Below are 72,089 nucleotides of genomic sequence, written 5' to 3' on the forward strand. Positions count from 1 at the left end.
TGAAAGCAAAATGTAAAACAAAAAGGACACAGATTTGGCATGGAAAATCAAAATTCTTTTAAAAAATGGTCACATTTGAAAAACTTTTAGGTCCTCTGAACAGAAAGATGAGGGAAGGAAATAAAATTGATAGAATAAAAAATCACAACAGAATAGAAATAAAGACTGGTGGGCATACAATTATTTGCCAGCACAATTGGAGATTCAAAAGAAATGGAAGCTTATCTGCGAAAATATAAAATCGCAAAATGAGTAGGTTATCAAATCAAGACCTTATACAATCTAATGTTAGAAAATGAAATTGAATGAGTATTAAAGAACTACAAAAGAAAGAAATCTCTCGTCCAAATGGATTTGTAGGTGACAAGTATAAAACTCTAAGAAAAAATTTACCACATTATGGAAATTATTTTTAAATGTGAGGTAGAAGAGAGTCTACCAGAATCCTTTTATGTGATAAAGTTTACTGATGAAAAACCAATGAAAAATAAGACAAAGAACAACTATAGACTATATGACTCATGAATATTAAGTAAAAAATTTAAAGAGCCTCCTTCCCTCATAACATGTCAGTGGTGTCAAACAGGGCCACTCATCTGCATGTAAGTATTCCCGAAAATTACTTGTTGATGTGGAAATATTCACATTATCTATATTCTATTGTATTTTTAAAAAATTTGTCAAATATTTCCCAATTACATTTTAATTTGGTCAAGACTACAGAGTTACAGACCACAGCCATGTTTTTGATACTTTGATCCAAAAAAATATATTCTAGTATTTTTATTTATTTTGTTAAATATCACATTAAAATGTTTAACATTCATTTTTGAAAATTTAGAGTTCCAAATTCTCTCTCTCCCTCCCTTGCTTCCCCCACCCATTGAGAAGGCAAGCAATATGATATTGATTATACATGTGAAATTATGCAAAATATTGTGGCAATATATTCAAGAAATTATTCACTATGACAAAGTTGGATTACTGAGTGTACAAAGATGATTTAACAGAAAAAAACCATTTAGCATAATTCATCTTATTAAAAAACTCACATCTAAAGCACATGATTATATTTGACAAGCTACATAAAAAAGATACAGGCCTAAATGATGAATTATTAATATGATTCTGAATTACAAGTGGGCTGAAGAACAATCACAGAAAATAATTATATGAAAGAGGATAATAATGAGAAAATAACTTAAAATTTCAGGATACACCTAAAAGTCCCCAGAAAGAGAAAAAAGTCATATTATAAAATAAAAAAACAGTAATACTGACCCGAATAAGCCATTGATAACAAGAAAATTAACAAAACTAAAATAACGACAAAAAAGAATCTTAAATATCAAGGAGAAATAGATTTTTTAAAATGAAGCAAAATGATAGAATTCCCAAACAAAGCTAAAGTTTCTTTGGAAAGATGTAAAGATGTGGATCATTGACATTTTTCTAATTAATCTAATTTTAAAGAACAAAGAAGGGAAATCAGATGGTCAAAACAAAACATGAACAATGCAAGATCATAAGAGCATGTTGTTATAATCGAGTATTCACAATTACATGCCAACACAACTGTAAACTAAAAAAAATTGGACTTAGCTACAAAAAATATAAATAAACAGCATTCATAGAACATGAAAAGAAAATCTTAGACCATCTACTGCCAGAAAATGAAACTGAACAGGCTTTGAAAATAATTTTTAAGATACTATCCCCCTAAAAAATTAGAGAAGGAAAGCTGGGAGCATTGGTACAAAAGGTGAGGAACTGAGATAAGGGGTGAGAAATGCATATCTGTGTTTGGGGGTACTTCTGGTGGAAGGCATTCAACAGCTTTTTATTTTCATCCAGTTTTTATTGTGTTTTTTTTTCCTTACCTGCTTTTAGTAGAGAGGTCCATGAAAGGACTTGACTTCAATGCCATTCTTATTTTCTAGAACCCATAGAAAGTTTCTTCTGGTTTTTTTTGGGGGGGGGGAGTTGGGGAGGAGGTTAAGAATTTATTATCATCCATTCCCAGTATGAAAGCATAAAAAAGGAGGGGAGAAAGAGTAGAGGCAGCATTGGGAAAAGGATATATTTTCTCCTCTGATTCATAGCAGAAATGGTTGGGAAGAGATGTGTTCTACTGGATGTGCAGGATGGAGACTCTGAAAAGACTGATTTGTTGGGTTTGACTCTACTTGTTAGTGACATCATATTTAGTGACAGAGATGTTAAAAAAGATGAGAGCATCAATATAAAAAATATATAATGTAAATATATTGATATAATATAATTTTAAAATGCACACAAGAAAACAAGCCCAGAAGGAGACAGAGTAATCATATCCTTATGTTATCAGACAATATATTATAATAGACTACATAATTTCTGTTCATCCTTTGTTTTTGAAGACCATGTCCTAACTGGCCCACAAATGTTATTTAAGTAAGACAGTGATGTTCAAAGTCATTAGCTTCATTCTCTTTTCCAGCATCATCAAAATCCAGTGGCAAGACAAAAGCCAAGGCAACTGATGGATGATATGGAATGCAGGGGATTACTTTAGCATCTTTGATGTTTGACCAGCCTCTAAGAAGTGTTCCACAGCGCTTGCTTCAGCCACTTTTGTGTTTGTTAGAGGAAATTGCTCCCTTCTAGCCATTCTGCCAGGGAAATCTCTACATATGTGGAGTAAATTCTCTCCTAATTCACCAAGGAGTTTGAGACCTGTCATTTACCCTCTGCCAAGACAATTTTACCAGAGTATGGCCACTGTGTATGGTATAGCTTCTTGCAGCCACAGATGAGAGCTGGTTAATAGGTAGACACCAAAGGTAGATGGAAAGACTGGATAGATAAATAGAGTGGTAAGGGCTAGGCAATAGGAGTTAAGTGACTTGCCCCCACACAGCTAGGAAGTGTCTGAGGCCAGTTTTGAACTTGGGGCCTCCCATCTCTAGGCTTGGCTCTCAATACAATGGGCCACTCAGCTGCCCCCCTAATAGACTATATTGCTAAAGGATGTTGATATAAAATTTTAATATCATAGTAAAAAGGGTAGAGTAGTCTATCCAACAAGTTATTTGCTATAATAATTTGGATATATATATGAAGTTATATAAAGTATGATTGTGCCTGAGGAAGAACATTTAACATAATTAATTTTATTAAAAAACAAAAACAGTCCAGAGAGGCTTCTGGGAAGATGGCGGTGTAGACGGAGTGAACCTTAAAACCTCCGCACCCTTACACACCACGATAGAAAACAATGTGCTTTGAGAAGAAAGAGGACCAAATCTAATAATGGGACAGAGCAGGGGGAACCCTACTGCAGCATAACTAAAGAGGTATGCCAAGAAAAAGGCTTCAATTCTTGAACTGTTGGGTCTGAGGGTGTAGAAGGGGAATCCCAGGATCCCAGGACGCCTCCCCCACGTGCTGTGCAGATTCTCCAGTGACCAGGGAAATCTCAGGGCCAGTGGGTGCACCAGACGGGAGAGAGGGCCTTGTTGGCATCAGACTCAGGGAGTCAAACACAGGCACTGGAGAGGTGACTGAAGGAGAAAACCAGAGAAACACAGCAAAAAAAACACCCAGAAGATGGTGGCTTAGAGAGAGCCAAACCCCAGACCACAGACAGCTTGGCTTCCTCATACCGAGACAGAAAACGCAGGGCTTCAAGAGGAAAGAAAACCAGATCAAACACAGTAGACAGCGCAGGGGGACCCCACTGCTGGAGAGCTCAGTTCAGCTAAAACACTCCTTCTTGTCCCCCCCCATGTTTTGTTTTTTTGTTTTTTTTCTGTTTGTTTGTTTTCCCCTCCCCTTGAGGTTTTATCCTCAGGACAGATAAAGCAGTAAGATTAATCCAATCAATAGAGGATTAATCCAAATGATTGAACAGATAAGAAGTCTTCAGAGGGCAGAGAAAGTAACTACAAACCTCCATTACCAGCTGGATCTTTCATTAAAGATCATTAAATACATCTGCTCAAACTAGCAGAACAAGGAAGGGAAAAAACATGAGTAAGCAACAGAAAAAGAGAAAAGAAATGACAATTGACAGCTTCTTTCAAGGAAGTGAAAAGAGAGCAAATGAAACAGAAATAGAAGAAGAGGAAGTAGTTCCAGCAAACTGGACACAGGCTTCGGAAGATCTCAAAATTCAATTAACTCAAGAATTTAAAACTCAATTAACTCAAGAACTTCAGGAACTCAAAAAGCAATCAAGAGAGGCTGAAGACAATTTGAAAAAAGGAAATACATGAACTAAAACAAGAAAATAAAGTCTTAAAAGCCAGAATTGGCCAGCTTGAAAATGAAGCAAAGAAGGCAAAAGATGATCTACAAAGAAAATCAGACCAGAAAGAGAAGGATGACCAAAAAGCCAGGGATGAAATTCAGTCTTTAAAAAACAGAACTCAACAACTAGAAGCAAATGACTTCACAAGGCAGCAAGAATATATTAAATAAAATTTTAAAAAATGAAAAATTTGAGGAGAATATGAAACACCTCATTGATTCAACCAAAGATCTGGAGAACAGAGCTAGAAGAGACAACTTAAGAATTATTGGTTTACCAGAACATCATGATAAAAGAAAAAGTTTAGATAGCATTTTACAAGAAATTATCAGAGAAAATTGCCCAGAAATTCTTGAACAAGAAGGAAAAGTGGAAATTGACAGAATCCACAGATCACCTCCTACATTTAATCCACAAATGACAACTTCCAGGAATATTATAGCCAAATTCAAAAACTACCAGACCAAGGAAAAAATATTGCAAGCTGCTAAAAAGAGGTCATTCAGATATCAGGGAACCACAGTTAGGATAACACAGGATCTGGCTGCATCTACAGTGAAGGACCAAAAGGCATGGAACACAATATTCCGGAAAGCAAGAGAACTGGGTCTACAACCAAGAGTCAACTATCTAGCAAGACTAACTATATTATTGCAGGGGAAAGTATGGTGATTCAATAAAATTGAGGACTTCCAAATATTCATCAAGAAAAAATCGGACTTAAACAGAGAGTTTGCTGCCCAAACCCAGAACTCAAGAGAATCAACATGAGGTAATTAAGAGAATGGGGAGAGGAGAAAAAATTCTTTTCTTTAAGGGACACAACAAGTTCAATCAATTTAAATCCCAAGAAGAAAAGAAAGTATTGGCAAATATTAAAAATTATTATTACCAACAGGGTAACTAGAAGAAGTTTACATAGAGGGAACAGGGACAAACTGTATAGGATGAAATGTCAAGAGATATATAAATATAAATTTGTATTCCATAAAGAAGCACATGGGATCAACAGGGGAAAATAATACACTGTAAGGGTAAAGAGGTTAGAGAGAGGAAATATTCAATACTTAAGTGCATTGAAATCACCTTAGAGAAGAACAATCAGATCCATAGGGGCAGAAAATTGATTCACACCCTATAGAGAAGTAAAAGGGTAACAAATGGACTGGTGGGGAAGGAAGCAATACTCCGGAGGGAGAGGGCTTGGTGGGGAGCGCTGAGGGGCTTTAAAGAACAATAAGAGGGTGTGTTATTTAAAATCACTTGGGATACTTGGAACTACATTTCCCGTGATCCCCAATGGGTTTCCTGTTTTGGATTACGTATTCAAGGTGAGGGACGGCTTTAAATAGGGGAGAAGCGACTTTGAACTTTCTCTTTAGCTACCAGGTGCGCAAAGGTACGAAAGGTAAAAATGGCTGAGGCAGCAGTTTGAATACTTATAGGCGCGTGGTCTAATGATTTTATCTCTATCAGCATGGCTTTTATTAAAATAATATTCTCCTTTCTAATCTCGGCCTTCATCATTTTTAATAACAACAAAGGGGATTAAGAAGGGAGGGGGGAGAAAGGGAAGTACAACAAGGGAGGAACTGATTAAAAACAAAACACTGGTATAGGAGGAAACTGATTAAAAACAAAACACTGGTATAGAAGGAAACAGTGAAAGAAGAAAGGACAGGACTAGGAGAGAGAATCAAAATGTCTGGGAATGCACAGTTGATAATTATAACTCTGAATGTGAATGGGATGAACTCTCCCATAAAATGCAAGCAAATAGCAGAGTGGATTAGAAACCAAAACCCAACTGTATGTTGTCTACAAGAAACACATATGAGACAGACAGACATACATAGAGTGAAAATGAAAGGATGGAACAAAATCTTTTGGGCTTCAAATGAGAAAAAGAAGGCAGGGGTGGCTATAATGATCTCTATAAAAGAGATAGGGAAGGTAACTACATCCTAATAAAAGGCACTATAAACAATGAAGAAATATCAGTACTCAATATGTATGCACCAAATGGTATAGCTTCCAATTTTCTAAAGGAGAAGCTAGTGGAGCTCAAGGAGGAAATAGATAGCAAAACCATACTAGTGGGGGACCCCAACCTTCCCTTATCAGATCTAGATAAGAGAGGTGAATGAAACCCTAGAAAAATTAGAGTTAATAGTTATACGGAGAAAAATAAATAGAGACAAAAAGGAATACACCTTCTTTTCAGTAGCACATGGAATATTCACAAAGATAGACCATGTAATAGAGCACAGAAACATGGCAAACAAATGCAAAAAAGCAGAAATAATAAATGTAACCTTCTCAGATCATAATGCAATAAAAATAGTTATTAGTAAGAATACATGGAGAGGCAAACCAAAAACTAATTGGAAATTAAATAATATGATTCTCCAAAATAATTTAGTGAAAGAACAAATCACAGAAACAATAATTTCATAGAAGACAATGACAATGATGAGACATCTTACCCAAACCTATGGGATGCAGCCAAAGCAGTTCTAAGGGGAAATTTTATATTACTGAGTGCATATATTAACAAATTAGGGAGGGCAGAGGTTAATGAATTGGGCATGCAACTTAAAAAGCTAAAAAATGAACAAATTAAATATCCTCCAATGAAAAAGAAATTAGAAATACTAAAAATCAAAGGAGAAATTAATAAAATTGAAAGTAAAAGAACTATTGAATTAATAAATAAGACTAGAAGCTGGTATTTAAAAAACAATAAAATAGACAAAGTATTGGTTAATCTAATTTAAAAAAGGAAAGAAGAAAACCAAATTAATAGTATCAAAAATGAAAAGGGAGACCTCACCTCTAATGAAGAGGAAATTAAGGCAATCATTAAAAACTATTTTGCCCAATTATATGGCAATAAATTTAGCAATATAGGTGATATGGAAGAATATTTGCAAAAATATAAATTGCCTAGATTAACAGCAGAAGAAATAGAATACTTAAATAATCCAATATTAGAAAAAGAAATTGAACAGGCCATTAAAGAACTCCCTAAGAAAAAATCGCCAGGACCTGATGGATTCACAAGTGAATTCTATCAGACATTGAAAGAATAATTAAGCCCAATACTATACAAATTATTTGATATAATAAGCAAAGAAGGAGTCTTACCAAATTCCTTTTATGACACAAATATGATACTGATTCCAAAGCCAGGTGGATCAAAAACAGAGAAAGAAAATTACAGACCAATCTCCTTAATGAACATAGATGCAAAAATTTTAAATAGAATACTAGCAAAAAGACTCCAGCAAGTCATCGACAGGGTTATCCATCATGATCAGGTGGGATTTATACCAGGAAAGCAAGGATGGTTCAACATTAGGAAAACCATCCACATGATTGACCATATCAACAAGCAAACCAACAAAAACCACATGATTATCTCAATAGATACTGAAAAAGCCTTTGAAAAAATATAGCACCCATTCCTACTGAAAACACTAGAAAGTATAGGAATAGAAGGACCTTTCCTAAAAATAATAAACAGTATATATCTTAAACCATCAACAAGCGTAATATGCAATGGGGATAAATGAGAAGCCTTTCCAATAAGATCAGGTGTGAAACAAGGATGTCCATTATCACCTCTATTATTTAACATTGTACTAGAAACACTAGCAGTAGCAATAAGAGAAGAAAAAGAAATTGAAGGTATTAAAATAGGCAATGAGGAGACTAAGCTATCACTCTTTGCAGATGATTCTATTATATCTGTGTTGACAAAATGGGACAGCTAGGTGGCGCAATAGACAGAGTAAGGACCTGGAGTTAGGGACACTCGTCTTCTTGAGTTCATCTTGCCTACAACACCAGTTTTGTTATCCTGCACCAGTCAATTTGAGTTGTTTTCTTCATCTATAAAATAAAATGGAGAGGGAAATGGCCAACCACTCCTAGCAGCCCTTAGAAAGATAATGCAAATTTAAAAAATTTGGGATAGGGAAAAACAGATCAAAGCAAGTGAGCAGGAGAGAGCCCATGGAGTTAGGGTGTTATTAACAACACTATTTACAGATATAAAATACTGACTTAATAGAGGAAGCGGAAGGTCCAAAAATAAATGGAGGAAAACACAAATGTGATGAGAATTTCAAGCATAAGTGGATTATAAGTAATACAATAAAATAAGAATAAATGACTAAGAAACCCAAACCTGACAATTTCCTGTGTATAAAAAAACCCATCTGAAATACTTATTCAGAATGAAAATGATAGGCTGGATCAAAACTGTCTAAACAACATGTGATTAAAAAAAGGGAATATAGCCATGGTTATCAGAAAAGGCAAAAATTGAGACTAAAATATTGAGACAGAAACACAGACATGACTTTATGTTTAAAGGAAAGATAGTCAATAAAACAGTATCAATACTGTTGTTCCATCATTTCAGTCATACTTGACTCTTTGTCATTCTGAGACTTTTCTTACCAAAAATACTGGATTGGTTTGCTATTTCCTTCTCTATCTTATTTTACAGATGAGGAAACTGAGACAAATAGGCTTAAGCATCTGAAGCTTTGTTTGAATGTCAACTAGATGGATCAATGGATAGAACTCTGGGCTTATTTAAGAAGCCCCAAGTTCTAATCCTACTTCAGACATTTACTACATTTGTGACTCTGAGCAAGTCACTTAATTTCTGTTTGCCTCAATCCATTGGATTAGAAAATGGCAAACCACTCCACTATCTTTGCCAAAAAATACCCGCTGAAAACCTCTGTGGACAATATGGCCCATGGGATCACAAAGAATTGGACAAAATGAAACAAGAGCATCTTCTGGACTCCAGGCTTGGTGGTCTAACCACTGTGCTGCCAATATCAATGCTTGCATCTAAATTCAAAATGGAAATGTTACCAGGATTAGAAAAATATAGACAGCAATATGAGAGGTTTAGGATGTTTTTTGTCCATCTCTCAAAGATGGACAAATGTAAAAGAAAGATAAAAGAAAATATAGAATATAACAAAACATTGATATTGCATCTGAAAGCCTTCTGGAATCTTCTGAATGGAAATATTAAAAATTATATTTGCTTCCCATACTAGGTGATATGTTTATAAAAGCAAAAAACATGCCAGGCCACAGAGAAGTTATTAGAAAATGTTATAAAGCAGAAATTTTAAACACATCCATTGCAGTTGAAAATACAACAAAAATTAACATTAAAGAGGGAAGCAAAAAGATCTGGGCTTAATGGAGAATTAATAATGACATCCTGCATAGAGTGAATTAAAAAACTTATGAAAAAGAAAACATTGATGTGAAAGAGAATGAAATCAACCCTCAATTTTGGGATTCTATTAAAAAAGTCCTTAAGAGGAAAAATATCTCTGAAAATTACATTAATAAAATTAAAAAGGATTTATGATATGAAAAGGCAGTTGAAGAAAAGGAAAATCAACAAATAAACCCAAAATAAGCATGAGAAGAAACCTTGAAAAATAAAAGAGAAATAAAATAAGAAAAAAGGTGATAGCATTCTCAAACACAGCTAAAAGTTCCTTGAAAAAATGGACATAATTAAAAAATAATTTTAATTGGATAAAAAAAAATACACTTTTGGGGCAGCTGGGTAGCTCAGTGGAGTGAGAGTCAGGCCTAGAGACTGGAGGTCCTAGGTTCAAACCCAGCCTCAGCCACTTCCCAGCTGTGTGACCCTGGGCAAGTCACTTGACCCCCATTGCCCACCCTTACCAATCTTCCACCTATGAGACAATACAACGAAGTAAAAGGGTTTAAAAAAAATATACACTTTTACATGCTAGCACAACAGAGAATTTAAAATACATGGAAGCTTATCTACCAAAATGTAAAATAGCCAAAGTAATAGTACGGAAAATAAGAAAACAATCAAGTATCAGAAAATGAAAGTGAATGAAGTTCGAAGTTACTACAAAAGCAAGAAAACCATACTTCTGATAAATTTATAGGTGAATACCATGAAAACTTTAATAATATACTGCACTAGGGAAAGTATTTTCAAAATGAGTTAGAAGGCAGTCTGGTAAAATCCTTTTACAAGATAATAATCACTGATTTAAAAAGGGAGAATAAGGCAAAGAAGAACTATAGACTAAATGACTAATGAATATTAATTAAAAATCTTAAGAGCCTAGAAGAAAAATTACAGCAGTGGTTTCATAGAAACACAGAGACTAAACAATTGTGTACATATATGTACTAAACATACATATTTGGACATGTATATATGTATTTGCTTTTATGTGTACATTTATGTAGTAGACAACCAATCAATATATGTATGTATTTGTTTAGTCGCCCTGTTTTTATACACAGGCACCCAAGTACTCCCCAACCTTCAGTTTCTTAGATAAAAAAAATGGCCCTTGTTTCCTGTGTTTTTTAGGATTTTCAGTACTACTGGGTGTTGTATATTTTCTGTCTTTTTCAGTATCTCATCAAATAATCATGTAATTTGGAACTGGTATTTTTATTTTTTAATATAGGTTAAATGTTTTCCTAATGTTCAGTCATCCTTGTGTCCCTTGAATTAATCCAATTTGGTCATAGTGAATAATTTATTAGATATACTTCTGCAGCCATTTTACTATGATATTTAAATTTTTGTATCAACATTCTTTAATGATAGTCTATCATTGTTTTTCTTTGATTTATTCTTCCATAGTTTTTTGGATAGGAGGAGACTCTATCTTATAACAGCATTTCGTCAACTGTTTCCTTTCTCATCTTTTTAAAACAGAATAAGTTTTGCAATATGACTATGTGTTCTTTAAATGTTTGATGCTATTTATCCATAAATCTATTAGATAATCTAATCCCAAAGACAAAGAAGGGACATAATATGGCTAAAATGAAAGATGAACAGGACAAAATCACAATAGAGAAACATAGCATTGTTATAACTAAGAATACATAATTTCTTGGCAACACAACTGAGAATTCAAAAGAAACAGAAGCTTAGCAATAAAAAAAATAAAACAGTATAAGTAATGGAACATGAAAATGAGATCTTGGGCCATGTAATGTCAAAAAATTAAACTGAACTAAACCTAAAGGAAATATGAAAACAAATTTGATAACAATAGATTTATATGAAAATACCACCCGATTTTGAAAGGAAAAGTAATCCTATTACCAAAAAATTATTCTAAAAAGGTGAGAAAGAAAAAGTCTATGAAATCCATTTGTAAAAGTCACCAGAAAACTAGGGAAGAATTCAGAGTGGTAGGATTGGGGCAAAGGATGATAAAGGAAAATTAGGAGCTGAGAAATGCACTCCTGAGTTGGGAGCATTTTGAGTAGAAAGCATTCAGTAGCTCTTTGTTTACTTCTAGTTTTCGTCGTTGCATTTTTTTCACCCAAATCCCTTCGAGTAGAAGCAATCTTATTTCAGTGGGAAGAGAACATATTTCCTCTTCAGGGTATATCAGAGCTCATGGGTAAAAATTATGTTGGACTAAGATGAAGAATGAGCCTTATGCTGTTGAGCCTCTGAGAAGGTGTTGATTGGGTTGCTTTGGGTCTCCTCTTAAAAGGAAGGACTTCTCTTTAGGGAATGTAGAGAAGGAAGACTAGTGAAAAGAGATGTTTATGAAGAAGAGAGCATCAACATGCTCTAAAAAAACACAGAAGAAAAGTTCAAGAGGCAGCAGAAACAAAGAGAGTGATCATATTACTAGGTTGTTAGAAAATATATTAGATTACAATACACTATATGTACGAGATAGATTATGTTACTAAGGAATGTTGATATAATTATTGATATAATGATTAAATTATGTCATAGTAAAAAGGCTACAGCATCATATCCAAGAAACTATTCATCATGACTCAACTGAACTTATAAGAAGGAAGACTGAACATTAGGAAAATTATTTAACATATTTAATATAGTGATTTAACATGTATTTTAAATAATATTTAACATACAGATAAAATTTAATTATCTGTTTCAATAATTTTATGCTATATTTAATATAATGTATTCTAGCTTCTATTTATATAAATTTAGCAATTCACTTTAATAATAATGAAACATATTAACAACAAAAACACCAGCTCCAAATCACAAGATTATTTGATGAGGCACAGAGAAAGCCTTTGAAAAAAATACAATGCTTATCTGTTTTGAAAACTTTAAAAACCTAGGGAAATGACCCTTTATATATCTCAAAACAAAAAGTAGTATTATTTTAAATGGTAAAGTACTAGAAGTATATTCCTGTTACAACAAGGAATAAAGCAAGGATGGATTCTTCCCCTCCCTGTCCCATATTTCCTTTAACAGTTCTGAGAATGCTCATGCTAGCAATAATACAAAAGAAAGGAATTAAGGACCCAAATACACATAAGGAGGAGACACAATTATATCTATTAGGGAGAATATGGACTTTTACTTAGAATGTAAAATTTAAAATGGAATGGAAAAAATGATGAAGGGGAAAGCAAAATGAAAACTTCATGAAAAGGAGAACAGTGAAAGAAAATAAAAATTGGAGATTGTTGGGAAAAGGAGAGAAAGGACGCTGAACTGTTTACTTTATGGACAGGGAAAGAGAATGGACAAAATGAGAGAGAAAGAGAGATAGATGGTCAGAGAAATAGAATAGAAATAAAAGTCAATTCAGAGAACTTGGTATAGGGCAGACAAAGCAGAGCAAGCAATCATGATAGAGTCACAGGGTAGACCAGCATCAATATATTAGGAACAAAACTATTTGCAAGTACAAAGTGTTGACTTAATAGAGGAAGCAGATAAAACTTAAAACTCAAAATCTAAATGCCAAGACAACACAAGTCTAATAATGAATTTAAATATGACTGGATCAAATAATGCAGTGGAAGAAAGAATAAATGAACAAGGGCCAAAACTTAATAAAATTCTGTATGTTTTTTTAAAAAGAACATAAATTAATCATGCAGATTGAAAATGAAGGGGTGAATCAAAGTTTGGTACCAGATAGGTGATGCAAGAAAAAATTAAAAAAGAGAAAAAAGCAGGTGTTGCAATCATGTTATTAAACAAAAATAAAAACACCCAATATTGAGAGAAACACTCAGAAATTACTTCCCATTTAAAGGATCCAAAGTCAGTGAATGAATATCAGTATGAATAATATATGCAGGGAGCAGCCAGATAGCACAGTTGAGAAAGTGCCAAGTGTGGGGTCAGGAGGACCTGGATTCAAATATAGCCTCAGACAGCTCCTAGCTGTGTGACCCTGGGCAAGTCACTTAACCCTGGTGGCCTAGCCCTTGCCACTCTTCTATTTTAGAATTGATACTAAATTTAAAAATTAAGGGTTTAAAAAACATGCAGAAAATCACATAAATTCTAAATTCAAAAGGGCAAGACGTAATTGCAGGACACTTTAATGTTCATCTCTGAAAGATGGACTAATCTAAAAGAAAGATAAACAGGAAAGAAAAATATGGAACTGCAAAAACCATTTATATGAGAGCCGAAAGGTTTCTGTCATCTCACAAATGAGAATGTAAAAGATTTTATATGGTTTTTAATACCAGATGATAGGCATACAAAAATAGATGTGCTAAGGCAAAGAAAAGTTATAAGGGAATGCTACAAAGTAGAAAGAGGAAATACATATATTGTATTTGATAGCATGTTTAAAATGGTTATTAGTATAAGAGATGCAAATAAAAGATAGCAGCCCAAATAGAAGATTTATTATAATGCCCTAAAAAGTGAGGTAGTCAAATAACAAATCATAGAAATGAATTGACCATTATATGAAAAAGCACTTTAAAAATCTCCAAATTTCTGGATTGCGTCTAAAGCATTTCTCAGGCCAATAAAGATCTTATTTCTGAAAAAAAAATACATTAATAAACTAGAGAAGCGGTGAACTGAACTGACATTAAATAGCAAAAATATCAACAAAGAAACAAATCCAAAACAACAGAAGAGGAAATTGTGAAAATCAGAGGGATGGGAAATAAAATTTAAAAAAGACTATATAACTGACATGCAAAATTAAAAGTTCTTTGAAAAGATGGTTAAATTTGAAAAACTTTTAGCTCATCTGATCAGAAAGAGGAGGGAAAGAAATCACATTGTCAGAATAAAAAAAAAGTCCAAAGCAAAATCACGAGAAAGGAGAAATAAGATTTTTCATAACTTTGTTTACATATAAGTACATACTAACACAACTGAGAATTTAAAAGAAATGGAGCCTTATCTCCCAAAGTATAAAACAGTAAAAAGAGTAGGACACGAAATCAAGATCTTATACAATCTATTGTCAGATAATGAAATCGAAGGGGCTTTAGAGAGTAATGAAAGAAAGAGACCTCTGGTACAAATGGATTTTTTTTTCATTTACAATTTTTATTTTATCTTTTATAAAATATTTTTCCATGTTTCCGTGATTCATTTTCTTTCCCTTCCCTCTTCTCTCCCCACTCCATGAGCTGACATGCAATTACACTGCCTTGTACAAATGTTATCATTTGATACCTATTTCTACATTATTCATTTCTACCATAGGGCAATCTTTTAAAGCCAAAACCCCAAATCATATACCCATATAAACAAGTGACATGATGCAAATGAATTTAGGGGTGAATTCTGTCACACTTTTACAGAATAATTAATCATAATATATAAAATATTCTAAAAAGATGAGAAGACAGATACCAAGTTACCAAAATCCTTTTTATCAGAGTTCCAATAAAAATCAGGAAAGCATAAAAGAAAGAAAGAGAAACACCAACTGTATGAGTATTGGATATTAATCCTAAATAATAAAAATCCTAGTAAAATGACTACAACATGTATAATAAATTGTTCATTATGGTCATGTCATACTTTTCCCAAGGGATATAAATATAATTTAACATAAGGGGAAAAAATTTGGCATAATTCATCCTATTTTTAAAAAAATTCGTTAAGCCTCATGATTGTATGGAAAATATACAGAAAAAGTCTTTGAAAAAGTATGACCTTCATGTCGAAACCTCTAAAAAGGAAGAGAAAGCCTGTTTTCAATGTGATAAAGCTTATATATTTCCAGTTAAAAGGTAGCACTGTTACCAATGGCAAAAATTAGGAGGAATAAAGCAAGGACATTAATCCCATCCACTCTGTTTTCCACTGTTATTTGACACAAGAAATGCTTGTGCTAGCAGTAAGAAAATAACAATGTAAATACTGGCAAAGAGGAGATCAAATTAAATCTACTTAGTGACAATATAACAGTTTACTTAGATTTCAAAATTAGTCAAATTGAAGGAAAGCAAAATAACAAAGAAGACAAAACAAAAGAAAACTTGGAACAGAGAGCAGTGAAAGAAAGTGAGAAAAAATTATAAGTGGAGGAGATGAGGGCAAGAGGACAGGAAAGATTCTGAACTCACTTTTGTGAACAAGGAATGTGAACAGAGAAAAATGGGTGAGAAATGGATGAAAAGACACCAAATAGAATAGAAAGAGAAATAAATTTACAGAACTTGGAATAGGGTGGATAAATCAAAAAAGGTAATCTGAAATTAAACATGGTAGTAATTCAACCAAACTCCTCTTGTTGTGTTCCTGGGATGGTCTGGAAATGGGATACAGGTGATTTGGGGGATTAGGAAGAGAAAAATTGGTTTAATGCATTTATTTCAGTTAGACCTTGGGTTGGTTCAGAATGGGGGTGACAGCATCCCAGGGATGGGATAGAGATCAGGCAATAGATAAAATCTCCACAGGTTAAGGACATGATGAGGCAAGGGAAGGGTGGCCTGTGAATTAGAATCTGGTGTAAGGCCAAAGGCAAAGTCTAAAGAAAATGGGTTTGTCCCCAGGGAGGAATGAGGGTAACAAGCACAGAGAAGGCTAAGAACAGGAAAGTAGACAAGATAGGGATCTGGGTACAAGACAAGGTAGCAGATCAGAGAAGTGAGGGACTTTGCTTGGCCAGAACCTGGTTATGAAGTCATTGCGGGCCTCGCTGACATGATGCCAAGCTGCTTTTCAGTGGACACAGCAGTTTCCTGATCTTCCTCCAAGTCTCAGGCCTATAGTACAGTAGCAGGGACAGACCTCTTAGGAGGAATAGTAATTATTACTATAAGCAGGGGTCGGCAACCTTTTTGGCAGTGAGAGCCATAAACGCCACATTTTTTAAACTGTAATTTCGTGAGAGCCGAACAGTGCTCACAGTGCAGCTCCTGTAACAGGGCCTGAAAAAAAAAAAGGACTTTATGGCTCCTGCAGAAAGAGCCATACGTTGCTGACCCCTGCTATGAGCATCAACAGTAAATCATATGTATTTTAGAATTCTAAAAGTGCTTTCAAATAGGAACCCTGTTTATAGCAGCTTTGTCCTACAACTGCCATTTCTTTCAGCCTTCCAAATGCACATTTGTACTTCAAGTCTCTAATCATAACCAAATAAACATCTATCCTACATGTCTGTTGGAGGTAGACCACCCCCATCATATCACCCCCACCATACATCTTGAAAAGATCCTTGTACTTAACCTTAGATGCCAGAGGCCCAACACATGTAGACAGATCTTTCCTGCAGTTCTCTAGGAACTGGAGGCTCTAGAATCCCAAGGTTGGGAGAGGATGACCTAGGACATGTAATCCAGCAAGTCACTGAACAGAAAGTCCCCTCTTCAGTAGCCAGCGAAAGTGCCCTTCTTGCTTTGCCATGAAACCCTGTATAAATGGAGATTTTGAACCTTGGACTGCATCCTCCATAAGTCCCTTAGTATTTCCCAAAATTCCCTTGAATCTCTCCTATGCCTCTACATTTGCATGGTCACGTTTTGTATAAGTTCTGAGGCTCTGCCTCATTCTTTCCTTTTTTGCTCTTGAGAGCGAGCTGGGTGAGTTCAGCACCTTTTCCCTCTAGTTTTTTTTTAGTTTGTTATTAATAAAACTTTATTAAATATCATATTTAGTTATTGATTATTAATTTTAATCTCCACAGACCTCTGCTGGGAGGGAACAGCACACTCAATCTCATGAAGCAGCCTATTCCACTTTTGGATAGTCCTAATAACTCTTTGGTTTCTTCTTTACAGGGAGTTGAAGTCTGTCCATTTGTAACTTCCCCTCATTGTTCCTAGTTCTGCCTTGGAGTGAGAAAGGGGCCAAGGAGGACATGTCTAATGTCTTAGCCCCAGTCTAAGCCTTCTTTTTTCTAGTCTGAGCACCCTGAATTCCCATGGATGATCCTTTTAATGGCATAAACTAGAGTTCCTTCCCCATCCTGGTTGCCCTCCTCTGGCCTTTCCAGAATGTGGTGCCTGGAATGGACCACAGCAATGCAGAAGTTGTCTGAGCCAGGGAGAGCTCTGCAGAAATCTCCCCTCCCTCCCCACTCTTCCATCTTTTAATTTTACTGAAGTTCCCATAAATTGTTTTGTTTGCTTTATTAACAGACTTGCCATCTGTTGAAATGCTCAGGCTTTCTAGAGGTGAACCACTTATTGTTAGCCACATCTTCTTCATCCTTTTCAAGAAGGAGGTTCAGAGGCCAATTTCAAACCCAATTATTCTGATTCAAGTGAATTTTGTTCTGGCAAGTTCCATTCAATGTATTTTTGCATCACGAGTGCCATTCATTGTGCCAACTCTCCTCTCTAGCTTTGAAGCCCCATTCACATGAACCTTTGTGTTTACTGCTCACTCTAATACCTTTGAGCCTTTGCTATTATCTTTTCCCCTCAAATACCTCTGCTCTCTAACCTGTGTTTACTTGCTAGCACCCTTCTAATTAACCATAGAGCCATTTATGCAACAGTTCTACCCCTCAGGCCTGCTATTTTCACTTACGACCCTTCTACACTGCTCTCAGCCTCCATACACAGGTGATCTGCATCACCTTGGTTCTCTGTTACTCTGTTTTTGTCCCATTCCCACATTTCTGTCTCCTCTAGGTATCCATGCTGAACTGCTATGCCCCAAGTACACAAAGCCCCTTTTCAGCCTCGAGACTCACCTGTGGTCCTTGGAAGTTATGGCAGGTCCAGAATTAAGCTGATGTCCACCATACCCATCCACAGACTAATCCCTTATCTTTTTAAGCCGTTTGTACATCCTGGAAAGGTGTCATAGCAGAAGTAAGGCCAGAGGAGGGAGAAGGTAATGCAGTAGATTCAATATTTTCAGGACTCAGGCCATGGCCAGTATAGAGTGCTAAGGGACATGAGGCTTGGGTGTTAGGATTGCTCAGAAAATCCATCAGGACAGTGTCAGGAACTAGAGAGAGGTGAGCCAGCAGGGCCTTAACCTCAAGGAGTTATGAGGTTGTACCACACAAGGGAGCTTGAGCTTGAGACTGGGCAGAGGGAGAGGAGAGATAAGACAGGGCTCCAGCAACTCCAACTCAGACATAAGGTGAGAGTGTAAGGACTAAAGGCAGAGGGCTGGGGCCATTTATGTACACTAACAGCAAGGTCAGGGATTCACTGTTCTAGGGGCCCAGATACGAGCTGATAGTTGGACCCACCTTCCCAAAAAAGTAGTTCTGCCTTGGACATACTGTCCTTGCTCTTGCCCAACCTGCAAACCAGAACTGGTTCCCAGGACAGTGGTGGGGTTTACACTCGAGGTAGTGGCTGTGATTAATAGTAACAGTAACAAAAACTCATATTTTTATATTTTAAGGAATCTGTATTGTGAGCCACATCTGTCCTGCATCTCTATACTTGCCCTTAGTACCTGCCCCCACCAAGGACACACCTACACTTCAATTCTCCCCCTTATATGAACCTGTTCCACATGTCTGTTATTTCTATAATCACACACGATTTTGCTAGACCTGCTGGAAGCCATTGAGGCTGTGAGGTTTAGCACGGCTACTCACAAGCTCTGACAATCCAGCACGGCAGGTTGTCAGGAGGATGGAAATTCCACACTCAGTTTACCCCATGTGATTCTTTTTACAGTGACATTCACTTGCATTGAAATTATTGCAATCAATATCTTTATCTGGCTCAAAGGAGACACAGAAAAACAATACAGGTTCATGGCAAGAACAATCACAGGCATAGACTACCCACTATCCCAAAATAAACCCCTGTACAACCCCCTAGAGTATAGAAATTTCCCCTAGAATCAGACCAGCAAAAAACCAGCAGTTAGTGAGTTAATGCAAGTTTCTAAAGTTCCCAGCAAGAAAATACCTGGCCTGAGTTTGTTCCCAAACTCCTACAGACCAAAGAAACAGTGAAACACAAGGAAATTAAGGCAATGACAAATTAGCACAGAATCATCCTACCAGAACTGCATTCTTATTAACCCCTTAGCAGAAAGAACAGCATGGGAACAAAATTTGGACCAGATTGATATTATTGTATCTTATTGGATGTAATCAACTACCATAAATATCTCCTTGTTTATGATGGGAATGAATAGTATAACATAATTATATACATGATATAATTAGTTAAAATATAATTAACTATTATGCTTAGCTATAAACTGATGTTCTAGTACCTTACGGATGGCTGAAAAGAATAAGTTCCAACTAATTAGTAAATGCCGATCTTGTGATGTTTCAAAAGTTAATATGTGATTTTGAAAGTATGGGAAAATCAAAACCTATATGAGATCATAAAGAAAAAAGGGTATAAAAATGAAAAATCAGCAGATGGCACTAGAAGGAACAGCCTCTGCAATTTGACTTGCACTCTGGCTCGTTTTCACTCCATTCTTCACCACGCCATCTCACCTCCGAGACCCAACCAAGCAAAGAGTGGGCTCTTTGCAAAGACCTACATATTTAGTGTCATCTACCTACCACAGTCACCCTAGACATCTTCCCTGCCGTGTCTCAGAATCTCCAACTTCCAGAATCCTAATGGTCATTGGACATTAGTCTAAGAAGTTGCTGAAAAGAGTTCTCTCTTAAGTAGCCAGGAAAAATGGCCTTCTATCCTTTCCTTGAAGGCCCCTCTATTGCAAGAGCATCTCTTATTTTCCAAGACAGCCTATTCCACATTTGGACAGCCCTTATGGGCACATGGTTTCTTCCTTAGATGAGAACAAAATCCATTCCATTGCAACTCCTCATTATTCCCATTTCTACCCTTGGGACAAAAGAGAACCAGTTTAACCCTGCTTCTATATGGCAAGCCTTCAGATTCTCAAAATCAGCTGTTTCTTTTCCAACCTAATCACTCCCTATTCTCATAGATAATCTTCATATTGAATCCCTTCTCCATTGTGGTTGGCCATCTCTGGCCTCTCTTTTTAAAAAATCCTTAATTTCTGTCTCAAGGCAGAAGAACAATAAGGGCTAGGGATTGGAGGTTAAGTGACTTGCCCAGGATCATCCATCTAGAAAGTGTCTGAGACCAAATTTGAACCCAGGACCTTCCATCTCTAGGCTTGGCCTTCTATATACTGAGACACCCAACTACCCCATCTCTAACTCCTCATTGTCCTTCCCAGAATGCAATGTCCACAATGGACCACAATACTCTGAATGTTGTCAGGTATAGCACAGTAGGACTCTTGCCCCTAGTCTTGGCCACTCTTCACTCTTCATTACACTGAAGACTCCAGTAGTTGTTTTGGTTGTCAACCACTGAAGCAATTATACTTTCTGGAGATGGACCCCTGGTAGCCACAGATTACTGATCTTCTAATCCTGAGTATGAAGTTCAGAGATCAGTTTAAAACCTGACCGTTCTCCTGGTTCATCTTGCTTTCATCCGTGGGAGCCCTGTTATCTCTGCATTGTAACTTTGTTATCAAATGCATTAGCTCTCCCTCCTGACTTTGAGCCCTTAGTCAGACCAGCTCTGAAAAGCAGTGTTTATTGCCCATCCTAATAGTAATTAAAGGGGAACCTGCAATGTTACCCTTTCCCCTCAAACACACCTACCCTACAACCTGTGCTTAACTGCTGCTGCTCTTAAAACACCTGCTACCATCTCTCTAACTAACCCTCTATTCTCCTATATGTGAATTCTGCCCCTCAGTCCTTATATTTCCACTTACAAGCACTTATATATTGACCTCAGCCTCAAGACATAGCTAATCTATATCTCTGGCTTTGCCCATGTGGTCCCCAAAGGCATATCCTTGATAACAGTTCTTTGTCTCTCATCCCCATCTGCCTTGGATATTCATGTCTATCTGCAGTCCCTCAATTATACCAGGTCTCTCCTAAGCTTTTGCTCTCTCCTGAGGACTCTGGAAGCTTTGTCAAGGCCAGAATAAGTCTGGTGTCCACCATGTTCATTCAGGAACTGATATCTTGTCTTCATCATCTAGAAAGGTGATGCAAGAGAGAAGAAGCTAATAGTTGGCAGGCCGGAGGAGGGAGAAGTTAGTACAGTGGCCCTACCTTTGGTGAGGTCTGAGTTCGTACCAGGCAAGGAATTTTGGGAACGGGGCTGGCCAGAGAAAAAGAGAAAAGATGGGGCTCCAGCAACTTGAATTCAGGGACAAGGCCAGGATTTGTTGGGCAGGGAATACAAACAGAATGCAGAGGGGTGGCATCACCTAGGTGGTGACCAGGACTCAGGCCAGGAACTCATTCTTCCATGTACCCACAAACTGATAGTGGGACCCATTGCCCTGATCTACAGTTTTTCTGTCTTGGATACACTGTCCTTTCTTTTTTTTTAAACCCTTGTACTTTTCGGTGTATTGTCTCATAGGTGGAAGAGTGGTAAGGGTGGGCAATGGGGGTCAAGTGACTTGCCCAGGGTCACATAGCTGGGAAGTGGCTGAGGCCGGGTTTGAACCTAGGACCTCCTGTCTCTAGGACTGACTCTCACTCCACTGAGCTACCCAGCTGCCCCCATACTGTCCTTTCTTTTTTAAAAAAAAACCCTCACCTTTCATCTTGGAGTCAATACTGTGTATTGGTTCCAAGGCAGAAAAGTGGTAAGGGCTAGGCAGTTAAATGCTAGAAGTGTCTGAGGCCAGATTTGAACCTAGGACCTCCCATCTCTAGACCTGGCTCTCAATCCACTGAGCCACCCAGCTGCTCTCAACTGTCCTTACTGTCCTTTCTTTTTGCCCAGTCCTCAAGCCACAACTAGTTCCCATGACAATGGCAGGATCTAAACTAGAGGTAGTGGCTGTGATTACTTTTAGCAGGTACAAAAATTCATATTTTTATATGTTAAGATTCACTGACTGCTGTCTTTTAAGGAATCTGTTGTGAGCCCCATCTGCCCTGCATCTCTGTATTTACTCTCAGTTCCCCCAACCATACCTGCACTTCAATTCTCTCTTCACTATATAGTCCCACATACACAATTGTCCACATCTCTGTAATTTCACACACACACACACACACACACACACACACACACACACACACCACCTATGTGCTTAGTTTCAGAGACATTGCTGCCCTGGCTCTCTCTTCTCTCTAGCATCACCTGCCAGCACATCTCCCCTGCTGCTGGGGAACCCTAGGTTCTCAGAATCTCTTAAGTTCCAGAGTTCCATGACTGGTAGGGACAACAACAGATAAGTTGTCTATCAAGTAACTCAAAAAGAATCCCTTCTTCAGTGACCAAGGAAAATGGCCTCATGGCTTTGCTTTGAAATCCCCCAGTGAAGGAGGACCTGCTTTCTCTAGAAGGCAAGTGTTTCTGCTTTTGGTAGCCCCAATGGCGGTAAGATTTCTTTCATACATGGAACCCCCACCCCATTATTATTCCTAGTTATGCTTTTTTGGGTCAAGGCCAACCGATTTTAATCCTGCTTCTCAGATTCCCCAAGGCAGCACCTCTCTTTTCTCCTTACTGTCTATTCTTCTCCAGCTATCACCCTCAGCTTTCATAACTCATCATCATATAGTATAGTCTCAAGGTCCTTCTATTCTGGCTTCTCTCCTCTGGCCTCCTTCAAGCTTTTACTGGCCTTCCTAGAATTCATGGCCTAGAATAGAATTCAGGGCACCAGATATGGCTAAGCCAGGCTGAGCCTCCATAAGTGTCAACACTATCTTTTTCTTTTGCCCTCAACTCCAGCATACATTAGCCCTCCCTGTCCTCAGTAGTGAACTAGAAAACTTTGAACATACATGAAGAATAAGTGAAGACAATGCCATCTGTGCTTAGTCTCTTCTGGATGTTCAGCAAATGTGCCACATCCTGAGTGAGGGCTACTGGAACGAAGAGGCAGATACAGGCTGGCAGGCTAAAGCTTGGCACATAGTAGGCTTATAGGCATGCTTTTTTCCTTCCTTTCCCCACCTTTAACATTGACCTTCATCACCATTCATACGGGAGATGGACTGTCTCTCACCCAACTTGTTTCTCTGAGGCTCCTGAAATATTCATTAATCCTCTCTACTCTAAGGATTCCCTTAGGGAACCCTGAGTAGATCAAGCCTAGAACTGGATGCTCTGTTAATTCTGTCTAGTCAGAACCAAGACTCTTTGTTTTTCTAGGTTCTCTGGGTGCTCAGTAAATGTGTCAAGACAGAGGTGAGGGTGACGGTTGCTCATAAGGAGAAAATGGACCCATTACCAGAACTTAGGATGATTCACAAAGTGGGTTTGTCTATGACACAGAGACTAAAATACCCCACCTTTCCACCTAAAATTGGGACAAACCAGAGACAAAAGATGAATGTCTGGGCAGTCTAAGCCCAACATGGAGTTGGATGGCACAGAAGGGGCAATAGGTATAAGCTGTAGGATCAGAGATTCTAGATCTAGAGCTAGTAGCCTCATGTTGCCTCTGGATCCAATTTCTTTCATTTTACAAAAGGAAACTGAAGCCATGGGAAATGAAGTTAACTCATTCAAATTTGAATCCTATCTTAAACAATAGAGCCATACTTTTCCCATCATACCACCCTGAACAAGTTCATTCTCAGGAAGAAACCAGGAGACACAAGCTCCCAGGAATGCCTTTGGGGCTGGAAAGGGCAGGTAAGATAGCTATCGAGCAACCAGAGCTGGGGTACAAGGGTAGAAAAGTGGCTACTTTGGCATTAACCACAAGGCAGGGAAATGGTTAGTTGGAAACTAGACATAAGGCCAGAGCCTTATTTATTATTCCTGCAACCAGGATAGGAGGTCATAGTGGGCCCATATAACCTGATGGGGAGTTGCCATAGTGTTCTGGATAATCCCCTAAGCCTCAGACCAGGAGATCTGCCATGGTCATCATCACCATAATTAATAATAACTCATATTTTTATATCGTTTTAAAGTTTACAAAGCTCTTTCCCCATGAGAAACCTACTTTATGACTCACATCTGGACTTCCTACACTCGGGCTACTACACATCTGTACTTTAAGACTTGATTCAATTTCATTTCATTTACATCAGATTAATCCTACAGAGATCTTTTGATCTTTTGCTTCCTGATTCTGTCATCCTTTGTGTTAGCTGTCCCCTCTGGCTATGGATCCTCCTTCACATCAGCCCTGAGATTCTGTACTGGATTCTTGCTGCTTTGGCCAGCTTCTCCTCCCACTACCTTCATCGCCATATATCATCCTGTACCTTGGCTGTTATCCTTCCCTCCTTGTACACGCTTTCTGCATATTTGTACTGTTGAAAGTTAGACAGACTTAGTGACCCATAGTTCCTACATCTGCTTGTCAATCAGTGTTGGGAGATGCTCTGTTGGGGAAAATAACACCAGATCTACAGATTTTTGCTTTATCTGCTCTGTCATAGACCTCAACCTGTGATGTTTGTGCCCCCACTTGCAAATTGTCATGTTCTCCCACCTTGGGGAGGAACTGAGTTAAAAGGACCCAGCATCCTCTGCTGCCACGAACCTATCTGAATTATCTTTATCTCACTACAAAAGTTTGAAGTAGACGAAAGCCCGTATTAGCAGGCAGCACCTGTAAGTCTCTTCCCTCAGGGAACTGTAAAGGTTCAGACCCATTGCAGCCAGGGGTAAATTTATGGCAGGATGAAATGCCTCCACTGATAAACACTGGAATGTATTAAAAGTCACTTCTGTTTCTGTAATTTAACGTCTGCTTCTGCCACTCTTATAAGGAATATACATGTATGCTTTTATTTAAATGTACCAATCCACTCCTTTGGCACACGCAGCAAAGGAAAGTTTCTTGCCTGTACCTCTATAAAAACCACTTCAGCCCCTTTGTTGGGGGTGACTCCCCTCTGGGGCCGCCCCACTGGTCAGTAATAAAAGTAATAGTTCCTATAATTTGGACTTCTGGATGTCTGTTGGTGCTGCATCCGTTTGCTCCAAAACAAGTTACCAATAAAAGATGCCCCCATCTAGAAGCTCTTTGCTGATCTCCAGTGATCAGACTTACACGAAATTCCTTTTAATTGCCTTTGTCCTGAGTTTTGCCTGGTGAAGTCAGCCTGCAGTTTTTTGGTTTTGCTATGGGCTTTTCACACCTGTCTATCACTACGGGAAGACCTCTCCCAAAGTCAGCAATTCAGGCCTCGCCTGAAAGTGGGCTAGAGTGTAACCCGCTTACCAATGATTAGTGAAGCAATGAAGTGGTGGAGAATTTTGTTTCCCAACACTGTATTTGGGTAAAGGAGAAATAGGTCCCCCAAACCCAATTTTGACTTTTTTCCCACTTGTGCTGGAAGAAGGCTCAAGCAGTAGGGTAAGATGAGTAAAGATCTTTCGTGGGCTTCGCAGGGGGGAATACTTGGGAAAATCCTACCAGGTAAGTCCACGAGTGAGATATGAGGCTGTGTAGAGATGGGAAAATTTATGGACAAAAAGAAAAGAAATATTCTGGCCAGATAAGAGATGGGTCTGGTTATGTATGGTGATACTCAACCAGAGGTATAGTCTTTTTTTTCAAATATTTTATTTTTCAATTACATATAAAAAGTTTTTAACATTCATTTTTAAAATTTTGAGTTCCAAATTCTCTACTTTCCTTCCTCCCCTCCTTCCTCATTGAGAAGACAAGCAATTTGATATAGATTATGCAAGTGCAGTCTTGCAAAACATAGAGGTATATTCTTTAAATATCTATAGCCTATATGGGATTCTCAGCACTTTAGAGAGAGACTATGGAATAGCACTTGCCCCTCAGTATCTTATGGAAAAGTGATTAGGAAAAAGAAAGGGAGATTTAGAAAAACCTACAGAGTAGCTGAGAGGAAGGACCAACTAACCTCATATCCTACCCAAATTATGACCTGAGCCCAGACCTTTTGGGGATATTGGGGATAGATATTAACAATGAGTAAATATTTGAAAACTCATTGGATCAGCCCTGTGGACCATGTGTAGTAATATTCTGAGGTACTGAAATTTTAGAAGCTGAAAACTTTTATATTTATCTAAAGTACAGAAGAAGTTTTGGCTAAAACAATTTGGCTTTCACTTATGAAAATGATGAAATGGTTAATTATGTTGGTAGGTGTTATTATCATAATATCAAAACCTATCAAGCATTTACATGGGCTTATCTAAAAGGGAAACATGATAATTGATTACTGTCTCGGAAAGGTGCAAAGAAAAGATCTCAGAAAAATTTCTTTCTTTGTAAACTTACAAGGTTTCTTGGAATCATCTGGTCACAAATTCTCATTAATTCCGGAGTAAAGCTTACTGTGTTGTGAAATTCCTGCTGATTAAATGGGATACACATTTATCCTATATCCTTTTCTTCTTCTTCTCCTAGAGTCTAAACTCATCCTGGTCTAAAATCCATCTCTAGAAAATAATTCTATTTGCTGTAATATGTATAGGATTAAATTTCTGCTGTTTCAGAACAATGTGGGAATAATTAAACAAAGATGAGAGAGTCTATGAAATAAATCTCTTAATTGGTAAGGTTAAAAGTCAGGTACCTTGGCTTTTTGCCTTTTTGATTTAAGGAATAGAATTTCAGTGCAATCAGTTATCTTAGTAGAGCATAACTTAGAAGTTATCTTGTGTTACTTTAATGGGCAATCTCATTTTCCTTACAGTTGTTATTTTATCTGGTTAAAACTTGTGTGTCCAGCATGTCCTGAAATGCAGGCAAACTATTCAAGAGTTACCTTAAAGAGCATCCCTTTGTCTAAAGCAGTGGTTTTGGTTTGTGTCTATTTGAACACAGTTAATGACATCATGTTTTACTATAGACAACTCATTTCCTATAAACCATTCTCTGGTTATAATTTGGGATTGTTATATTTACACTCTAATTGAAAGCCTGTTGTTTGTCATTAAACATCTTAAAGCAAATCCACTTGTGCAATGTTGAACCTAGGGATGAAAAGCTTTTACTTACCATGAGTACGTGTGAGCAGATCCTTAAAGTATCTCCTCCTCCTAAGGAGAAATGAACAGGAATGAAAACAAATTTTTTTCAAGAAAGCAACAAATGAGATAATTTTAAATGTCAAACAAATTCTTCTAATGGAATCAATAGGCCTTGAGCTTTTTCTAATAACAGATTCTGAAAAAGCCTTGAATGTGTTCTAATAGTAAGTTCTAGATGCTGGGTTCAGAATTTTACATATAAAATTACATTGTATAAATGGAGATTTTGAACCTTGGACTGTATCCCCCATAAGTCCCTTAGTATTTCCCCAAATTCCCTTTAATATCTCCTGTGCCTCCACGTTTGTGTGGTCACATTATTGTTTTATAAATTCTGTAGCTCCTCCCACTTCCTCTTTTTGCTCTTGGGAGCGGGCTGGTTAGTACCTTTTTAGTTAGCTTTTTATGTTAATTTATTATTAATAAAACTTTATAAAAATATAATATGTAGTTATTGCATATTAATTTTAATCTCTACATCATCGACACTTTGAAAGAGAGTTAAAAATAGTAAGTGATATCAATATACGCATGTGTGTATGTGTGTATATACACACACGCACACAGATATATACACATTATCTATGTATCTGAAATTCTCCGAAGTTTCAAATGAACTATGGCTTGCTAAATTGATGTTCTTCTTATAGCTCGATTGTCAATAGGATCAGAACCACAAGCTCCAAGCTAGTTTTCACTGTATGAATAAGTTATTGGAAAAGTAGAATCAAGGAGAATGTATTAGGTTTCCAAAGGATTTTAGAATTGCCTGGATTCTCTGCAAGTTATTGTTCAAAGAAAAGTCTTTGGGCTTTTACCCTGATTAACCAGGCAACACTCAGGCCAAAGATGGATCAAACGGAATTTATTATAAGTACATCAATGTAGCAACACATTGATGGGCTGATCACTGGAGATCAACAAATGGCTTACAGGTGGGCCTGCTTTTATGCGTAACTTTCATATTGTAATAAAGACAATTTGTCAGCAAAAGATGCTGGGGCCTTACATCTCAGCTCCTCCCCAAGGTAGCAAGTGCATGACAATTCGCAGATAGGATTACAAACATCATATGTGGTGGTGGTGGTGGGGAGGGAATGTGACAAAGAGCAGGTAATATAAAAAGCTGCAGACTTTTGCTGTCACCTTCCCCAAGAGAGCCTCCCCAACAGTGACTGACAAGCAGGTCTGGGATCTATGAGTCACTGAGTTAACATAACTTTCAGTGTCTGCCTTGTGACTCACCTCTCCCCAGCATCTGGGTACCTACCCCCAGGCCCCAAAACACAAGCGCACCTCAGTTCTCTCCACACTATGGTCTTGAATACACACACAGACACAGACATACTCAGACAGACAGACAGACACACACACATACGCACACACACACATGCTCCAAGGTCTGGAATCCCATGGCTGGTAGGGACAGCAAAGAACGCCTAGTCCACAAAGTCACCGACCCAGAGTTCCCTCGGCAGTGTTCAAGGAAAAAGGCCTTCCAGCCTAGCCTTGAAGCCCTCCACTGAGGGTGCATTCCTTATCTCCTGAGGTAGCACATTGTACTTTTGAACAGCTCTAATATTGGGCTGTAAGGCTTCTTCCTTACACAGAACCAAACTCTGTAACGGCCCTCCATCATTCTAAGTTTTGTCCTCTGCCTCCAAGGAGAACAAGTTTCAATTTAATTTTTACTGGTAGGCCTTTGGGGTCTTCAAGACATATAGCCCTCTAAGCCTTCTTCAGCTTAAATAATGCTAATTTCCATAACTGATACATAAACATGAGACTCTCCATAAACTCCCTCCCCATTTGGGATGCCCTGGACCATAACTTTTCAGTGTACTTTCTAAAAGACCCAAGGATGGACCATAACTGACCAGATGTGGCCCAAGCTAGGCAGAACAGAGGAGGAAGACCCCCTCCTTTATCCTGACCACTCTGCCTCTCCTAAGGCAGCTTCACTAGTAATCTGGATACCTTCTCACATTGGTGATTCCCACTGGGACCACCAGTCACTGAAATGCCCACAGACCTTCGTTAGATAAGCTGTTGTCTCATTACCCATCCATCTCCTGAAGCTACCGCTTTGAAGAGAGATGTTTACAACCCAAGTTTGAGATTTGGTATTCCATCTGAATAAGCTTTATTTCATTGAATCCAGTCAAGCTTAATTGAAATACTCCTGGATCCTATTGTGTACTTATTCCTTTTAGCTTTGAACCCTTATACAAACCAGCCCCCAACCAACTCCATGCTTGTTCTCAAACCCTCATGTACATCAGCCTTGAGCATTTGCTGTTACCTTACTCCTCAAACACACCTGCCCTGTCCATCTGTGCTTACTTGATGCCCTTCTCACTCCCATGTGCCTCTGGAACTACCATAAATATCATCAGTATTGTCCTGACGCTGGTACATTCAGCACTACACAGACTAAGGCTTCATAAACATCTGATCTATACCCCAGTTCTTACCCAGAAACTAAAACCCCTCTTACAGCGCCACTCCCCATCTCTCCTTATTCTTTTGCTCTTCCCCTAACTCTCATCCCTCTGGGATTTTTTCATTACCCATTGATGCACAGATACATATCGTAATCTTTGAAATTCCATTTGGTATAAGTGATGGACAAGGAGTTCAGGATCTGGTAATACAGGGAATGAAGAACAGCATGGGAAATAGTTTTTTACAATGCCTAACAGATAGTCTAAGGAAGTCCAAGAAGACCTGCCAGAGATGTTCATTAACAATAGGATCCTGGGAAAGGCCCTAAAGTACCTTGGTCTCAGGTTTCACTTTTGTCAAATGAGTGGGGTGGAATTGAAGACCTTTGAGGTCCCTTTTAAATTTCAATCTGGGGCCCTATCTTCCTCTGAGAGTGAATATACCTGAGGTAAGAGCTGTCTAGCTCAGGGTAAGAATAGAGTAGCCTCTGAGGGTGGGAAGTGGAAACATCAGTATTCCAAGGTTGCCAAGGACAACAAGGCAAGAGGGATGTTGTTCATACAGTAGAATTATGAAGTGATCCTGGCTCTGTAGGATGTGATTGGGGTCCAGGACAGTGGTAGGGCTCATCCTAGAAGTAGTCTATTAGTATCTTAGTTAGGGCAGTATCTCAACTTCTGATAGCCTTAAAGGTTTCTAAAGCATTTTATTTCCCAGAAGAGTGCTGCCTTGTGACTCCCCACTGTGGAGCCCATTTGTATTTGCCTTCACCTCTTGATACACTTTGACACTTCAATTCTGTACTCAGTATGATCCCCAAAACACATCTGTCCCATCTATACCTCATGTTGCTTTAATATAGATGTAGTTGATATCCAATGGACCTACCAACCACTGAAATACCCACAGACCTTTGTCAGATGAGCTGATGTCTCAGCACCCATCCCCTACTTAGAATTTCTCAGATGTTTATGAGCAAGGGGTTTATAATATTTCATCTGATACTTCATCTGATTAAGGTTTCTTTCACTGGATTCAGTCAAAATCAACAGAAATTGTTTTGGATCCCCTTATTTGTGGATCCCTCTTTCCTTTGAACTGTCAGAGACACCATCCTTCTGACTCTGTGCCTGTCCTCAGACTTCCTAATGTGTATCAGCCTTGAGCCCACTTGTGCTATTCCCTTGTCCCCTCAAAAACACCTCCCCTATACGCGTGAGTTTACCTGTTGCCCTTCCCAATTACTCCCCTGTACCTCTGGAATTAAGCCTAATGCCTCATAGATACCAGTTTTGTCCTGAAGTTCTATCATTTGACATTGCTGGCATATTTGGCTCTGTTCTGATTCCCAATGTTCCACTGTTCTATACCCCAGTTCTTACCCAGAAATCTCAACTCCTCTTCTCCAACCCACTTCTCATCTCTCGTGATTGTCTTTTCTTGCCTCAAATTGACATTCATCTTAGAATTCTTTCTGTATCCATGGGTCTCCACATACCTGTTGTTCCTCCTCACTTACCTATTGTCTCCAAAGCGTACATTGGTCCTGAAATTCCATGTGGCGTCAGTGATGTACAAGGTATTCTGGGTCAGGTACTAGGAAAAAGGAAGAACAAAATTGCCAATAGTTCATGAAAATACTGGGAGGTTCAGGAAGACTTGGGTTGTGACATACCTTAGATACTCATTAATTATAGTATCCTGGGCAGGGCACTTTGTTCTCTTGGTCTCAGGTTCACCATTTGTAAATCAAGTAAGGTGGTACTAAGGACATCTGAGGTCTCTTTGAGCTTCCACTCTGTGGTCTTATGTGCCTATAAGGGGGAGTGATCTTGAGGCAACAACCTTTTATGTCAGAATGGGAGGGGAGTGGACTGGGAGGATGTGGGAAGACTAACATTCTAAGGTTGCTAGGGAGAAGAAGGCCAGAGGCCTGTTGTTCATATAGGAGAATTATGAGGTTGTGTTGGTTCTGCAGGACCTGATTGGTGCCCAGCACAGTTGCAGGGCTCACCCTTCAACTAGGTGCTCTTATTATCTCTCAGTAAGAAGGGCAACATTTCCCATTTTGGTAATGTTTGGAGGTTTCCAAAACACTTTATTCCCTAGAAGATTGCCTCATGACTCTCCTCTGTATAGCCCTTTGGCATTTATCCTCAGTCCCTTCATACACTTCAGTGCCCTCTTCACTCTGATCCCTAATACACATCTGTCCCATCTGTGCCTTGGGTTGCCTTATAGACATAGTTGACATCCAGTGGACCTACCAACCACTGAAATACCCACAGACCTTTGTCAGATGAGCTGATGTCTCATCACACATCCACTACTTAGACCTTCTGAGCCAGATGTTTATGATCCCAAAATAAGACTTGATATTTCATCTGATTAAGTTTTATTTCATTGTGTTCAGTTAAGCTCAACTGAAATTTTTTTGGATTCCCTTTTCTGTCTATCCCTCTTACTTTGAACCCTTTGAGGCATCATCCCTCTGACTCAGTATTTGTCCTCAAATATAATTTGCATCAACCTGGAGCCTTGCTGCTATCTCATCCCTTGGAACACACCTGCTTTTATGCATCTATACTTAGCTGCTGCCCTTCCCATTCACTCTCCTGGAAATCTTGAAGTAAACCCCTTGCCCTGACATCATATCATTTGGCTTAATGCTGGTACATTAAGCATTGTACTGACTGAGATTCCTCTGTTCTATACCTTAATTCTTACACAGAAATCACTCCTCCCTCCTCTCCAACCCACTCTTCATCTCTTTCCTTGCCCCTAACTGCCATCCATTGTAGAATTTTTAGAATTCTTTCCTTTTCTATTGGCCCCCACATACACATTGTGTCTTTTTACATACCTATGGTCTCCTTGGCATGATTGTTCATGAAATTCCATGTGGTATCAATGATGTACCAGGGGTTCTAGGTTCTGTACTAAGGGAATAAAGAGCAGTATTGTAGATAGAGTATTACAGTGCTGGACCCAAGGCTCAGCAAGACCTAGGTCTAGACATACCTCAGATAATCATTAAGAATAGAATTCTGGGAAGTTCCTTAGCTCTCTTGGCTTCAGGTTCCACATTTGTCAAAGGAGTGGTTTGGACTTGAGGACATCTGAGATGCCTTTGAGCTTTCAGTCTGTGACACTCTTTTCCTTTGAGAGGGAATATGCCTGAGGCATGCTTTCCTTGTCAGGGTGGGAGTGGAGTGGGCTGGAGGAAAGTGGTAAGACCATCATTCCTGGGTTGCCAGGAACAACAAGGTCAGAGGTGTGTTGTTCATACAGCAGAATTATGAGGTCATTCTGACTATACAAGATTTTATTGGTGCCAAGCACAGTGGTAGGTCTCACTCTCTGAGGCATCTCTTTTAGTGTCTCTCATTAGGAAGGACACTATTTAAAATTTATTCAATGTTTGAAGGTTTCGAAAGCAGTATATTCTCTAAAAGACTACCTTGTGATATCCCTCTGGAGAGCCCTATTGTTCTTTCCCTCGGCCTCTTGATACATACGGACACTTCAGCTTTCCTCAGTATCATCCCCAAACCATATCCATCCCAACTTGTGTTGCCTCATCATCTATATCATTGGTACCCTCGGGCTTGCCAACCCCTGCAATACCTACAGACCATTGCTGGATGAGCTGATGTCTCATCAAACATTCCCCTAGTTAGATATTCTGAGCCAGATGTTTAAAAGCCAGATATAAAACCTGATATTTCATCTGATTAAGGAATCTTTCACAGGGTTCATTCAAACTCATCTGAAGTCTTGTTGGAACCCCTTATGTGTGTGTAATTAGAATCTTTTACCCTTGAACTACAATTTCCAGCTCCCCACTTTCCTCCTGTCATTAAGTACTGACATGGTCAGGATACAAATTCTCCCTTTTCCCGCCTCTCTTCCTCTTGTCTCCTGTCATTGCGTTGGTGGAGCGGGCTTTTTGAGCAGGTAGATTAGCTTGGGCACACGGTTTTATTTTCTTAGATAATTACCTTTTTAATCCTTTACTTCTAGTGATTATTAATAAATCTTAAAAAATAAAATATATGGAGTTATTATATATTAATTTTGATCTTATATTTATGGCTACCATGAAAGGATAGAATTCACAAAAAAAAATTTAAGTCTTTGAGTAAAGAACAGGGAGTAGATGAATTTTAAGAAGCCACATTCCGGCTGTTTCTGGTGCCTTGCTACTGCTGTTTTTCAGTGGCCACCCAACCTTCCTGCCCACCAACTTTCATTTGAGTGGTTTAGCAGGGGGCTCTTGGCAAAGAGGGATAAGCCTCTTCTCACACCCATCTACTTGCTTTGCTGGTGCCACTTACTGCTGACGATTTAGCCTGCATTGTCCCTGCCCAGCCTGAAGCCTCTGCTTTCTTGGGACCAGACCCCCCTGCTGTGAGCCTGCATGGTGTCTTTTCAGCACACAAGGTAGGAGTTCTAAAGAAGCTGGTGAAGTATAAATCCCCCTTTCCCTTGCTTGCTGGGGCTTCCCAAGCTGATTTTTAAGCTGACATAAAACTGAGTTATCATGGGGCTACTGGTTTTAACCCTGTCTGGGGGAAGGGACAGAACTTTTCTCCCACTCATTCCTTGTGAGGCTTTTACTCCTAGGCAGTGCATACTAGGGTAGTGCCATTCACTAACAGGAAGTCTACTTGCAAGCGTGACTCAGTTTTCTGCCTCTCTCAAACAGCTTCCATTTCTGGAGATCCTTATCAAGCTCACACAGCTTATAGCTTTAGGGTTCTTTTTTTACTTCTGTTCATTGGGATTTTTCTACTAATTGGATGCCTTGCAGTTGATAGCTTGAGCAATCCTGTGATTCAAGGGTGAGATTCGCCTCCCTACGCTCCCTTGTCATTTCGTCCTGCCCAATCTCTGCAACACATCCCATATGGGATTTGTTCACACTATGCTCAGTGCTTGTATGAGGAACTCCAAAGGTGTGAAAAAAGGAATCTAAATGGATGATCATACTGGGGAGGGGAGGGAACCTTAAAGAGATCTAGAAGTTTATTGATGCTAACTTTTTGAGTTTTGTTTCCCCTCCATAATAGGGAAGAAGTCTGTTGGAATTGGAGAAAAGGACTTTGGTATTCAGTGCCTGTATCCTGTCATGCTTATTGTATTTGTTGACTTTTTGCATTAAGATCTAATTTTGTTTTTTTAAGTTCATATATTAATCTAATCATTACCATTCTATTACACTAAATCATTTTAAGCTACTGTGTTTTGGCCATTAGTGATATGTACTGTTACACTATCTTTATTTGTACCTTTCCCCTATGCCTTTACTGAAGAACATATCATTGTGAAAGTCCATAAACATCTTGCACTAACCATATTTTTCCTGGCAAAACAGTAAGTCCTTATGAGCGCTGGGTCTGTCACCAGATCCATCGAGGACACATGTTGCCTTAACAGTCTTTTCTTCCATTTTGCCTTTGTTAATTATCACATAGATGATGGATGGACTCCGTCAAATTGGTTACAACCTGTATACAAGTTTTGGAGAATTTAATGAGCTAAATATCTCAATTGATTTTAAGGGGTCTTCGGATGTGATTTTCAGATATCTAATGGGTTCAATATCTCAGACTGATCATTTGCCTGCCTTTGAGTTCATTGTAATAAAAGGTAACGCTCCATTATGTAGTTGAAGTGGAGTGCAATGGCACTATTGTATTACCCCATCTATGCATTTATTAAAAATGTAATGAATGAGACATCTGAAGTAATTTTCACTATTTAGTCCTCGGCTCCATCTGTAATGGATGGTACCTATTGGAGACAGGTTTTCTACACTGTTACAGTCTCATACCAGAGGGAGGGAGGTTTCTTAAGAGGCTTAGTTACCTCAGAATGGGTTATAATCTCATCCAGGAGGTGGGAATGATTTTTCCTGTGAAGCCTAGTAGCTTCGCAATTTTTAAAATATATTTGTAATGCTTTAGCTTATTCTGCCATCCACCAGAAGGATGTAGATTCTTTGTGACATTTTAGAACCAAAATGTTTTCATCAGCAGTACAGAGGTTTGTGTTTTTTCTAGGCTCCTCTGCCAAATTTTGGAATGATAGCACTAATAGACATTGTTAAAAATATCTCATCAAGGCTAAAAGATGTGCTACATCTGTAGAACTTGGGACAACTATCCATGAGTTCATAGGTTTTTTTTTTTAGCTATTCCAAATATTTTAATACGAGTTCTTTGCAAGGCATTTAAAACACCAGTTTGTGAGGGAAAACTCCATTGGAGAGAGAGAATACAGAACGCAGGTAGCCCCGGAGCTGAGGAATTTTCTTGATCTTGGGCAGGATCTGAGAATCCACGGCTTTCTGATCAGCCTTACGCTGCTCTGTGATCTCATATTTCTCTTTTTCTGTGTCAAAAATCTCTCCTTCTTGGTGTTTAGGTTTACGCAGCCTCTTCTTCTTGAAGTAAGCATCAGTAAGATGATTTGGAATTTTTACACCAGAAAGGTTAACCTTGGTAGAGGTGGCAATGACAAATTTCTGATGGGTCCTTCGCAGAGGAACCCGGTTGATGGTCAAAGGTCCTGTGATCAGTAGCAAACCACTTGCCAACTGCTTCAGGAAAACCACTTGTTTGCCCCTGTGGCGGCCAGTGAGCATGATCAGAACTGTTCCTGGGGTAATGCTAGACCGGAGTCTCCTCACATGCTGGCTGAAGGGCTTTTTCCCGTGACTTAGCAGCTTTCTAGGCACATCCCCAGTAGGATAATACCTAGGCATTTTCTGAATCTTTACCACACGGGTTCCTCCATTCTTGTCACCACCAACTGGCTTTGAGATAGTAGCAGGCACCTTCTCTTTCTTTTTCCTTTCAATCCTGGTTTTTGGTGCAGCATATTTCCTCTTGTACATAGCTCGCTGGGAATACATGGCAGACCTTGAGTACCTGCCAATCCCTCGAGCCAGAACTGGGTTGCGGCTGCAATGCTTTCGAGGCTTTTTCACCACCTTTTCAGCCACATCTTCCTTTTTGTTCTTCCTTTCCTTCTTTTCCTTTTTGACCTTTTTTTTCCTTTTGGTCCTTCTGGGTATTTTTATCCGCCATCTTGAGAGACGGGAAAGAGGATTCATGTCCAGACTTCTGGTCTATAAGCAGGGGCGGGAGGCCTCATAGGGTTTTTTTTAACCCTTAACTTCTGTGTATTGGTTCCTTGGTGGGAGAGTGGTAAGGGTGGGCAATGGGGGTCAAGTGACTTGCCCAGGGTCACATAGCTGGGAAGTGTCTGAGGCTGGATTTGAACCTAGGACCTCCTGTCTCTAGGCCTGACTCTCAATCCACTGAGCTACCCAGCTGCCCCTAGTTCATAGGTTTTTTTTAAAATGTCACACAGCAAGTGGCAATATAGAGACTCATGTGAATCCTATGTAATAGCAGGTTTGTTTGCTATTGTCATTAACTGGGCTGTTACGAATTTCTGGAATTTTGGTACTTCTTTAAATGTGCATTATTTGCTGTACTGCTGTTTTATTAAGCTGTTACTTTGTGGAAACCATTTGCACTCACACTGTGGATTATGGCCAAGTTAAAAAGGAAATGTATCTCATTTTTGGGTGAGAAACCTTAATATTCTACCTCTCTTTGGCTGACACAGTGTGCCACAGTGGATTGTAAGCTATATATTTTTGATTTTTAAAACATTTTTATTATTGTTTTCCTTGCATGTGCAATATAGTATCTGAGTCTTCTTTTTTCTTTCATTTTTTTTGGTACTTTGAAGCACAAGTTACCCGTATTAAAGGTTTTTTTTTTTTAATTTTGCCCTAGGGTAAGTTTAAAATGTGCATTAGCTCTAATATCAACACATATTCAAAAGCTTTAAACTATAGAAACCTGACATTCTTTGTTTAAAATTATGGGATTTTGCTGAATAATTCTGTCTGATTCCAGGAGAAGGGATTACAAAAAGGGCCACTGTATAGTGCTAAAGAAGCACAAAGCTAACCTGCATAGTGCCAATCGAGAACAAGGTCAAAGACACCAACATTCCCAGTGGGATTGAGAAGATTCTGAGCCAAGACAAGAGGACTTGAACTTGTCTGCGGTTCAAGGCTGCAGCTGTTTGACATACGTCAGAGGCAGGTCTTCCCTGTCCCACATTCTATCAAGCACATCACTTTGATTGCCATCCTGGCTCCCATATCCCTGAGAGAAAAGGTAAAATCAGACCAAGGAATACTATTTCCCACTTGCTGCTAAAAGTCTGGCCCCTTTTCTGTCTTTCATAGTGTGGCAATTTCCTGTAGCCCTGGCTGCTGAGTGGGTAAGTGCATAATTGATACTACAGGCTTATGGGACATAAATCACTTTAATTCGGCTCTGATTCAAGGACTTGTTATAAGTTTATTTTTCCCTTACTTAGATTTTTTACACATAAGACTTTGATATTTTATATTTCATCCACAAGTTATTTTTTCTATTTTATTTGGATTTTTTGATGTTTTTGATTTCCTTTTGACAATTGATTCATATAACTCATAACTCAGCCATGCATCCCTGAATGATCTCTGTGTTTCTCAATATCCTCCTGAAGGAGGAATGTATTATTATCCCATAATGCAAAGTTTAAATTCTTTTGAGAGTAATTTTAGGATAAGAAATTACCTATCTCCCATAATCCATAAAGTGAACTGTTTGGGGAAGGTGCCATGAAGATGCTTACAGAGACCACACACTGCACCAGAAGATCCAGAGTGAATTTTGGGATGTAGTGATTTGAACTGTGGGGGGTTGAATGCATTTGTTTTGAATGTACACACTTAAGCCAAAGGGGACTGCCCCCAATTGGTTTTTGTCAAGGTAGCAATCATTGGCTTTGTTCTTTGTCTCTTTTATTTCGCATTATCGCCAAATTAGTGTAATTTCACTCTTGGAAACTGCAATATTGTATATGCCTTTCGTTAAAAATCTTTAGAGTTTTAAGTTGATTGTGTTTAAAATGATCCCTTGAGGAGACTGGTCTCCCAAAGGAACAGAGGGGGGAATGCGCAATTATAAATCTTGTACCCTGGAACGCCATTTCCCAGCACCCCACTCTCCTCCTTTCATTAAGTACAGACATAGGCAAGTAATAAATTCTCCCTTTTCCTGCCTCTCTTTCTCTTGTCTTCCTGCCATGGCTTGGGTGGAGCGGTTTTTTGAGCAGGTACATTAGCTTGGGTACATGGTTTTATTTTGTTAGATAATTACCTTTTTATTCCTTTACTTCTAGTGATTATTAATAAATCTTATAAAATATAATACTTGGAGTTTTGTATATTAATTTTAATCTTACATGTGTCTAACCCTCTGAACTCTGAAGCTTCTGAGACACCATCCCTCTGACTCAGTGCTTGTTCTCAATCTTCTTTGAGCCTCTGCTTTTAAGTTATCTCCTCAATCATACCTGCCCTGTACTTACCTTCTGTCATTCCCGTTCATTCCGCTAAATATATGTAATTAAGCTTAAGACCCTCTTAGATATCAGTCTGATCCTGAAGTCCAATCATTTGCCTCAAAGGTGGTACATTATTCTTTGTTCTGACTGAGTCTCAATATTCCTCTGCTCTCCACCCCAATTCTTACCCAGAAATCACACACCTTCCTCTCCAAACCACTCCTCATCTCTCATCATTCTCTTTCCTTGCCCCTAACTATCATCCATTAGAGAATTCATTCCTTAACCATTGGCCCACAGCATCACTCTGATTCTGTACTTGTCTTCAAAACTCTTCTTGTGTATCAGCCATGAACCTTTGCTGGTACCTTGCCCCTGCAATACAGCTGCCCTTTACATCTGTACTTATACGCTGACCTTTCCATTCATACCCTTGTACATATGGAACTAAACCTTAGATTCTCCTATATATGTCTTGTCCTGAAATCTTGTCATTTCTCTTAATTCTTGTACCTTATACTCCATATTGACTTAGTCTCAGTATTCCTCTGTTCTATAACTCAATTCTGACCAAAAAAATCGCAAGTCCTCCTCTCCAACCCACTCCTCATCTCTCATTATTGTCTTTTCTTGCTTCAGAATGCCATCCAGCTTGGAATTTTTTCTGTACCCATTGGCCCACAAATACATATTGTTCCTCCTTACTTACCTATTATCTCCTAAGCATACATTTGTCCAGAAATTCCATGTAGTATCAGTGATGAACAAGGAGTCCTGTGTATGATCCTAGGGGATGGAAGAGCTGCATTGAAGACAGTGTAGGCTCAGGAAGACCTAGGTCAAGATCTGCCTCAGATACACATTAAGTGCAGGATCCTTGGAAAGTCACTTAGCTCTCTTGGTCTCTTTTTCCACATTTGACATATATGTGGTTTGGATCTGAGGACTTCTAAGGTCCCTCTAGCTTTCAGTCTGTGGCTTTATTTTCCTCTCGGTGGGTATATGCCTGAGGCATCACCTTTCCATTTAGGCGTGGGAGTAGAGCGGGCTTAGGGGAAATGGCCCAACCAGCATTCTTGGTTTGCCAGGGATAACAAAGCCAGAGGTCTGTTTTCCCTATACCAGAATTATAAAGTCATCCTGGTTCTACAGGATCTGATGGTGCCCAGGACAGTGGTAGGGATCATCCTAAAAGTATCTTCTCTTATTATGTCTCATTAGCAAGGGCAGCATCTCCGATTTTGGTAATGTTGGAAGGTTTCTAAAGCACTTTATTCTCTAGATAACTGCCTTGTGACTTCCCTCTGCCCAGCCTTTCTTTACTTGCCCTCAGGCTCTTCATACACATTGTCTCTTCAATTCTGTCCACGATGTGATTCCCAGTACACGTCTGTCCCATCTATGCCTCGATTTGCCTTATCACATACATCGTTGATATCCATTGGGTCTATCCACCACTAAAATACCTACAGACCTTTGTCAGATGAGCTGATGTCTCATCACCAAGCTGGCCTTTCTGGGCCAGATGTTTAGAAGCCAACTTTAAGTCTTGTTATTTCATCTGACTAAAATTTATTTCATTGGATTCGGTGAAGCTCCGCTGAAATTTTTTCCAGTTCTGCTCTCTTTGACCATATGATCTTTGAGCCTTCAGAAACCTGCCCTCTGACTCCATGCTTATCTTCTATCAGCCTAACATTCATCACTCTGGAGCATTTGATTGTGATTTTGACCCCAAGCACACCACTCTTGCACATGTGTCCTTCCCCATTTCCCTTTCTCCTCCTTTCTACCTCTGGAACTAACCCTAAGCCCTCACAGATGTCAGTCTTCTCCTAAAATGTTATCATTTTGCTTCATAATGGTTTATTAGCTTCCTAGACACTGAGCCTCAATATTCATTTCTTTTATACTCCAATTCTTACCCATAAATCACAACTCCTCCTCTCCAACCCATTCCCAATCTCTCATTATTCTCGTTCTTTGCCCCTAACTGCCATCCATTCTAGAATTCTTTCCTTTCCCATTTGCACACAAATTCATATTATGCCTTTTTACTTACCTAGGGTCTCAAGCATAAGTGGTCCTGAAATTCTGTGTGATATGAATGATGTATAAGGTATCTCAGGTCAGTTCTTGGAGATGGCAGATCAACATTGCCAGCTGTGTAATAGAGGACCCAAGGCTCAGGAAAACCGAGGTACAGATCCTGGGCTAGTCACTTAGGTCCCTTGGTCTCAGATTCCCCACTTTGCAAATGAGCGGTGTGGACCAGAGGACATCTAAGGTTCCTTTCAGGTTTCAATCTGTGGTTTTATCTTCCTCTGAAAGAGAATATGCTTGAGGCTTCAGCTTTCCATGTCAGTGTGAGAGTGGAGTGGTCTGGGGGAAGTGGGAGGACCAACATTCCTGGGTTGCCATGGACAACAAGTTCAGAGGTCTGTTTTTCTTAGAGAAGCATTATGAGGTCATCCTTTCTTTGCAGGATCTGATTGGTGCCCAGAACAGTGGTAGGGTAGGTGCCCTTAGTGTCTTTCCGTAGCAAGGACAATCTTCACATCTTGGTCACGTCTCAAGGTTTATTAAGCTCTTTATCCTCCAGAAGACTGCTTTGGGTCTCATCTCTGCCCAATCCTTCTGTGCTTGCCTTCAAGCCTCTTGAGACACATTGACACTTCCGTTCCCTCCACATTATGATCTCCAGTACACATCTATCTTATTTTGCCTTGGGTTGCCTTAATGAATATGTAATTGATAACCACTGGGCATACCAAACACTGAAATACCCACAGACCTTTGGGTCAGATTGCCTCATTACCATACCCTATCTGTCCCTTCTGAGCCAGATGTTTACAAGCCAAGTTTAAGAATTTGTATTTCATCCGATTCAGATTTATTTAATTGGATTTAATGAAGATCAACTGAGATTTTTTACAACCCTTCCTCTGTCCATCTCTCTTATCTTTTATCCCTCATACCCATCATTCTTATGAATCCATGCTTGTCTTCAAACCACCTAGCATTCTTCGCCCTTGAGACTTTGCTGTTCCCTTGTTTCTGGCCTAACACACCTAACTGGCATATTGTAATTATCTGCTGCCTCATTCACTCTCCCAGATGTGAGTTTTGTCCTGAAGTCTCATAGCTTGGCTTAATGCTGGGACCTTAAACTCTGTATAGGCTGAATCATAATATTCCTCTGTTCTATACCCCGCTTATTACTGAGAAATCACAGCACCTCCTACCATCCCATTCCCTATCTTTCCTTGATTTCTTTCCTTGCCCGTGAATTCCATCCATCCTGCAATTTTTCTTTACCCATCATTCCACAAATATATATACTCTGCCTCCTTATTTACTTAGGGTCTCCTAAACAGAAATTACTACTAAAATTCCATGTAGTACCAATGCTGTACAAGAAATCCTATGTCTGGTATTTGAGGAAGGAGGAACAGCATTGGAGACTGTATGACATTGTTTAACCCTGGTCTCAAAAAGACTTGGGCCAAGACCTATTTCAGATACTCATTAACTCTAGGATCCCGGGGGAAACCCCTAACTCTCTTAGTTTTAAGTTCTCAATTTGTCAATTGAGTGGGGAGGAACTTAGGATCTCTAAGGTCCCTTTAGCTTATTCATCTGAGAGGGAATATGCCTGAGACCCAAGATGCCTAAGTCAGGGTGGGAGTAGAGTGGGATGGGGGGATGTGAAAGTACCAGCATTCCAGGGCTTCCATAGTCAATAAGGCCAAAGGTCTGTTGTTCATACGGTAACTTTATGAGGTCAACCTAGCTCTAGAAGATCTGTTCTAATCAAAATCCCATATGATGTAATAAGTGGGGCTAAAAGGGATGTGTTGTCTTAATGCTTCCACGTTTCCCCTTTGATCATTCATGGCAACTTCCCTAAGAGAAAACATGTGGAGCCATTATCTACTACTACTGAGTCTAAACTTTGATTTGAGACAGAGGAGCATAGAGGAGGAGGAGGAGGAGGCTAGAAGTTGCAAGGAATTAGTAGGGAGGCTGTGACAGGAGCTGTGATAAGTGAATGGGAGTGGGAGGGCCTGGGAGAGGGCCTGGACAGATTAGTTGAGGAGAAGGAGGGACTTGGGCCTATATGAAAAGAATGGGAAGAGGAGGGAGGAGCAAAGGAATCAGTGGGGTGGGGGAAAAGGGTCGGGAGCAGTGACCAGGAACCTGGCAAAGGGGAAAGAAGGGAGGACAGGAGAAGCAATGTTAGGGGAGGCCAGAAAGCAGGAATTTTCATTATTTCCCTTGATATTCTTGATCTCTTGTTTTCCCAAATGAACTTTGTTATGATTTTTTCTATTTTTTTTCTAATTTTCTAAATTTTCTAAAAATTTCTAATTTTTCTAATTCAGTAACAAAGTTTCTTGGTAGTTTGATAGGTATGGCACTGAATAAGGAAGTTAATTTGGGTAGGATGGTCATTTTTATTATGTTAGCTCATCTTACTCAAGAGCAATTGGTGTTTTTCCAGTTGTTTAGATCTAGTTTTAATTGTGTGGAAAGTTTTTTGTAGTTGTATTCATATAGTTCCTGTATATTTTATAAATATTTCATACTATCTAGGGTGATTTTAAATGGAATTTGCACCTAGATCCATTGGGATATTGAATTCTACCTTATCCTACAGGGAGGTTAAGAGGGAAAAACCAAAGTGGGAGAGTGGGACAGGAAGTACCAAAAGGGAGGGAAAGAGAGGAGGGAGAGAATTTAGACCATAAAGGAAAATAAGAGAGTAACAAGAAGGGAGGAGGTGGGATCTGAAGTAAAATTAAAAAAAAAAACAAGTAAGGGTTTTCTGAGGATAAGAGAGACATGGATAAGTTTGTACACAGTAGGGGAGCAATCAAGAGGCAAGGAGACTGAATATAAGAGAACGGTGATGATAAAAGGGGAAATCTGGGGGAGAAGACAATATGGAATGGAATCACTTGAGCATACTGAGGGGCAAGGAGATGGGTTACTTCTTCATAGGAGGCAGGAGGCAGGGAGAAAATAGTGACAGAAGGCCGCTAAGTGATATGAGATGAGGAGTGAAGAACAGGGAGCTCTCTGAGAATGACCTCCATTTTTTTCAGCGTAATATGAGACAAAGTTATCATCTAAGAGGGAGACCAATGATGAGAACCTGAATTAGAGTGATGAATCTGAGAGTGAAGAGGAGGGGAAAGATGTCAGAGATGTGAGTGGAAACCAAAAAAAGTGATTTAGTAAATAACATCCGAAAGAAAGAGAAAATGATAAAAATAATAATGCTACATTAGCAAAAATAAGAAACTTTCTTTATGATTACCTTTGGAAAACATAAAATACCAATCAAGCAACAGTGAGTGAAAGCTAAAAGAAAAAGTCACCCCAAAAGGGGAGAGGGTGGCACAATTAAAATCTTTTAAAATACTTTATATGAGGAGCGACTAGATAAGAAATGAATAGAGTGCTAGGCTTGAAGTTGAGAAGACCTGGGTTCAATCTTGCCTCAGACACTTCTTGCCTGTATAAATGTCAGGCCTCTCTCTCTCTCGCCCTCCTCCCCCCATCTTACTCCAAAAAGGAGAGGGAGGAAACATTCCCATTGGGCTGCCGAACAGAGGGACAGGTCATGTGAGAAATGCCCTCAGTCACATGTGAAGAGCGGGAAGGGAGTGTGCCATAGATTTGCCAACCTGAGCCTAGCCCTTACCACTCTTCTACCTTTGAATCCATACTTAGTATCAACTCTAAGAAATAAGGTAAGAATTTAAAATACATTTTTTAAAAATAGTTTATATGAACTGATGAATGTAGAGGGCAAACTGAAGTATATTTTCTTTCCTTTATTTTTCTTGCTTTTTTTTTCAGGACATGGCTAATATGGAAATATGCTCTGCATGACTTTTTACATAAAGGAAATCATAATTCTTGGCTTCTCAATGGGTGACAGAATGGGTGTAAACTGAGAACCCAACTAGAAAGCTATCATAAACTCCTGGGAGAGAGAGAGAGAGGTAATGAGGTCCTAGATTAAGGGTGCCTAAGTATTATAACATTTTAATGTTTGCAAAGAATTGTCCACATGGAATTTCATCTGATATTCACAACAACCTGGAAAGTAAATGCTATTATATCAATTTGCAGATGAGAAAACTGAGGCATAGAGAGCTTTGATGACTTGTCTGGGCTTGCATAGCCAGTGAGTAGCTTTGTGCTATGACACCTAGCTGCCTATGTAAGTAGAAAGAAGGGGACAGATGTAAGACATGTTGAGTTAAGATACCAAGCCTTGTTGGTCCTATCAGCTAGGTGGTGACAGTGGCAGTGGTGGCAGCAGTGCTTGCAATGGCAGTGGTGGTGGTTGTGGCGGTAATGGTAGTAGTGGTGGTGGTGGTTTGAATGAGTTTGTCTTCTCATATGAAAAAGGATAGTATAGACCTCACATCTGTAAAGCACATCACAAGACATCAAACAGTATAGAAATGTCAACTATTATTAGTATTATTATTCCTGGTATTTTATTCACATTTCTTAAAGGAGAGTCAAGATGTCCATGCTGGAGAGGGTTAGCTATCTCAAATGGTTGGAAATAGATTCAATGGGCTTTTAAATGAAATAGTAAGAAATGTCATACTGTTTGGAAAATATGTCTAACAAAAATGTTTTTTTAAATTTATTTTCATGAATTACTCAAGTAACTGTGAAGAAGAAATCAGAAAGACCACCAAGAAGAGATGGTTGTTGAGAAAATAAGCAACTTGCCCAGAGTCATTCTATATCCTACCTCAGTGGTGCATATCACAGTTAAAAATCCATGTCAGGTTCCAGCTCTTTGTTGGTATTTAAAGCCCCTCACAGACTAGCTAAAATCTATCATATTGGACTGACTTCAAGTCACCCCCTCTTCCTGAGTCTCTGTTCTAGCCAAGTCAGTTCTCTGTAGTAGAGTAGATGACTCAATGGATAGAAGGCTGGGCCTAGAATATGGAAGTCCTGAGTTCAAATCGAGCCTTTAGATGCTTACTTGCTGTGTGACTCTGGAAAAGTCACTTAGCATCTGTTTGCCTCAGTTTCCTCATCAGTAAAATGGGAATAGTGATAGCACTTAATTCCAGGGTTGATGTGAGGATCAGATGAGATCAACGTAAAGCACTTAGCATAGTGCGTGGCCCGTAGGAAGTGTTATATAAATGTTAGCTATTAAAATGACCGTAATGGTTGTGAAGGCACTATCTTCCATGCCTGGACTGCTCTTGTTCCTTTACTTCTACCTCTCCTTGTTAATCCCCCTTTCCACCTATATGTTTACTTTGGGCATATTTTGTATTGATTTCTCACTGAATATGTTCTTCTCTCAGTAAAATGGAAGGAACTAAGGGCAGGAAATGCTTAACTTGGAACTTTCTTTCATTCAGTACTTAGTCAATACTTAATTAAAAAAAATTAAACTGAACTGGACTGGATTTTTACCTAATTTGGACCTAAATGACTTCTAAGGTCCCTTCTAGCACTGAAATTCTGGGATTTAGGGACTAGGGACCAAGGGAAAGCACAGAGCAACAAACATGTATGAGAGGGCAACAATCAGTCAGGCAATAAGCATTTATAAGCACCTTCTGTGTTTCAGGCCCTGTGCTAAGGACAGAGGATACAAAGAGAGGTAAAAGACAAGTCCTGCGTTCCAGGAGTTCACAAGCTGATGAGAAAGACAACATTAAAGACCTGTGTACAAACAAGATATGGAGAGAGTAAACTGGAGGTATCAAAGGGAAGGAACTCAACTGAAGAGGGAATGGGGAAGGCTTCCTATAAAAGGTAAGCCTTTTAGCTAGGATTTCAAAAAAACTAAGAAAGTCAAGAGGTGGAAGAGGAAATGAGAGAGAACATTCCAGGCGTGAGAGAGAGCCAGTGAAAATTCCTGGAGCAGAGAGATTGCCTTGTGAGGAGAACAGCAAGGAAGCCAGTATCCCTGGATTACAGAATATTTGGAGGATGAGGATAAGATGTAGGAAGACAGGAAAAGATTAGGTACTAAGTTATAAAGGGCTGGAAAACCAAAAAGAGGATTTTAAATTTGATCCTGGAAATTCTATCTGTAGGAAGATGTACATGAGAGGGACTGACAGGAAATGCTAAGCTTTATTATGGGAATGGAGGGGATATACTGAGCTACAGAATAAATATGTATCCCTTAGAGCAGTGATGGAAAACCTTTTAGAGACCAAGTACCCAAACTACAACCCTTAGCATGTGAGCACCCTCCTTACCCCAGACAGGGGAGGGAGGAAGTGCTCCCATTGGGCTGCTGGGCAGAGGGACGGGTGATGGGAGAAATGTCCTCAGGTGCACATGGAGAAGGGGAGGGGAACAACCCCGTCCTGCACACTCAGGCATGCATGTCATAGGTTCACCAACATGGCCCTAGAGAATGAAGGAGCTAATGGAGAGGCAGGCCAGAAGTACACTGAGAAGTTGTGGTTAAGTATATTGATGCAGAACAGGCATATAGGGGGCCAGAAGACTGGAGGAAAAACTGAGAATATAGATTAGAAATGAGATCAATAAGTATTTTTTTGCTGGATTACTACTTCTCAGGCACTGTGGTAAGTACTAAGGATAAAACTACAAACATTATAACTTACGGGGACGTGAGGGAAAGAGGGTTATTTGGGACCATGGTAAGTAGAGAACATGTGTATTGTTACTATTGAGGGCAAGAAGAAACCTTCAGATGAGGCTCAGAAATATGGGGTTCCCATATTCCCTCAACTCCAGGTCTGGTGCTTTATCTATTGTGCTATCTAGCTACCTATTTGCAGCATAAAGTTAACGTGACTGTCAACTTATACAAAAAAGAAAGAACAATAAAACATGTTTTTTTTAAAAAAACAACAAAAACAAACAAACAAACAAAAAAGGAAATATGGGGTTCCCACAAAAAGTGCTTTGCAAATCTTAAAATTTCATAGAAATACAAATTATGATGAATGTTCATAGTAATGCTAGCCACTACCTAAACGTTCAGTCCTGTGACAGGCCCGGAAACCAATCCTAGAGTGAGAAAAGAGGGAAAAGGAATACTCAATCCATTGCCTAGTCACTAGCAGCAAATCAGCAGAGCCAATTATGACCGATTATCCTGGAAAAATGAGGCTCTAGTCTTGTTGCTGGGAACCAAGTGAACCCCTCACCCTTCTCATATCGCAGAGAAGATGACATATCTATATCTTCTTGCAACCCTAAAACCTCTAGATCTATTCAAGATACTAGCTTCTCTCCTTTCCTCTGGTTCAACCCAAGAGATAGGCTTCTCTGTGCCTGCCATTGGCTGTCAAGCACTGAGCCCAAGGTCCTATCACATACTGGCCTGGGCTTAGCCTACTAATAAATATACTTGATACCTAAGAAGCCTGTAGACAGCTTCAGATCTGTTGTGACATTTATAAGGCCAGCAAAAAGCCAGCTACTAAAAAGAGAGCAGTTCCTATAGGGTAATTTCACTGTTGACAACAGGACCACTTTTTGGGTGGACAGGAATTCAGAGTTCTTTAGATTAAGTTGTAAGAGTAGGTAAGGATAGTGAACACTTGAGAAGGGCAAAGGGGAAACAGACTTCCTAGGTAGAGTGTGATTAGGGGAAAGGGTAACGACAAACTTACAAAAAAGTGCGTTACAGGTTCTCTAAGAACTAAGAGATAGACAAGGTAGGCCTTGAGGCTAAAGGAGCATAGAGCTAGAAGAGGGACATATACTAGTGTCAAGGGTACGCCCTGAGGTTTCTAGGTTTGACCTTTACCTATAGAGGTACCATACCTAAAAGTATTGCAATTGCAATTAGCCAGAATGAAAAAACTCCCCTATCTTGGAATCACACTCAGGATTACTTAATACCAGGATACAACTTTAAAAAAGAACCAAGTTGGGTAAAAAACGAGGAATCCTATATCCAGATTTAGAGTAAGTTTCCAGGGAAAAAGGTGACATTTCATGAAATAAAGGACTTCTACATATTTTAGCAAAAATAATCACATCTGTCTCAGAAGGGCCAGCCAGGGGGTGGGTGATGATACAGTACCTCATCTGAACAAGGTATGTGGATATTTCACTGCTTGGCAGGCCCTGTAAGGATCAACATATATTTTTTAAAAAGCAACATGGGGCATAGATTTAGGGGCTCATAGTGTGGAGAGAACTAAAGCATCCACGTGTATGAGGAGATTGAGGGCAAGTACAGAACAGCTGGGCAGAGGAGAATCAAAAAGCAATGTTCTATTCTCAAGGATAAAGAGCCAAGATGACCTGTTATAGTTTTGATGGACGAGCAAGGGACCTCTGACCTTGTTGTCCCTGGCAACCCTAAAATGTTCCTCTTCCCACATCTCCCAGCAACTCCTAGTACCATACTGACTTGGAAAGCTCATGTTTCAGGAATATCCCCTCTTACAGGAGGGGAGGACCACTGATTGAAAGCCAAGGAGACCTTAGAGGTCCACAGGACCAACCCATGCAATAGACAAATGGGGAACCTGAGTTCAAGAAAGTTAAAGGACCTCCTCAGGATCCTAAAGTGAATGAGTATCTAAGGCAGGCCATGGCCTAGCTCTTCCTGAGCCTAATGTCCAGCACTGTATTACACGGTCAACAAACCTTCTCTTCCTGCCCCTACTGCCAGACTATGCTCATTAATACAAGAGGAATTGCACAAACAACAAATGTATGCTCTAGAGACCATATATAAGCATGCAATCACCATATGCATTTTTCCACCAGTGGAAAATGAGAGGATTCCCATCTGAAGCAACCAAAAGCACCAGAGCATAGCCCATAAAACACAGAAGACTACTCTGCCAGGGCTGAATGCCACTCCCATCATCACACAATCCGCAGAGAAATTTACCCTGCTATCCTTCATTGAGAAGGTAAAATAGAAAAGGAAAGAAACCACCAATCATGTTCTGAAAGAGAGTTAATTATCAAATATCACAGGAATACAATAGAAAATATACATAACTCATATGACCTAGTGAAAGGAATTAGAAGCGATCAAAAGGAAACAACTCCCAATATCATGGAATCACATTAACCATTACTTAAAACCCAGATAAATCTTTAATAAAGGAAAAGAATGAATAGAATGTGATATACAAAAAGGCAAAAGAGCTGGGTACACAACTAAGAGTCACCTCTACAGAAAAACTGTCATTAAATCTCCAGAGAAAAAAGGTGACATTTTATGAAAAACAAGACTTCCAGGTATTTCTGACCAAAAAAACCATATCTGTCTCCAACATGCTAAGTAGTGGATAGGTGATGAGACAACAGCTCCTCTGACAAAGATCTGTATTTCAGTGGCTGGAAGGTCAAGTGGAGATCAGCTATGTATGAGAGACAACCTGAGGCATAGATGACACAGATTGGCTCAGGGAATCATAGTGTGCAGAGAACTAAAATGTTCATCTGCATCAGGGAATGGAGGACAAGTACAGAAGATGTGGACAGATCAGTGTTCTATGACAAGACAATGTTCTAAAGGAGAAAGTGCTTTAGAACCCATAAAAATAGCAAATTACAAGATACTGCTTTTTAGTAAAGAGTGATATGAACTGTGCATACAAAAATGGTGACCAATACTGCAATCTAGGTTACCGGTCAGAATCAACAGAGGCAGGTTGACCTCCCATGATTCTGTTTGATGAGCAACAGACCTTAGACCTTCTTGTCCATGGCAACCCTGGAATCTTCCTCTATCCACATCTCCCAAGTCCATGCCTAGTACCATCCTGACTTGGAAAACTCATACCTCAGGCATATTCTATCTCACAGGATGACAGGACCACAAAATAAGAGCTAATGAGACCTTAGAGGTTCTCAGGTCCACCCAACTCATTTTTTTAAAAAAAGAGAGAATATGAGGCCAAGAGAGCTAAGGTACTTCTTCAGGATACTACACTTAATAAGTATCAGAAGAACTTGGTTTCGGGTATTGAGAGTCAAGTGTCTAGCACTATAAAATAGTCACATTTTTTTCTTTTCCGACCCCTACCACCAGACCATGGCCACTACATACATCAATGATACCACATGGAATTTCATGACCAATAAACGTCTGCTTTGGAGACTGTAGGTCAGCGTGGAGCCACCACATTAATTTTTTGGCCAGAAGGTAATGGAAAAATTCCCGCTCAGAAGAAACAACCGCAGGAGGTCTTAGACCATTCCATACAGAAGACCACACTGCCAGTGTTGAACACCACTAATTCTACCACATGATCATCAGGGAAAACATCCCTGATATCCTCCAACAATTGGGTAAACTACAAATGGGAAGAATCCACCTATCACCCCCTCAAAAGCGAGCCTACACTACAATATCACAGCAATAATAAATAGGAGTTATATACCTTACCAAACAAATGAATAATATTGCAATTAACCTAAAGAAAACATCATGGAATCACATTCAGGGTTACTTAAAAGCTGAATACATCTTTAATAACCACCAACAAGACCTCAATATGATACACTGAAAGGTAAAAAATCTGGATCCATAAGTAAGAATCACAAAGCTGACACTTAATGAAATACAAGACATCCAGGTATTTCTGGTCCCAAAAATATAAACATCTGTCTCACAAGTGCCATCTAGTGGAAGGGTATTGAAACAACACTTCATCTAACCAAGGTCTGTGGGTATTTCACTACTTGGGATTAACTTTGTAAAACAAAAGGCAACTCAGGGAATAGACACTGTTCATAAAGATGCTGTATTTGTCTGTAGTTGTCTGATATCTCATTCAATAGAAAGATCTAGGTTTATTTACCTATTTACCTACCACCCACCTCAATAAGCCTATCCATAAATTGAGAGAATCTGTTATCATCATTTTGTGTAAGGTGCTCGAATTTTGTCCAAACATCTGGTCTTTCAGCGCATTCTCTCATCACTTTTAGAATGGAATTTCTAGCATTGTTTAATTATAAATATTCCCTGGGAACATTATAGTCCCATTGAGGACTATATATATATATATAACTACATATAAAGCCAGAGGTCTGTTGGTCATCCAATAGAATTATGAGAGGTCATCCTGGCACTACATTATCTGATTGGTACCCTGGACAGTGGTAGTTTTGTTTAGGAAGGGCAACATCTCCACTTTGGCATTGTTTAAAGGTTTGTAATGTACTTTGTCTTTATGAACAGTGTCTTTGGATTCTCCTCTCTCTAGCTCTCGGGTTCTTGCCCTCAATCCCCTAAGATTCTTGGACCATTTCATTCTCTCCACACCATGATTCCCTGAGCATATCTGAACTATCTATTCCCTGAGTTGCCTTTTGTTTTACAAAGTTAATCCCAAGTAGTGAAATACCCACAGACCTTGGTTAGATGAAGTGTTGTTTCAATACCCTTCCACTAGATGGCACTTGTGAGACAGATGTTTATATTTTTGGGACCAGAAATACCTGGATGTCTTGTATTTCATTAAGTGTCAGCTTTGTGATTCTTACTTATGGATCCAGATTTTTTACCTTTCAGTGTATCATATTGAGGTCTTGTTGGTGGTTATTAAAGATGTATTCAGCTTTTAAGTAACCCTGAATGTGATTCCATGATGTTTTCTTTAGGTTAATTGCAATATTATTCATTTGTTTGGTAAGGTATATAACTCCTATTTATTATTGCTGTGATATTGTAGTGTAGGCTCGCTTTTGAGGGGGTGATAGGTGGATTCTTCCCATTTGTAGTTTACCCAATTGTTGGAGGATATCAGGGATGTTTTCCCTGATGATCATGTGGTAGAATTAGTGGTGTTCAACACTGGCAGTGTGGTCTTCTGTATGGAATGGTCTAAGACCTCCTGCGGTTGTTTCTTCTGAGCGGGAATTTTTCCATTACCTTCTGGCCAAAAAATTAATGTGGTGGCTCCACGCTGACCTACAGTCTCCAAAGCAGACGTTTATTGGTCATGAAATTCCATGTGGTATCATTGATGTATGTAGTGGCCATGGTCTGGTGGTAGGGGTCGGAAAAGAAAAAAATGTGACTATTTTATAGTGCTAGACACTTGACTCTCAATACCCGAAACCAAGTTCTTCTGATACTTATTAAGTGTAGTATCCTGAAGAAGTACCTTAGCTCTCTTGGCCTCATATTCTCTCTTTTTTTAAAAAAATGAGTTGGGTGGACCTGAGAACCTCTAAGGTCTCATTAGCTCTTATTTTGTGGTCCTGTCATCCTGTGAGATAGAATATGCCTGAGGTATGAGTTTTCCAAGTCAGGATGGTACTAGGCATGGACTTGGGAGATGTGGATAGAGGAAGATTCCAGGGTTGCCATGGACAAGAAGGTCTAAGGTCTGTTGCTCATCAAACAGAATCATGGGAGGTCAACCTGCCTCTGTTGATTCTGACCGGTAACCTAGATTGCAGTATTGGTCACCATTTTTGTATGCACAGTTCATATCACTCTTTACTAAAAAGCAGTATCTTGTAATTTGCTATTTTTATGGGTTCTAAAGCACTTTCTCCTTTAGAACATTGTCTTGTCATAGAACACTGATCTGTCCACATCTTCTGTACTTGTCCTCCATTCCCTGATGCAGATGAACATTTTAGTTCTCTGCACACTATGATTCCCTGAGCCAATCTGTGTCATCTATGCCTCAGGTTGTCTCTCATACATAGCTGATCTCCACTTGACCTTCCAGCCACTGAAATACAGATCTTTGTCAGAGGAGCTGTTGTCTCATCACCTATCCACTACTTAGCATGTTGGAGACAGATATGGTTTTTTTGGTCAGAAATACCTGGAAGTCTTGTTTTTCATAAAATGTCACCTTTTTTCTCTGGAGATTTAATGACAGTTTTTCTGTAGAGGTGACTCTTAGTTGTGTACCCAGCTCTTTTGCCTTTTTGTATATCACATTCTATTCATTCTTTTCCTTTATTAAAGATTTATCTGGGTTTTAAGTAATGGTTAATGTGATTCCATGATATTGGGAGTTGTTTCCTTTTGATCGCTTCTAATTCCTTTCACTAGGTCATATGAGTTATGTATATTTTCTATTGTATTCCTGTGATATTTGATAATTAACTCTCTTTCAGAACATGATTGGTGGTTTCTTTCCTTTTCTATTTTACCTTCTCAATGAAGGATAGCAGGGTAAATTTCTCTGCGGATTGTGTGATGATGGGAGTGGCATTCAGCCCTGGCAGAGTAGTCTTCTGTGTTTTATGGGCTATGCTCTGGTGCTTTTGGTTGCTTCAGATGGGAATCCTCTCATTTTCCACTGGTGGAAAAATGCATATGGTGATTGCATGCTTATATATGGTCTCTAGAGCATACATTTGTTGTTTGTGCAATTCCTCTTGTATTAATGAGCATAGTCTGGCAGTAGGGGCAGGAAGAGAAGGTTTGTTGACCGTGTAATACAGTGCTGGACATTAGGCTCAGGAAGAGCTAGGCCATGGCCTGCCTTAGATACTCATTCACTTTAGGATCCTGAGGAGGTCCTTTAACTTTCTTGAACTCAGGTTCCCCATTTGTCTATTGCATGGGTTGGTCCTGTGGACCTCTAAGGTCTCCTTGGCTTTCAATCAGTGGTCCTCCCCTCCTGTAAGAGGGGATATTCCTGAAACATGAGCTTTCCAAGTCAGTATGGTACTAGGAGTTGCTGGGAGATGTGGGAAGAGGAACATTTTAGGGTTGCCAGGGACAACAAGGTCAGAGGTCCCTTGCTCGTCCATCAAAACTATAACAGGTCATCTTGGCTCTTTATCCTTGAGAATAGAACATTGCTTTTTGATTCTCCTCTGCCCAGCTGTTCTGTACTTGCCCTCAATCTCCTCATACACGTGGATGCTTTAGTTCTCTCCACACTATGAGCCCCTAAATCTATGCCCCATGTTGCTTTTTAAAAAATATATGTTGATCCTTACAGGGCCTGCCAAGCAGTGAAATATCCACATACCTTGTTCAGATGAGGTACTGTATCATCACCCACCCCCTGGCTGGCCCTTCTGAGACAGATGTGATTATTTTTGCTAAAATATGTAGAAGTCCTTTATTTCATGAAATGTCACCTTTTTCCCTGGAAACTTACTCTAAATCTGGATATAGGATTCCTCGTTTTTTACCCAACTTGGTTCTTTTTTAAAGTTGTATCCTGGTATTAAGTAATCCTGAGTGTGATTCCAAGATAGGGGAGTTTTTTCATTCTGGCTAATTGCAATTGCAATACTTTTAGGTATGGTACCTCTATAGGTAAAGGTCAAACCTAGAAACCTCAGGGCGTACCCTTGACACTAGTATATGTCCCTCTTCTAGCTCTATGCTCCTTTAGCCTCAAGGCCTACCTTGTCTATCTCTTAGTTCTTAGAGAACCTGTAACGCACTTTTTTGTAAGTTTGTCGTTACCCTTTCCCCTAATCACACTCTACCTAGGAAGTCTGTTTCCCCTTTGCCCTTCTCAAGTGTTCACTATCCTTACCTACTCTTACAACTTAATCTAAAGAACTCTGAATTCCTGTCCACCCAAAAAGTGGTCCTGTTGTCAACAGTGAAATTACCCTATAGGAACTGCTCTCTTTTTAGTAGCTGGCTTTTTGCTGGCCTTATAAATGTCACAACAGATCTGAAGCTGTCTACAGGCTTCTTAGGTATCAAGTATATTTATTAGTAGGCTAAGCCCAGGCCAGTATGTGATAGGACCTTGGGCTCAGTGCTTGACAGCCAATGGCAGGCACAGAGAAGCCTATCTCTTGGGTTGAACCAGAGGAAAGGAGAGAAGCTAGTATCTTGAATAGATCTAGAGGTTTTAGGGTTGCAAGAAGATATAGATATGTCATCTTCTCTGCGATATGAGAAGGGTGAGGGGTTCACTTGGTTCCCAGCAACAAGACTAGAGCCTCATTTTTCCAGGATAATCGGTCATAATTGGCTCTGCTGATTTGCTGCTAGTGACTAGGCAATGGATTGAGTATTCCTTTTCCCTCTTTTCTCACTCTAGGATTGGTTTCCGGGCCTGTCACAGGACTGAACGTTTAGGTAGTGGCTAGCATTACTATGAACATTCATCATAATTTGTATTTCTATGAAATTTTAAGATTTGCAAAGCACTTTTTGTGGGAACCCCATATTTCCTTTTTTGTTTGTTTGTTTGTTTTTGTTGTTTTTTTAAAAAAAACATGTTTTATTGTTCTTTCTTTTTTGTATAAGTTGACAGTCACGTTAACTTTATGCTGCAAATAGGTAGCTAGATAGCACAATAGATAAAGCACCAGACCTGGAGTTGAGGGAATATGGGAACCCCATATTTCTGAGCCTCATCTGAAGGTTTCTTCTTGCCCTCAATAGTAACAATACACATGTTCTCTACTTACCATGGTCCCAAATAACCCTCTTTCCCTCACGTCCCCGTAAGTTATAATGTTTGTAGTTTTATCCTTAGTACTTACCACAGTGCCTGAGAAGTAGTAATCCAGCAAAAAAATACTTATTGATCTCATTTCTAATCTATATTCTCAGTTTTTCCTCCAGTCTTCTGGCCCCCTATATGCCTGTTCTGCATCAATATACTTAACCACAACTTCTCAGTGTACTTCTGGCCTGCCTCTCCATTAGCTCCTTCATTCTCTAGGGCCATGTTGGTGAACCTATGACATGCATGCCTGAGTGTGCAGGACGGGGTTGTTCCCCTCCCCTTCTCCATGTGCACCTGAGGACATTTCTCCCATCACCCGTCCCTCTGCCCAGCAGCCCAATGGGAGCACTTCCTCCCTCCCCTGTCTGGGGTAAGGAGGGTGCTCACATGCTAAGGGTTGTAGTTTGGGTACTTGGTCTCTAAAAGGTTTTCCATCACTGCTCTAAGGGATACATATTTATTCTGTAGCTCAGTATATCCCCTCCATTCCCATAATAAAGCTTAGCATTTCCTGTCAGTCCCTCTCATGTACATCTTCCTACAGATAGAATTTCCAGGATCAAATTTAAAATCCTCTTTTTGGTTTTCCAGCCCTTTATAACTTAGTACCTAATCTTTTCCTGTCTTCCTACATCTTATCCTCATCCTCCAAATATTCTGTAATCCAGGGATACTGGCTTCCTTGCTGTTCTCCTCACAAGGCAATCTCTCTGCTCCAGGAATTTTCACTGGCTCTCTCTCACGCCTGGAATGTTCTCTCTCATTTCCTCTTCCACCTCTTGACTTTCTTAGTTTTTTTGAAATCCTAGCTAAAAGGCTTACCTTTTATAGGAAGCCTTCCCCATTCCCTCTTCAGTTGAGTTCCTTCCCTTTGATACCTCCAGTTTACTCTCTCCATATCTTGTTTGTACACAGGTCTTTAATGTTGTCTTTCTCATCAGCTTGTGAACTCCTGGAACGCAGGACTTGTCTTTTACCTCTCTTTGTATCCTCTGTCCTTAGCACAGGGCCTGAAACACAGAAGGTGCTTATAAATGCTTATTGCCTGACTGATTGTTGCCCTCTCATACATGTTTGTTGCTCTGTGCTTTCCCTTGGTCCCTAGTCCCTAAATCCCAGAATTTCAGTGCTAGAAGGGACCTTAGAAGTCATTTAGGTCCAAATTAGGTAAAAATCCAGTCCAGTTCAGTTTAATTTTTTTTAATTAAGTATTGACTAAGTACTGAATGAAAGAAAGTTCCAAGTTAAGCATTTCCTGCCCTTAGTTCCTTCCATTTTACTGAGAGAAGAACATATTCAGTGAGAAATCAATACAAAATATGCCCAAAGTAAACATATAGGTGGAAAGGGGGATTAACAAGGAGAGGTAGAAGTAAAGGAACAAGAGCAGTCCAGGCATGGAAGATAGTGCCTTCACAACCATTACGGTCATTTTAATAGCTAACATTTATATAACACTTCCTACGGGCCACGCACTATGCTAAGTGCTTTACGTTGATCTCATCTGATCCTCACATCAACCCTGGAATTAAGTGCTATCACTATTCCCATTTTACTGATGAGGAAACTGAGGCAAACAGATGCTAAGTGACTTTTCCAGAGTCACACAGCAAGTAAGCATCTAAAGGCTCGATTTGAACTCAGGACTTCCATATTCTAGGCCCAGCCTTCTATCCATTGAGTCATCTACTCTACTACAGAGAACTGACTTGGCTAGAACAGAGACTCAGGAAGAGGGGGTGACTTGAAGTCAGTCCAATATGATAGATTTTAGCTAGTCTGTGAGGGGCTTTAAATACCAACAAAGAGCTGGAACCTGACATGGATTTTTAACTGTGATATGCACCACTGAGGTAGGATATAGAATGACTCTGGGCAAGTTGCTTATTTTCTCAACAACCATCTCTTCTTGGTGGTCTTTCTGATTTCTTCTTCACAGTTACTTGAGTAATTCATGAAAATAAATTTAAAAAAACATTTTTGTTAGACATATTTTCCAAACAGTATGACATTTCTTACTATTTCATTTAAAAGCCCATTGAATCTATTTCCAACCATTTGAGATAGCTAACCCTCTCCAGCATGGACATCTTGACTCTCCTTTAAGAAATGTGAATAAAATACCAGGAATAATAATACTAATAATAGTTGACATTTCTATACTGTTTGATGTCTTGTGATGTGCTTTACAGATGTGAGGTCTATACTATCCTTTTTCATATGAGAAGACAAACTCATTCAAACCACCACCACCACTACTACCATTACCGCCACAACCACCACCACTGCCATTGCAAGCACTGCTGCCACCACTGCCACTGTCACCACCTAGCTGATAGGACCAACAAGGCTTGGTATCTTAACTCAACATGTCTTACATCTGTCCCCTTCTTTCTACTTACATAGGCAGCTAGGTGTCATAGCACAAAGCTACTCACTGGCTATGCAAGCCCAGACAAGTCATCAAAGCTCTCTATGCCTCAGTTTTCTCATCTGCAAATTGATATAATAGCATTTACTTTCCAGGTTGTTGTGAATATCAGATGAAATTCCATGTGGACAATTCTTTGCAAACATTAAAATGTTATAATACTTAGGCACCCTTAATCTAGGACCTCATTACCTCTCTCTCTCTCTCCCAGGAGTTTATGATAGCTTTCTAGTTGGGTTCTCAGTTTACACCCATTCTGTCACCCATTGAGAAGCCAAGAATTATGATTTCCTTTATGTAAAAAGTCATGCAGAGCATATTTCCATATTAGCCATGTCCTGAAAAAAAAAGCAAGAAAAATAAAGGAAAGAAAATATACTTCAGTTTGCCCTCTACATTCATCAGTTCATATAAACTATTTTTAAAAAATGTATTTTAAATTCTTACCTTATTTCTTAGAGTTGATACTAAGTATGGATTCAAAGGTAGAAGAGTGGTAAGGGCTAGGCTCAGGTTGGCAAATCTATGGCACACTCCCTTCCCGCTCTTCACATGTGACTGAGGGCATTTCTCACATGACCTGTCCCTCTGTTCGGCAGCCCAATGGGAATGTTTCCTCCCTCTCCTTTTTGGAGTAAGATGGGGGGAGGAGGGCGAGAGAGAGAGAGGCCTGACATTTATACAGGCAAGAAGTGTCTGAGGCAAGATTGAACCCAGGTCTTCTCAACTTCAAGCCTAGCACTCTATTCATTTCTTATCTAGTCGCTCCTCATATAAAGTATTTTAAAAGATTTTAATTGTGCCACCCTCTCCCCTTTTGGGGTGACTTTTTCTTTTAGCTTTCACTCACTGTTGCTTGATTGGTATTTTATGTTTTCCAAAGGTAATCATAAAGAAAGTTTCTTATTTTTGCTAATGTAGCATTATTATTTTTATCATTTTCTCTTTCTTTCGGATGTTATTTACTAAATCACTTTTTTTGGTTTCCACTCACATCTCTGACATCTTTCCCCTCCTCTTCACTCTCAGATTCATCACTCTAATTCAGGTTCTCATCATTGGTCTCCCTCTTAGATGATAACTTTGTCTCATATTACGCTGAAAAAAATGGAGGTCATTCTCAGAGAGCTCCCTGTTCTTCACTCCTCATCTCATATCACTTAGCGGCCTTCTGTCACTATTTTCTCCCTGCCTCCTGCCTCCTATGAAGAAGTAACCCATCTCCTTGCCCCTCAGTATGCTCAAGTGATTCCATTCCATATTGTCTTCTCCCCCAGATTTCCCCTTTTATCATCACCGTTCTCTTATATTCAGTCTCCTTGCCTCTTGATTGCTCCCCTACTGTGTACAAACTTATCCATGTCTCTCTTATCCTCAGAAAACCCTTACTTGTTTTTTTTTTTTAATTTTACTTCAGATCCCACCTCCTCCCTTCTTGTTACTCTCTTATTTTCCTTTATGGTCTAAATTCTCTCCCTCCTCTCTTTCCCTCCCTTTTGGTACTTCCTGTCCCACTCTCCCACTTTGGTTTTTCCCTCTTAACCTCCCTGTAGGATAAGGTAGAATTCAATATCCCAATGGATCTAGGTGCAAATTCCATTTAAAATCACCCTAGATAGTATGAAATATTTATAAAATATACAGGAACTATATGAATACAACTACAAAAAACTTTCCACACAATTAAAACTAGATCTAAACAACTGGAAAAACACCAATTGCTCTTGAGTAAGATGAGCTAACATAATAAAAATGACCATCCTACCCAAATTAACTTCCTTATTCAGTGCCATACCTATCAAACTACCAAGAAACTTTGTTACTGAATTAGAAAAATTAGAAATTTTTAGAAAATTTAGAAAATTAGAAAAAAAATAGAAAAAATCATAACAAAGTTCATTTGGGAAAACAAGAGATCAAGAATATCAAGGGAAATAATGAAAATTCCTGCTTTCTGGCCTCCCCTAACATTGCTTCTCCTGTCCTCCCTTCTTTCCCCTTTGCCAGGTTCCTGGTCACTGCTCCCGACCCTTTTCCCCCACCCCACTGATTCCTTTGCTCCTCCCTCCTCTTCCCATTCTTTTCATATAGGCCCAAGTCCCTCCTTCTCCTCAACTAATCTGTCCAGGCCCTCTCCCAGGCCCTCCCACTCCCATTCACTTATCACAGCTCCTGTCACAGCCTCCCTACTAATTCCTTGCAACTTCTAGCCTCCTCCTCCTCCTCCTCTATGCTCCTCTGTCTCAAATCAAAGTTTAGACTCAGTAGTAGTAGATAATGGCTCCACATGTTTTCTCTTAGGGAAGTTGCCATGAATGATCAAAGGGGAAACGTGGAAGCATTAAGACAACACATCCCTTTTAGCCCCACTTATTACATCATATGGGATTTTGATTAGAACAGATCTTCTAGAGCTAGGTTGACCTCATAAAGTTACCGTATGAACAACAGACCTTTGGCCTTATTGACTATGGAAGCCCTGGAATGCTGGTACTTTCACATCCCCCCATCCCACTCTACTCCCACCCTGACTTAGGCATCTTGGGTCTCAGGCATATTCCCTCTCAGATGAATAAGCTAAAGGGACCTTAGAGATCCTAAGTTCCTCCCCACTCAATTGACAAATTGAGAACTTAAAACTAAGAGAGTTAGGGGTTTCCCCCGGGATCCTAGAGTTAATGAGTATCTGAAATAGGTCTTGGCCCAAGTCTTTTTGAGACCAGGGTTAAACAATGTCATACAGTCTCCAATGCTGTTCCTCCTTCCTCAAATACCAGACATAGGATTTCTTGTACAGCATTGGTACTACATGGAATTTTAGTAGTAATTTCTGTTTAGGAGACCCTAAGTAAATAAGGAGGCAGAGTATATATATTTGTGGAATGATGGGTAAAGAAAAATTGCAGGATGGATGGAATTCACGGGCAAGGAAAGAAATCAAGGAAAGATAGGGAATGGGATGGTAGGAGGTGCTGTGATTTCTCAGTAATAAGCGGGGTATAGAACAGAGGAATATTATGATTCAGCCTATACAGAGTTTAAGGTCCCAGCATTAAGCCAAGCTATGAGACTTCAGGACAAAACTCACATCTGGGAGAGTGAATGAGGCAGCAGATAATTACAATATGCCAGTTAGGTGTGTTAGGCCAGAAACAAGGGAACAGCAAAGTCTCAAGGGCGAAGAATGCTAGGTGGTTTGAAGACAAGCATGGATTCATAAGAATGATGGGTATGAGGGATAAAAGATAAGAGAGATGGACAGAGGAAGGGTTGTAAAAAATCTCAGTTGATCTTCATTAAATCCAATTAAATAAATCTGAATCGGATGAAATACAAATTCTTAAACTTGGCTTGTAAACATCTGGCTCAGAAGGGACAGATAGGGTATGGTAATGAGGCAATCTGACCCAAAGGTCTGTGGGTATTTCAGTGTTTGGTATGCCCAGTGGTTATCAATTACATATTCATTAAGGCAACCCAAGGCAAAATAAGATAGATGTGTACTGGAGATCATAATGTGGAGGGAACGGAAGTGTCAATGTGTCTCAAGAGGCTTGAAGGCAAGCACAGAAGGATTGGGCAGAGATGAGACCCAAAGCAGTCTTCTGGAGGATAAAGAGCTTAATAAACCTTGAGACGTGACCAAGATGTGAAGATTGTCCTTGCTACGGAAAGACACTAAGGGCACCTACCCTACCACTGTTCTGGGCACCAATCAGATCCTGCAAAGAAAGGATGACCTCATAATGCTTCTCTAAGAAAAACAGACCTCTGAACTTGTTGTCCATGGCAACCCAGGAATGTTGGTCCTCCCACTTCCCCCAGACCACTCCACTCTCACACTGACATGGAAAGCTGAAGCCTCAAGCATATTCTCTTTCAGAGGAAGATAAAACCACAGATTGAAACCTGAAAGGAACCTTAGATGTCCTCTGGTCCACACCGCTCATTTGCAAAGTGGGGAATCTGAGACCAAGGGACCTAAGTGACTAGCCCAGGATCTGTACCTCGGTTTTCCTGAGCCTTGGGTCCTCTATTACACAGCTGGCAATGTTGATCTGCCATCTCCAAGAACTGACCTGAGATACCTTATACATCATTCATATCACACAGAATTTCAGGACCACTTATGCTTGAGACCCTAGGTAAGTAAAAAGGCATAATATGAATTTGTGTGCAAATGGGAAAGGAAAGAATTCTAGAATGGATGGCAGTTAGGGGCAAAGAACGAGAATAATGAGAGATTGGGAATGGGTTGGAGAGGAGGAGTTGTGATTTATGGGTAAGAATTGGAGTATAAAAGAAATGAATATTGAGGCTCAGTGTCTAGGAAGCTAATAAACCATTATGAAGCAAAATGATAACATTTTAGGAGAAGACTGACATCTGTGAGGGCTTAGGGTTAGTTCCAGAGGTAGAAAGGAGGAGAAAGGGAAATGGGGAAGGACACATGTGCAAGAGTGGTGTGCTTGGGGTCAAAATCACAATCAAATGCTCCAGAGTGATGAATGTTAGGCTGATAGAAGATAAGCATGGAGTCAGAGGGCAGGTTTCTGAAGGCTCAAAGATCATATGGTCAAAGAGAGCAGAACTGGAAAAAATTTCAGCGGAGCTTCACCGAATCCAATGAAATAAATTTTAGTCAGATGAAATAACAAGACTTAAAGTTGGCTTCTAAACATCTGGCCCAGAAAGGCCAGCTTGGTGATGAGACATCAGCTCATCTGACAAAGGTCTGTAGGTATTTTAGTGGTGGATAGACCCAATGGATATCAACGATGTATGTGATAAGGCAAATCGAGGCATAGATGGGACAGACGTGTACTGGGAATCACATCGTGGACAGAATTGAAGAGACAATGTGTATGAAGAGCCTGAGGGCAAGTAAAGAAAGGCTGGGCAGAGGGAAGTCACAAGGCAGTTATCTAGAGAATAAAGTGCTTTAGAAACCTTCCAACATTACCAAAATCGGAGATGCTGCCCTTGCTAATGAGACATAATAAGAGAAGATACTTTTAGGATGATCCCTACCACTGTCCTGGGCACCATCAGATCCTGTAGAACCAGGATGACTTTATAATTCTGGTATAGGGAAAACAGACCTCTGGCTTTGTTATCCCTGGCAAACCAAGAATGCTGGTTGGGCCATTTCCCCTAAGCCCGCTCTACTCCCACGCCTAAATGGAAAGGTGATGCCTCAGGCATATACCCACCGAGAGGAAAATAAAGCCACAGACTGAAAGCTAGAGGGACCTTAGAAGTCCTCAGATCCAAACCACATATATGTCAAATGTGGAAAAAGAGACCAAGAGAGCTAAGTGACTTTCCAAGGATCCTGCACTTAATGTGTATCTGAGGCAGATCTTGACCTAGGTCTTCCTGAGCCTACACTGTCTTCAATGCAGCTCTTCCATCCCCTAGGATCATACACAGGACTCCTTGTTCATCACTGATACTACATGGAATTTCTGGACAAATGTATGCTTAGGAGATAATAGGTAAGTAAGGAGGAACAATATGTATTTGTGGGCCAATGGGTACAGAAAAAATTCCAAGCTGGATGGCATTCTGAAGCAAGAAAAGACAATAATGAGAGATGAGGAGTGGGTTGGAGAGGAGGACTTGCGATTTTTTTGGTCAGAATTGAGTTATAGAACAGAGGAATACTGAGACTAAGTCAATATGGAGTATAAGGTACAAGAATTAAGAGAAATGACAAGATTTCAGGACAAGACATATATAGGAGAATCTAAGGTTTAGTTCCATATGTACAAGGGTATGAATGGAAAGGTCAGCGTATAAGTACAGATGTAAAGGGCAGCTGTATTGCAGGGGCAAGGTACCAGCAAAGGTTCATGGCTGATACACAAGAAGAGTTTTGAAGACAAGTACAGAATCAGAGTGATGCTGTGGGCCAATGGTTAAGGAATGAATTCTCTAATGGATGATAGTTAGGGGCAAGGAAAGAGAATGATGAGAGATGAGGAGTGGTTTGGAGAGGAAGGTGTGTGATTTCTGGGTAAGAATTGGGGTGGAGAGCAGAGGAATATTGAGACTCAGTCAGAACAAAGAATAATGTACCACCTTTGAGGCAAATGATTGGACTTCAGGATCAGACTGATATCTAAGAGGGTCTTAAGCTTAATTACATATATTTAGCGGAATGAACGGGAATGACAGAAGGTAAGTACAGGGCAGGTATGATTGAGGAGATAACTTAAAAGCAGAGGCTCAAAGAAGATTGAGAACAAGCACTGAGTCAGAGGGATGGTGTCTCAGAAGCTTCAGAGTTCAGAGGGTTAGACACATGTAAGATTAAAATTAATATACAAAACTCCAAGTATTATATTTTATAAGATTTATTAATAATCACTAGAAGTAAAGGAATAAAAAGGTAATTATCTAACAAAATAAAACCATGTACCCAAGCTAATGTACCTGCTCAAAAAACCGCTCCACCCAAGCCATGGCAGGAAGACAAGAGAAAGAGAGGCAGGAAAAGGGAGAATTTATTACTTGCCTATGTCTGTACTTAATGAAAGGAGGAGAGTGGGGTGCTGGGAAATGGCGTTCCAGGGTACAAGATTTATAATTGCGCATTCCCCCCTCTGTTCCTTTGGGAGACCAGTCTCCTCAAGGGATCATTTTAAACACAATCAACTTAAAACTCTAAAGATTTTTAACGAAAGGCATATACAATATTGCAGTTTCCAAGAGTGAAATTACACTAATTTGGCGATAATGCGAAATAAAAGAGACAAAGAACAAAGCCAATGATTGCTACCTTGACAAAAACCAATTGGGGGCAGTCCCCTTTGGCTTAAGTGTGTACATTCAAAACAAATGCATTCAACCCCCCACAGTTCAAATCACTACATCCCAAAATTCACTCTGGATCTTCTGGTGCAGTGTGTGGTCTCTGTAAGCATCTTCATGGCACCTTCCCCAAACAGTTCACTTTATGGATTATGGGAGATAGGTAATTTCTTATCCTAAAATTACTCTCAAAAGAATTTAAACTTTGCATTATGGGATAATAATACATTCCTCCTTCAGGAGGATATTGAGAAACACAGAGATCATTCAGGGATGCATGGCTGAGTTATGAGTTATATGAATCAATTGTCAAAAGGAAATCAAAAACATCAAAAAATCCAAATAAAATAGAAAAAATAACTTGTGGATGAAATATAAAATATCAAAGTCTTATGTGTAAAAAATCTAAGTAAGGGAAAAATAAACTTATAACAAGTCCTTGAATCAGAGCCGAATTAAAGTGATTTATGTCCCATAAGCCTGTAGTATCAATTATGCACTTACCCACTCAGCAGCCAGGGCTACAGGAAATTGCCACACTATGAAAGACAGAAAAGGGGCCAGACTTTTAGCAGCAAGTGGGAAATAGTATTCCTTGGTCTGATTTTACCTTTTCTCTCAGGGATATGGGAGCCAGGATGGCAATCAAAGTGATGTGCTTGATAGAATGTGGGACAGGGAAGACCTGCCTCTGACGTATGTCAAACAGCTGCAGCCTTGAACCGCAGACAAGTTCAAGTCCTCTTGTCTTGGCTCAGAATCTTCTCAATCCCACTGGGAATGTTGGTGTCTTTGACCTTGTTCTCGATTGGCACTATGCAGGTTAGCTTTGTGCTTCTTTAGCACTATACAGTGGCCCTTTTTGTAATCCCTTCTCCTGGAATCAGACAGAATTATTCAGCAAAATCCCATAATTTTAAACAAAGAATGTCAGGTTTCTATAGTTTAAAGCTTTTGAATATGTGTTGATATTAGAGCTAATGCACATTTTAAACTTACCCTAGGGCAAAATTAAAAAAAAAAAACCTTTAATACGGGTAACTTGTGCTTCAAAGTACCAAAAAAAATGAAAGAAAAAAGAAGACTCAGATACTATATTGCACATGCAAGGAAAACAATAATAAAAATGTTTTAAAAATCAAAAATATATAGCTTACAATCCACTGTGGCACACTGTGTCAGCCAAAGAGAGGTAGAATATTAAGGTTTCTCACCCAAAAATGAGATACATTTCCTTTTTAACTTGGCCATAATCCACAGTGTGAGTGCAAATGGTTTCCACAAAGTAACAGCTTAATAAAACAGCAGTACAGCAAATAATGCACATTTAAAGAAGTACCAAAATTCCAGAAATTCGTAACAGCCCAGTTAATGACAATAGCAAACAAACCTGCTATTACATAGGATTCACATGAGTCTCTATATTGCCACTTGCTGTGTGACATTTTAAAAAAAACCTATGAACTAGGGGCAGCTGGGTAGCTCAGTGGATTGAGAGTCAGGCCTAGAGACAGGAGGTCCTAGGTTCAAATCCAGCCTCAGACACTTCCCAGCTATGTGACCCTGGGCAAGTCACTTGACCCCCATTGCCCACCCTTACCACTCTCCCACCAAGGAACCAATACACAGAAGTTAAGGGTTAAAAAAAAACCCTATGAGGCCTCCCGCCCCTGCTTATAGACCAGAAGTCTGGACATGAATCCTCTTTCCCGTCTCTCAAGATGGCGGATAAAAATACCCAGAAGGACCAAAAGGAAAAAAAAGGTCAAAAAGGAAAAGAAGGAAAGGAAGAACAAAAAGGAAGATGTGGCTGAAAAGGTGGTGAAAAAGCCTCGAAAGCATTGCAGCCGCAACCCAGTTCTGGCTCGAGGGATTGGCAGGTACTCAAGGTCTGCCATGTATTCCCAGCGAGCTATGTACAAGAGGAAATATGCTGCACCAAAAACCAGGATTGAAAGGAAAAAGAAAGAGAAGGTGCCTGCTACTATCTCAAAGCCAGTTGGTGGTGACAAGAATGGAGGAACCCGTGTGGTAAAGATTCAGAAAATGCCTAGGTATTATCCTACTGGGGATGTGCCTAGAAAGCTGCTAAGTCACGGGAAAAAGCCCTTCAGCCAGCATGTGAGGAGACTCCGGTCTAGCATTACCCCAGGAACAGTTCTGATGATGCTCACTGGCCGCCACAGGGGCAAACAAGTGGTTTTCCTGAAGCAGTTGGCAAGTGGTTTGCTACTGATCACAGGACCTTTGACCATCAACCGGGTTCCTCTGCGAAGGACCCATCAGAAATTTGTCATTGCCACCTCTACCAAGGTTAACCTTTCTGGTGTAAAAATTCCAAATCATCTTACTGATGCTTACTTCAAGAAGAAGAGGCTGCGTAAACCTAAACACCAAGAAGGAGAGATTTTTGACACAGAAAAAGAGAAATATGAGATCACAGAGCAGCGTAAGGCTGATCAGAAAGCCGTGGATTCTCAGATCCTGCCCAAGATCAAGAAAATTCCTCAGCTCCGGGGCTACCTGCGTTCTGTATTCTCTCTCTCCAATGGAGTTTTCCCTCACAAACTGGTGTTTTAAATGCCTTGCAAAGAACTCGTATTAAAATATTTGGAATAGCTAAAAAAAAAAAAAAAACCTATGAACTCATGGATAGTTGTCCCAAGTTCTACAGATGTAGCACATCTTTTAGCCTTGATGAGATATTTTTAACAATGTCTATTAGTGCTATCATTCCAAAATTTGGCAGAGGAGCCTAGAAAAAACACAAACCTCTGTACTGCTGATGAAAACATTTTGGTTCTAAAATGTCACAAAGAATCTACATCCTTCTGGTGGATGGCAGAATAAGCTAAAGCATTACAAATATATTTTAAAAATTGCGAAGCTACTAGGCTTCACAGGAAAAATCATTCCCACCTCCTGGATGAGATTATAACCCATTCTGAGGTAACTAAGCCTCTTAAGAAACCTCCCTCCCTCTGGTATGAGACTGTAACAGTGTAGAAAACCTGTCTCCAATAGGTACCATCCATTACAGATGGAGCCGAGGACTAAATAGTGAAAATTACTTCAGATGTCTCATTCATTACATTTTTAATAAATGCATAGATGGGGTAATACAATAGTGCCATTGCACTCCACTTCAACTACATAATGGAGCGTTACCTTTTATTACAATGAACTCAAAGGCAGGCAAATGATCAGTCTGAGATATTGAACCCATTAGATATCTGAAAATCACATCCGAAGACCCCTTAAAATCAATTGAGATATTTAGCTCATTAAATTCTCCAAAACTTGTATACAGGTTGTAACCAATTTGACGGAGTCCATCCATCATCTATGTGATAATTAACAAAGGCAAAATGGAAGAAAAGACTGTTAAGGCAACATGTGTCCTCGATGGATCTGGTGACAGACCCAGCGCTCATAAGGACTTACTGTTTTGCCAGGAAAAATATGGTTAGTGCAAGATGTTTATGGACTTTCACAATGATATGTTCTTCAGTAAAGGCATAGGGGAAAGGTACAAATAAAGATAGTGTAACAGTACATATCACTAATGGCCAAAACACAGTAGCTTAAAATGATTTAGTGTAATAGAATGGTAATGATTAGATTAATATATGAACTTAAAAAAACAAAATTAGATCTTAATGCAAAAAGTCAACAAATACAATAAGCATGACAGGATACAGGCACTGAATACCAAAGTCCTTTTCTCCAATTCCAACAGACTTCTTCCCTATTATGGAGGGGAAACAAAACTCAAAAAGTTAGCATCAATAAACTTCTAGATCTCTTTAAGGTTCCCTCCCCTCCCCAGTATGATCATCCATTTAGATTCCTTTTTTCACACCTTTGGAGTTCCTCATACAAGCACTGAGCATAGTGTGAACAAATCCCATATGGGATGTGTTGCAGAGATTGGGCAGGACGAAATGACAAGGGAGCGTAGGGAGGCGAATCTCACCCTTGAATCACAGGATTGCTCAAGCTATCAACTGCAAGGCATCCAATTAGTAGAAAAACCCCAATGAACAGAAGTAAAAAAAGAACCCTAAAGCTATAAGCTGTGTGAGCTTGATAAGGATCTCCAGAAATGGAAGCTGTTTGAGAGAGGCAGAAAACTGAGTCACGCTTGCAAGTAGACTTCCTGTTAGTGAATGGCACTACCCTAGTATGCACTGCCTAGGAGTAAAAGCCTCACAAGGAATGAGTGGGAGAAAAGTTCTGTCCCTTCCCCCAGACAGGGTTAAAACCAGTAGCCCCATGATAACTCAGTTTTATGTCAGCTTAAAAATCAGCTTGGGAAGCCCCAGCAAGCAAGGGAAAGGGGGATTTATACTTCACCAGCTTCTTTAGAACTCCTACCTTGTGTGCTGAAAAGACACCATGCAGGCTCACAGCAGGGGGGTCTGGTCCCAAGAAAGCAGAGGCTTCAGGCTGGGCAGGGACAATGCAGGCTAAATCGTCAGCAGTAAGTGGCACCAGCAAAGCAAGTAGATGGGTGTGAGAAGAGGCTTATCCCTCTTTGCCAAGAGCCCCCTGCTAAACCACTCAAATGAAAGTTGGTGGGCAGGAAGGTTGGGTGGCCACTGAAAAACAGCAGTAGCAAGGCACCAGAAACAGCCGGAATGTGGCTTCTTAAAATTCATCTACTCCCTGTTCTTTACTCAAAGACTTAAATTTTTTTTTGTGAATTCTATCCTTTCATGGTAGCCATAAATATAAGATCAAAATTAATATATAATAACTCCATATATTTTATTTTTTAAGATTTATTAATAATCACTAGAAGTAAAGGATTAAAAAGGTAATTATCTAAGAAAATAAAACCGTGTGCCCAAGCTAATCTACCTGCTCAAAAAGCCCGCTCCACCAACGCAATGACAGGAGACAAGAGGAAGAGAGGCGGGAAAAGGGAGAATTTGTATCCTGACCATGTCAGTACTTAATGACAGGAGGAAAGTGGGGAGCTGGAAATTGTAGTTCAAGGGTAAAAGATTCTAATTATACACACATAAGGGGTTCCAACAAGACTTCAGATGAGCTTGACTGAACCTGTGAAAGATTTCTTAATCAGATGAAATACAGTATACATCTGGCTGAGAAATTCTAAGTAGGAGATGGGTGCTGAGACATCTGCTTATCTGTTAGATGTTTGTGGGTATTTCAGTGGTTGGTAGGTTCACTGGATATTAACTATGTCTATAAGGCAACCTAAGGCACAGATGAGACAAATGTGTATTAGGGATCAGAGTGAAGAGGACACTGAATTATATGAAGGGACTGAGGATAAATAAAGAAGGGTTATATAGAGGAGAGTCATAAGGCAATCTTCTAGGGAATAAAGTGTTTTGGAAACCTTCAAACGTTACCAAAATGGGAAATGTTGCCCTTCCTACTGAGAGATTATAAGAGAACCTAGTTGAAGGGTGAGACCTAAAACTCTTTTTTTTGAAATTAATTTTTTTATTTTAAATATTTTCTCCGAGTTACATATTTCATGTTCTTTCCCTCTCCCCCAATCTCCACCCCAAACCCCCCTTAGCTGACTCAGAATTCCACTGGGTTTTACACATGTCATTGATCAAGACCTAATTCCATATTATTGATAGTTGGACTAGAGTTAGTTTTCATCTGGGGATTTTTAATTTCTTCGCTTTCTAATTTTCTAAGTTGCATGCCCAATTCATTAATCTCTGCCCTCCCTAATTTGTTAATATATGGACTCAAGGATGTAAATTTCCCCCTGAGTACTGCCTTAGCTGCATCCCACAGAGTTTGGTAGGATGTCTCATCATTGTCATTCTCTTCAATGAAATTGTTGATTTTTCTATGATTTCTTCTTTGACTAACTGGTTTTGTAGAATCATATTATTTAATTTACAATTGGTTTTTGATTTACCTGTCCTGGTGCCCTTACTAATTATTATTTTTATTGCATTATGATCTGATAAGTTAACTTTTATTATTTCTGCTCTTTTGCATTTGTAATATTTCTATGCCCTATTACATG

At 39.4% G+C, this 72,089-nt stretch overlaps 2 protein-coding genes across 2 annotated transcripts; one reads left to right on the top strand and one right to left on the bottom strand.

Moving 5' to 3' along the window:
- Positions 1–36,193: 36,193 nt before the first annotated feature.
- LOC123253387 (60S ribosomal protein L6-like) lies at positions 36,194–37,065 on the bottom strand. The gene is given in 2 exon segments (XM_044682584.1): positions 36,194–37,028; positions 37,030–37,065. Coding segments are annotated over 2 exon segments (858 nt in total). The 3' UTR covers positions 36,194–36,206.
- A 30,720-nt stretch (positions 37,066–67,785) lies between these two features.
- On the top strand, positions 67,786–68,670 carry LOC123253529 (60S ribosomal protein L6-like). The gene is given in 2 exon segments (XM_044682705.1): positions 67,786–67,821; positions 67,823–68,670. Coding segments are annotated over 2 exon segments (858 nt in total). The 3' UTR covers positions 68,645–68,670.
- The last annotated feature ends 3,419 nt before the right edge of the window (positions 68,671–72,089 follow it).

The sequence above is a fragment of the Gracilinanus agilis genome, chromosome X (assembly GCF_016433145.1).
Source record: "Gracilinanus agilis isolate LMUSP501 chromosome X, AgileGrace, whole genome shotgun sequence".
NCBI lineage: Eukaryota > Metazoa > Chordata > Mammalia > Didelphimorphia > Didelphidae > Gracilinanus > Gracilinanus agilis.